A 60,000-nucleotide genomic window follows, 5' to 3' on the forward strand; every position below is an offset into this window, starting at 1 on the left:
TATTCGTGGCGTGGCAAAACAACTACTGGCGTATCCACTGCAAACTTGTGCTTAGTCACTACAGAAAATAGAGAAATGTGATGTGTCACGTCTAAACACATGATGAGAAATGTTGTGCAGTGTCCTTCCTGTGACAAAACAGCAGTGTGACAGGTTCAACTGTTTCCACGTGAAGAAACACATTTTAAAAATCTATCAAGGACATGTTCATATTGTTAACACTTAATTGATATTTCCAGCAAAGAGGAGATCAAAGATTTCAGGCAGAGTTTAGTGAAACTCAATGTCTGGGTTTTTTCCATATGGACGCAGCATCCCGCCAGCTTTACTATTTAAAAAACATCTTGCATGTGGGTTGTTTTAAAAAGTCGCACAAAGAAAGAGGGTGTCGAAGCGTTGGTAGGTATGTTAGTTTACAACGGGGATGAAAGGGAGGAGATAAGGCCTGTTTTTCTATCTCACTGTCACATCTATTGTGGCACCAACAATCACATTTTGCCTCAGAAATAGTAACATACAATCAGAGGAGAATAAATCTAGTGCAATTAGTGTATGTGCAACCCAAATTAACAGTTTGCTTCCAGTAGATCCATACAGTGAGGTGTTGATACAGAGGCTCCTACCCATTTATTTGCACTGTACACCATCACAACTTAAGTCTCTGGATGTTTGGGGCTGTCTACGTTCCTACCCTCACCTATGGTCATGAGCTTTGGTTAGTGACCGAAAGAATGAGATCGCGAATACAGGCGGCCGAAATGAGTTTCCTTCGAAGGGTGGCTGGGCGCTCCCTTAGAGATAGGGTGAGAAGCTCAGTCACCCGAGAGGAGCTCGGAGTAGAGCCGCTGCTCCTCCACATCGAGAGGAGCCAGCTGAGGTGGCTCGGGCATCTGGTTCGGATGCCTCCTGGACGCCTCCCTGGGGAGGTGTTCCGGGCATGTCCCACTGGGACCCGGGGAAGACCCAGGACGCGGTGGAGAGACTATGTCTCTCGGCTGGCCTGGGAACGCCTCGGGATTCCCCCAGAGGAGCTGGAGGAAGTGTCTGGTGAGAGGGAAGTCTGGGTTGTCCCCTGCTAGACTGCTGCCCTCCGCGGGGAAACCCCACCCCCCGGCCCCGGATAAGCGGTGGAAGAGGATGGATGGATGGATGTACACATCAGACCCATCTCTCAAAAACATCCACCTCATGTGATCAAAAAACACCCGACAAGGACAAACCAGACATCAGCAAGTGCTTTTAGGACACAGCGAATGTTCCATGCTGTTGAATCACAAGATGTTCAAGGAGGCCTGGAGTTATTCACTATGCTCTGTGTCAGTGGGGCTGCTGGTAAAAAAAGGGTGAGTGTACAGAATGCATAACAAAACAAGCGATTCTTCTGCTTTCTGGTGGTTTTTTCTTGTACTGTATTGTGAGAAGCTTGCCAGTACCATACATTTGTCAGTGTTTCACCAGTGTTTCCATCAGCGTTGGGGGGGTGGTGCCAAGATTGATTTTTTTTAAAATGTTTTTTGTTTGTTGATTATTATTATTTGAATTCACTCACAGTGCCATTTTAACTTCCTCTAGGCAAAGTGCTTGTATTTATTTTTCTATCTTAAATCACAATTATATTATAATTATAATTATATCCTTTTGTCACTATGGTTAGTGATGCTGTCCAGCTACTGTAGCAGAGCGGTGCTTCGCAGTGTGAAGCAGAGGAAGGACTAACTTGTGAGTTTTCACGTCTTTTCATTGTGTTTTAGCTGCACTGATTAGTTAACAACAACTGTGACTTTATGCTTTGTGTCGTGCCTTTGATTGCAACACAAGAGTTGCCGTCTGAGCATCAAACTACCTTTATACAACCCGTCTGTTCCTTCAGTGGTTGCTGGTGTGGTGCTTTATTTTGGTGCTCAACAACCATAATCACCGACACAAACCTCATGTTCAAGGAGTGCTCTACGTAGAAATGTAACAGCAGACTTTGATCTCCTTATCATTCTGATTGTAATCAATCATTTCTGTATTGTAGTGAATGTAGGCGACTCAGCAGTAATGTACTACAGCTAGAATCACTTCTGTTCTCTGTCCAGAGTCTGTGCTCCACATGAATGAGTCCTGCTAACTGCAGTGAAGGAATGACGTTCGGTCCTGAGGTCTTAAAGGATTTCTCGACTACAAAATAAGATAACCTGCTCTTACAAGGTGAATGTTGTGGCAAGTAAAGGTCACTGTCAGACATTTGATGAAGTTGTCTCAGAATATATATTCATAACAATAACATAAACATACGTATTCAGAACAATGGGCATTCAGCTTTTATTTTGAAAGGGATCAAGTTGTTTTTAAAAAAAGGCAACGAGTCATCCTTATGAACAGTATTCACTCAGCATGAAAGTATCCAGTGAATGATTTGCCACTACATCCCATCCTTGATTGTATTTTTCCATCATGAGGTAATTTTTTCAACTCTTTCTACTTAATGTATTTCTAGCTTTGCATTCTTTTTACGTCTGAGACTGCTGAGGAAGGTGCGCTAGCAGTTTGTATGTAAAGGATTTATTTATACTTTTTTCATAGAGAAATCATGAGACTACCACTGACATGCGGAACTTTGTAACGTTTACCACTTTAACGTCTAGCATTTCAGGGCATCACAGGTCAAGGCGCCTTTCTCTGATGTGTGTTTTCTTATGATCCAATGTGCAACTGACAAAAAAAGGAAAAAAAAACATCTGTAACTTAAATGTTCATGGGAACAGAATCTGATGTTTGTCTTCTCTCAGTTTGTACATAGGATGTGTTCATTGAAATTTATGTACAGTCTTTTTTGTAATAAACAGCTCATTGAAATTTAAAAACAGTGTTTTGTCTTTAAGCCAAAACATCAAATAATATCCTTACAGACTTCTGAATAAATAGCTTCTAATATTTTGCATAATATGCATGAAACACTGTTATTGTGTATTTGTGCATTACGTCATGTAAAGCTAAATAGGCTAGGCTTGCTGAGGTTATCCCTCATGTGCAGAGGGAGGTGGCACTGTGTCTCACATGTGTCCAGGAGGAGGAGGAGGGATGAAGTCAGGTGGTGGCTCATGTGGGTATTCTTCAACATTTGTGGTTTTGGGTGGATTTGGATTTGTTTGTGGACTGACCTGAGTGGTGAGTCCATTGTATTGGTCTACAAAAGATGATCAAATGAGAGTTAGACCCTGAGGTGTAGGTTTAGACAGTATAGGTCTGCCACCTCTGTGTGTAGTATAGACTTACCTGTGTGTAGAGCAGAGTCAACACCTTGCAGAGTGGATGCCCTCTTCACCGCCTCCTGGTAGTTTTTATAAAGGACAGCGCCATACTGAACACAAGCAGAGGACACACAGCTAAAGTCTACAGTGTGTTTGTGATTAAACGGCTTAGTTTCAGTGAGCAGTGTTACAGACTTTGCTGAATCTAACCTTGGCTATTCTGATGGAGTTGACCCAAGCAGCAGCGTGTGTTCATTGTCACAGCACAGGAACTTGATGTAGTGAGACTCCTTCTGGATGCAGGGATGCTGGGGGACAAAGGAAGACACAAACTGTTCTGTTTCAGAGATTTTATATTACAGCTCATGAAGACCAGGCCTGAAAATGTCCTTGGTTTTAGTCATCCTATACACAACATCCTATGCAAAATGCATTGCTGTGTGTATTTTTGGCAGTCTATAAACTGCCTTTAACACAGACAACATGACTGTGGGTCACTTTCTTTCTTCTCCCAGTCCATCGCAGGTCAGCATACACAGACAAATAACTAATCACACTCAGACTCACAACTATAGGCAATTTAGAGTAACAAATGAACCTAACAAGGATCTTTAGAATGTGGGAGGAAGTCGGAGTACTTGGAGAAAACCCACACAGGCAAAGGGAGACCATGCAAACCCCACACAGAAAGGCCACAGCCAGAATCTAATCAGGAACCTTCACCATGCCGTCCTTCTTTCAGAGCCACTGATGATTTAATCCATTTTTTTTGTAGTACATAAAAGTGCCAGCAGAGGGCAGATCAGACCAAGCTGTCACCATGAATCATGACGCTTCAGTAAAACTAGTAAAAATGATAAAACAGAGTCTCTGTTAAACACATATACCTTTTTACACTCTTATTGGTGCATTTTGCCTTTATTTGATGGCAAAGGGACCTGAAGCAAAGGACACAGTACTTGGTTATGTGCTCGCAGGACATCCCATTGGACATTCTTTACGGCACATATACTATATTTGTCACACACACTTTGCACCTACAGGTCAGTATGGAAAAGGTCTTGTTTTTTCTTTACCTGTCTCACAAAAGTGCAAATTCCACCACATAGAGTGTATGTAGCATCATTTAAATAGTTAATGTGTATGTTTTCTGTTCATGTGGTGTCTCAAATACCACACAGTGTTAACCATATGAGCAGTTATAATAGCAGAATGGGTAACATCTTCAGCACTAGTGAGAGCCCCAGAGCCTTTCGAACACCATGACCATCAGTGTGCACTTTGCTACACTTTGTTTTAAGCCTGAGTTAAATGTGCACGGATTGTATGTTGCAATCAGCTTCTATACGTTAAAAAGTCCATGTCAGAACAGAAAACCTCTAAGCTGACTAAAAAAAGCTATCACACGTGTTCTTTAATATCTTCACCACCTCAAATGTGAGCTGACCTTCAGTATGAAGCAGAAGTTGGTGGGAGCTCTGTATTTCTCTTTGTAGTTGCTGGTGGTGTAGATGTTGACTTTTTCAAAATGCACAAAGCAGGCGAGGTCACTGCAAGACTGCAAGAGAGGAAAACGGCATGCTGTCACACTAACACAGCACAGTTTCACAGCATTATTAAGAACACACAGTGTAAATGACAACAGAATAATAGTGGCCAGTCGTATCTTCTCTCACTGTTGTCTGGTCGGTATTAAAACTCTCCAAAGAACATAACTTAATTTGAGGCCGTTTTTCAAAGAATGTTCAGTGGAGCTTTGTCTTCCTCTTTAAAGCATTCCTTCCATGTTTAATTCTAAGCGGAGACACATCATTCACACATTCAACCACACTGTCAGTGGTGTAGTTGATCAGCAGAAGTCTAACTTCCTAAGTGGTGCTGACCAGCAGACGACGACTCCTTCCTTTTTCTGCTCTTTCTTTTTTTCACATTTACTGATTCTTCTCCGGCTCTGCCTGCGTGGTGACACTCGTCTCCTTTCCTCATATGACACTGGCTTTTGTGCAGCTACTTGTTAAGGCGACTGCAGTAGAACCTCGGTTAATGCTTCCTGTCTGCTTTACCCATGTGTCCTTGGCCCCAGATGATTCCTGCAGCTCTCTTATGTTTGTGATTTGCACATCTGCCTCACACAGTTTCCCTCGCATCTATTTCTCCCTCTCGGATGATTTTATTTTTGGAGTTGGCCTACAGGGGAGGTGTTTTGCTGCTCTGTCTCAGTGTCAGAACTACATGTTTCTCTTTAATAGCGGCAAGGCCTCAATTCACACTGTCTATCTTCATTTCTGTGCTTTTCTGCCTCTGTTAGGCTTCAGAAAGAAGCTGTCACTGAGAAACTAACATCCCTCAGCTCTTTGAGGACAGATTTGAATAATCTGCATAAACAACAATGCAGACATATAGACGTCTTTATAGCAACAACACAGTGCTCTTACGTCTGTACTTTCAATATAACTGACTCAGCAGCTTATCATATTACACAGCCAATAGACACTACTGTACTTAAAAAAGTGTACAGGCAGCAGGTTGTGGATGTAGATTAAATGAACATCCTACAGGTGTATGATGCAGGGTTTTAATCAAATGATCCCAACAGCAAGAGCTCTACTGTCTGCTTCAGGCTTCTGATAAGATACATCAAGCACTGAAATGCTGCCTGATGTTTCATTTATCCTACCTTTGTTTTTCCTTTGGGTACATAGTAGATTCCAGAGGCCCTGAGAACAAAGTAGCGAGACTTCCAAACCTTCTTCCCGTCTTCTTTTAGGTACAGCGTGCCTTCAAGATCAGGAACTATCAGAGTTGAACCTCCAAAATGTTCCTGCAGCATCAGACAGACACACACACACAAAGTATTAAAAAAGACAGGCATCCTCTCCAGTGTGAGCTTGGAAACATCACTGACCTTGATGAGGAGTTCTTTGGCCTGTTGGTTAACCCCACTCAAAACTGTTTTGCTCTTTTTCCACATGTAAAACAGCTTTAGGAGGAGGAAAACACATTTTAATTGACTCACTGTCTTCCATCATCATGTGATCACAGCTACGCCCTCCTTCTCACCTGAGGGTCTGTGAACATCACATACTTCTGGGGCCTTAACATGAAATAGATTTTGTTTTCACTGTGACGAGTCCAGGCACACAGCAGCTCCACTAAATACTCATGGTCCTCAAAGCCTCTCTCTGAAATGATGAAAAACATTCTGCTTCCTATAGTCAGACTCAATGTGTGTGTGTGTTACAGTGATCTCACCGTTCTGCAGCTCAGGGTTGGTCTCACACACGCTCCAGTCGATGCTGCTGTCACAGTGTGTCTTCTCAAGCAGCTTGTCCAAAACCTGTCGGACCGTCTGCCGCTCATTCACCATCAGAGTCTTGGAGCTGCCATCACCCATCAGCACCTTCACTATCAACTAGGAGAGACCTCACAATCAGCTACTGCCCAGGGAAGAAGAACACGCAGACGCCTGCTGACCTTACCTTCCTCACTTTGGCTTCTTTCAGCTTCTCCAGAGCCAGTTTGATCTTTTCTGCTTTAGTCTGAGGTTTGCTCTGCACACAAGAAAACTTCCATTAACTTTCGACAACATGTTAACTTTCATAATCCAAGGTCTGAGTAACCGTCTGCATCACCTGGGATGATTCAGCAGTGTTTGATGATGGAGTCATGGCAGGTGGTGGGGGGGTCCGATCATCTGGAAGGCTGCTGCTCTGTGGAGGAGTGGAGAGTTCTGGCTGGGATGACTTGCATCCCAGGTCAGCCACCAGAGCATCCAGGTCATGGTCCTCCAGCTCATTAATTGGCTTCAGTGCAAACACAAGCCCAATACTTTAGATAAAAGTTCCAAACCATCAAAGTTGACCACAAAGAGATATATATATGTACAAACACATATATTCTCTATATATAAAGTCTCTGTTGTGTAAAATATTCAGTCCTGAGGGTTGAAAAGGCAACATAATTCTCAGTTCAGTGCGGTCTTCTTCTCCTCCCTTTATTCTCCCGCCGTTTGAAACCTTATGTGGATGTTCCTTCAGTGAGAGCAGCCCTTTAAACTGCTGTGCTTCTGGTCCCGATGTGTGGCCGTGCAAATTCCACAAAGTCATCAATAAGGACGGGCCACGCTCCTGTTAAAGAAACAGACTCTTGTATTATTGGTTCACAATATTATCATGGATAATAAATGATCGCAGTAAAAGCTCTTTTGACGTAAGCCACCCACACACCTTCCTCATCATAATTTGACATGTCATCTGTGATCATTGTGCTGAAGTCTAGTAAGAGATTCCAGGTGTCCTTAGGAATCGATCTTTTGTGGTGCTCCTGAAAGAGACATAAAGCAAAGCTTATAAATCATAAGGATTAGTCCCATGATTACATCACCTCAAGTTTGTTTAACTCACAACTAAAAACTTGTTCCACAACTCCAAGAACTTGAATCTTCCAGCCAATACTAAATTCCAATATGCAATTGCCATCTCTAAATCTGTAATTAAAAAAAACACACACACACAAATGAATAAAGAAATAAATGGAATTAAGAAAAGAATAGCTGTGAATGAGCAATAAGCAATAACATGAGTACTGAAAGATTCTTACCCAAACCTTTCTGGCCAGGATTTTTGGCAAAATTAAATGTAAACTGGTAAAAGTCCTTAAATCTTCCTTGGTCCTTTAACTCCTGCTCCATCTTTGGCAGCTGAGCTTTTAACTTCTCTATGCTGTCACACCTGTGGAAGCATTACATCACACAATTTTGTACATACACAGTACCACTGACTTATGTGACATCTTCCAAAAACATCCTGTAACTTCTACTAGGGAACTTTTAGCAGCAAACTTATAATACACATGATTTCATATTGTTAACAAGATAGAATAGATCTATATGTATAGGTAAACAAATGTATATAAAGATAGAAGCTAGCGTTACGGTACATAAGCAATGCTTTTTTTTTTTAACCATGTTACTCTGAGTGTGTGTTGTGAATGTTGTGAATGTTGTGCTGCTTGTAAAGAAACAAGCCGAATTTGTGGCTGAGGTGGCAAAATGTCACTGAGTTTACAGAGATGCACCAGAAAAAGGATTTGTTAAGAGTCATCTGACCTTGGGGTGAGTGCTGACTGCACCTTTTTTTCCACTAGTTCTCTACACACCCAGTTCACCATTCTGTGTGACAGGTATGGTATTGGAACAGTGGGATATTTTGTTACACTTCTGAGCCAGCAGTGGAGGCAGTCACAGTAAAGAATGGCTGTGACAAAAAAACCTACACAAGCCAACTGACACACCAGCACACCCCTGATTACATGATCCAAGAATGCCTGTAAAAGCACACTCATACTTGTTTTGTTTGTGAAAGAGTGAAGATAGGCATACACAGCATGAGCAGGTGGCCTTCATAGCAGCATTAAAGTGCAAAATCTGTGAAAGAGGTTATTTACCTCAAGCCCACTGTAAACAGATCTTAGTGGGTTTTTTTGTCCAGGCACTTAAGTAACCAACAAGCCTGCATTAATGCCATTATTAATATAACTGAAAGTATTGTAATCCATCTCACTCGCTCTTTATACATATTTACATCAACTTCCAACAATTTGAATTATGGTTGTCCTCTTAATTGTGAGTATATAACGTTTGAATGGTTGAATTTGGTGAAGAATGGAAGAACAGTTTGTTTCCCCCCTTCATCGTTACCCCTGTTCTGCCATGCCATCCATTAACTCCTGTTTTGAGAACTCGCATTGGGTTGCTGCCCTGAACTTCCAGGCTATAAGGAGGACACTTATACTGGTCGGGTCCAAACCCAGGTCATCACAGAACTGCTGGATCCCATCGATGCCTATCTTGTTGTCATCATGAGGATCTGCATATAAGAGCACAAAGAGTCATTTGATTGACAAGTGATTCAGGGACAACTTTTACATTTGTAAAATGTAACTTGTACATTTAAAAGTGTATTACAAAATGAACATTTGCACACAGTATTGTAGTGATGCATTTCCTACCTCTGAATTGTTGTGACCTAATCTGGTCACCCCGGATTCCCAGACTCCGTCCCCGATGCACAGAACATTGAATGAAAACCAGTACTGATCAGTTTCAGTTTCGCCTTTATAAAGGGAGAATGCACAGCTCAATACAGACCCCTCGATCTGCTCCTGCAGCTGACCATTTGCATTCTGTCTGTCCCATGCGTTAGGCTCGTTTTATTAATCTTACAACAAGGTGTGGTTACATTTGCATAGAAAGGCATAAAAGGTAATGTTTTTCAGTGAAACATGCATATTCAATAATCACAAGGTGGAGGGCGTATACGAAACTAAAAGACATTGAAGCTCTCCAGTCACATCAAAGATGTGAGTGTGTGTGTGTATTCTCACAGGTCCTCCTGTTACGGCCTTGAGTATATCTTGTCTCTTTGGCAAGCTTGTGTTTTCATCTTTGGGTCAACTAAGGGGTTTGCAGTTCGAATTTCTAAACTAACCATTAAACATCAGAATGCTTTATGACCTCAGTCAGAGGTCTCGATCTATGAGCAACCATACACTTTTACCATATGTGCAAACAAACATATATTTTGACCAAGTTTGACCATATATTTCCACAATTCCCCCTTTTGGACTCTACTAAGAGTCCAACACAAAATAAGGAAAAAGAAACAACAAACGGTCACATCAGCAAATAGGAAAACACTGTGTGTAATCAAACAAAACTATGGGTAAAAGTGACATCTATATGTAACAACACTGTGAGTAAATGTCCAAACACCTGGTGTGTGTGTATGCGTGTCAAAACCATAAAGGAAGGTGCAAAAAAAGAAAAACCCTGTGAAAAATGTAGTGTATTAAAAAACATATCATGTGAGTGCATAAAACGAAACATGTTATACATCATAGTATGTGGGGCTATTTTAATCGGTCGGTCTTTCACCGTTCCCGCCCCCAGATACTCCTAACAGCTCAAATATAATGACAATCATCCTACAGTAAGAATGTTCAAAATTGTGTTTTATCAGTTCATGTATGTGTTCCTGTCCGTCTGCCTCGTCCATCCAGCGCCCCGCCTGGTTCTCTGGTCCTCTCGTCCTCAGGATGTGTCTTCTTTCTTCGGATACCTGGGGTTAGACTACCCGGGATCCTTGATCTCTGTCAGGGGATTATTCTGCCCCTTTTGTGACAGGATCTGTATCTGAATCAGCCGATTCAGACTTCTGCGCCCTCAGATCAGCGTGGACGTCCTGTAGAGATCATTGAGGCTCCTCTGCAGCTGTGCACTGGCTCCAGTGGAACCAGGTGTCCCCCTTTCCTCTCAGCCGAACCGCGTGAGAGGTGCGTTCCGTCACCTGATAGGGACCTGTCCACCTTGGTTCCGACCACTTCCTCTTATCACCTTCAGGAGGACCCACTCGGCTGTGTGTGGCTCCTTCTGGACTCACCATCTCTCCTTTCTCCTGTAATACAAATTCTAACACCAAAGCTTCAAATTCATTATATTATGGTTTATATTAATACCATACTGCATGCTTCTTCAGTCTCAGCCGGCCAGCTGGTCCAGGAAACTGTCGACCTGTAAGAAGCTCATAGGGTGTGGATTATATGGCGTTATTACCAGAACATCAATACAATAGATAATACTTGAACCCATATAAATTTGGTCTGTGCACAGATTTTAGCCAATTTTTGTTTTAGGTTTGATTCATTCTTTCCACCTTTCCTTGAGACTGTGGATGATAAACAGTACCAAAGGCATGTTTAAGTCCCAACATAGCCTCCACCTGCTGGAGGTATTTATTTTTGAAATGTGTTCCATTGTCAGATCTGATTTTTTTTCAGGAAAACCATGTCTAGGGATGTAGGTGTTAATCAGAAATTTAATGACAGTTTATCACGACACCCCACATGGCCTACCCCATGCGCTTCCTCCATGGCAGTCTGTCTCAGTCCAGGTGGCAGTATGGGGCGTCCGTCAGGCCCTCTCCATACTCCTCCTGTGTCAGTCGCCCCTCTAGCTTTCCACAGTGTTTTTTTCCTGTGGAGAAGCTTTGTTTTGCAATTGCATCAAATCAGTCCAATCAACAGGGGGAGGCAAGTCTGTTTCTGAACACATAAAAATCATTCGCTCCACATAGCCTGCTGCCTGTTTTGCTGCCTGATCTGCTGCATTGTTTCCTCTTGTGACCCTGTCAGTTCCTGCTCCATGACCTTTGCACTTAATCACAGCCACTTTGCTAGGCAACAACAGAGCTTCAGCAAGCTCTCTCATTTCAGCCTCATGCCGTATAGGTTTGTTAGTTGCAGTGAGAAAACCTGCTCTCAGCCATTGCCCTAATTCCACATGCACTGCTCCTGCCGCATATGCTGAGTCAGTAAAAACATTGATGTCCTGTCCTTGACCTATCTTTAGTGCCTCAATCACTGCCCTCACCTCGGCTCTCTGCGCTGACTGCTGTCCCTCTAATCTTTCTGCTTTCAGTGTTCTCATTTCTTCCCCTGTGTCTTCAACAACTGCGTATGCTGCTCTGAGTCCTTCTGTGTCATGTCTAAAACAGCACCCATCTGTGAACAGATTTCTGGCCTGTGAAAGAGGTGTGGCTTGTAAATCGACTCTGACCTTTTCTTCCCTAATCACCCTCTCTGTGCATGTGTGTGGCTCTCCTGTTCCTATCTGGTCTGCCATGTTGATGCCCTCATGTGTGAAGGTGATGTTTGGTGCTTCTAAAATCTTGCTCAACCTCCTCTGTCTCAATGAGGTGAGTGTGAATGTCTCTGAGTTCACGTATGCCACTACACTATGTGTTGTCAGTACATACAGCTGGTGTCCCATGACCATGTGTGCGGTTTTTTGAATTAGCTTAGCTATTCCTGCTGCGTGTTGTGTGCACTGAGGGTGTCTTTTCTCCATGTTGTCCAGGGGGGCACCGATGTACATCAGTATTACTCTTTCTCCCCCTTTTCTCTGGAACAGGATGCCATTGATGCAGGCATCCGTTCCAGAGACATCCAAATAGAAAGGTAAAGTGTAGTCAGGTGTGGCTAGTTCTGCTGCAGTGGCCAAAGATTGTTTAAGAGCAATGAATGCTTGTTCAGCGGCCTGCGTCCAATTTAGGCGAGCTGACACATTACGCATGCCATGTTCTTTGACAAGGTCTCTGAGAGGTTGTGTGAGGCCAGTGTAGTTAGCAACAAAGTTTCTACTGTAGCCAGTCAGACCGAGAAATGAGAGCATGTCCTTCACTTTGTCAGGACGCGGATGATGCAAAATGGTAGATTTGTGTGAAGGCGATATGCTGACTCCCTTTTGTGAAACAATGCGTCCTAAGAAAGCAACTTGTTTCCTGACTAATTGGAGTTTAGATTTGCTGACCTTAAAACCAGCCGTGGCCAGATGTTGCAAAAAAGCCTGCATGGCATCCAGGCAGATTGCTGCCGTTGGAGCTGCGATAAGAAGGTCATCAACGTACTGAATGAGTGTAGTGTTTTCTGGGAGGGTGCAGTGACTGAGTATCTGTTTCAAAACCTGATTAAAAATACCGGGGGAGAGCGCAAAACCTTGAGGTAGCCTGGTGTAGCGATACTGCGTTCCCTGATATGTGAATGAGAAAATGTCTCTGCATTCAGGTGCCAGAGGGAGACAAAAGAAAGCATTAGCTAAATCTATGCAGGTGAACCAGCTCTGTGAAGGATCCAGTTGGGCCAATGCCACGTATGGATTCGGAACTGGTACCGTGGGGGTTGACAGTGCAGCGTTAATGTCCCTCAGATCATGTGCCATGCGATATTTACCTGTCCCTTTCTTTTCTACAGGTAGGATGGGAGTATTCCAATCTGAGTGAGAGAGTTCCAGCACGCCATTTTCAAAGAGTCCATGAATAGTATCTGCAATGCCAGCTCCGGCTGCTGGCTTGTGTGGATACTGTGGTATCCATAAAGGGCCTGGTGTGTTAATCTGAAACGTCACAGGTTCACAGTCCACCAGACCCACATCAGTGGGTCCGTCTGCCCATAAATGTGGTGGCAAGCTGTCAATCACAGCCTGTGCCAGAGGATGATCAGTTTTCTCTCTACCATGATGTCTAGCAAGCAGTTCATGTGCCAGAGTGACAGTGTTCATAGTTGAAACAGTTATTTTGTATGCTTTAGCAGATGGAGAATACATGATTTGAGGTAAAGGTGTGGGTTGCCAGTCTGATTGCCCCATGGCACGTTTAACCATGCCACCTAGTTCTTTGGCCTGGTGGTTTGGATGTACAGCTAATGAGACGTGGGGATGCCCTTCGTCACTCATCATGTACCAAGACATTTGTTCTGGAGTGAGGTCCACACCGGCTGCCACGCCCTCAGGTGCCACAAAAATGTCTCGGACTGTAATAGACCAGTCCTGTCCCTCTAGGGAGTGCGCAAACTTCTCATGGTACCAATCAGTTTGCTGCCTGTCATAAAATAGAGTCACATGAGGGGGGTCAGGGGGAGAAACATATAGTTCGACCTGGGCTATCCAGGGCTTCCACTGCAGGTAGGCAGAAAGGATTCCTGGGTTCTGGGGAGTTTCAGGATGTAACATGCCCCAGTAGATGTCAGCACATGGGTCAGTCACAGGTCTCATCAGATATTGTCCGCCTGTGTCTGCAACATTACAGTGGAACATGGTGCCGTCCGGCAGTGTCACTGTCAGCCCGTCTGGGCCGCACAAAATAGATGCTCCAAACTTAATCAGCAAGTCTCTCCCCAGTATATTCAGAGGCAGAAGAGGTGAGTGTACAAAACAGTGTGAAACAGTCTGATGTCCCAACTGAGCAGTCATGGGAGTGGTTATAGGCAGAGTCTGTTTATCCCCAGAGAAGCCCATCACAGTGATAGAGTTGCTGGACAATTCCATAGAAGATGATTGAAACAATGTAGAACAGGTGGCGCCAGTATCCACCAGAAAAGGCAGTGTCTCATCCTCTACTTGCATAGATAACATCGGATCTGCCGTGCCGATGTAATCTGAGCTGCTCTGTGGGGTGTGTCATTGTTGTGAGAAGTCACAATCCCACTGTTCCCAGCCGGAAACAGTAAACTGTCCAGTGAATGTAGGTCCTGGGGGGCGGGCGGAAGCCCTCCGACGCTGCACGTCCTCGGGCATACTGTCCCTGTCTGTGTGGACAGTCTTTGGCCCAGTGTCCCAACTCCTCACAGTAATAGCAGCGGTCACGACCTGGGTCTCCCCTCGGCTGTCCCCTAAGTGTTCCACCCCTTCCGCGCCTGCCTCTCCATCTGCCCCTCCCTGATCCGTACCCCCTGTAGGACCCCGTAGGCTGCTGATAATCAGGAGAATAAGGTGGTGGAGGCACCCAAGGTGTGACAGGAGGTGCGTCAGAGCTTTCAGTGACAACCATGACTTTATTATTTTTATCTTTCTTTTTGTCATTGGCCTTCTGTCTGGCCTCAGTCAATTGCAGTTTCAATAATTGTGTCTGCAAATCCTGGACATCCTTACTGTCAGCTTGTGCTGCGTCTTGGGCACGTGCCAAATGATGCACTAGATGTCTCTCCCACACACTGGAATCACACCCTGCCATGTCTGGGTTATTATCCATGGCAGTTTTTACGGTCTCAGGAACCCCGTTTAGGACGGCGGTCCTGTACCACACCCTCTGAATGCCTGGGTTACCAGGGTGGCACCCGGTGTGTTTGATCCATGTGTCTTTGCTTTGATTAAGATATTCTCTTGGACTCTGTTTGGGGTCCCATTTCAAAGTGGGAACGGCGGCTCCAGCAGGCAGAGGATATTTATTTCTTAGTGCTCTGCCTATTTCAGTGCTGACCTGAGTGAAAGGTGTGTCATCTCTCTGTCTAATAGTGGCGGCGTCCTCCTCTATGTCCCTCACTTCTGAAGCTGTAAGACACCTAGAAATAACGGCCCGAAAGTCACCTAGAGCGAGTCTGTGGCCTGCTGTCAGACTGTCAAGTTGACTCAGCCACATTGCTCCACCTTCGGCCACTGGAGGTAATTTATCCACTAGTGCCTGTACATCACCTAGTGGGAATGGACGATATTTGATCTGGTGTTCAGTTTGAATCAGTGGTAACTGATGGTTGAGTGTCTGTGTATTATCATGTCCTTGAGATCTAGTTGTCATGTGGTGTGTTTTGCTTCTGTGTGCTAAGTGTTCAGCTTCATGTGTTTTCAACCACTCCTCAGTAGCCTTGGCCTGTCTCTGTAATAAATCAAACATGTCTCCCTGCTCCGCGGACCAAACACCCTCGACCTGCATCTGAACTCCAGCTGTCCTCCCTTCCTGTGATCCGTCTTTCCACACGCCTCCCACCTGAAGTGTAGCGTCTCCAAATTGGGAGTTAGCGTGTGCGTATTAGTGTGGTGTTAAGTCCTGAGCCATAGCAGCCCGCAACTCCTTTAATTCTTCCTGCAACTGTTGCACCTTGTCTATTTCTCCCTGCTTTGTGTTCACAATGTCTGGTGTCTGTATTCTGTGTGACAGCGGGGCTTCAGCTGCAACACATAGTGCTCTGTCGCAGCTCGGTTCTCTGTCCTTTCGCAGCTGGAAAGGTGAAAGGTCAGGGGCCTCTGGAGGCCCTTCACGGGTGCTAACTCCCGAGGGTAAAGCAGACACACTACTCACTTGGGACGTGTGAGAGCTGTCATCAGACCACGCCTCAGGGGAATCAGGCATGTCTGTTATGGCCAGTGTGCCTTGAGTTATTTGTAAAACTGGATATAATCCAGCAGATGAATGAGAGGATGGTGGTGCAGTAGGAGGGGGTGGTGTATACGGTGGGGGATCCTTATGTTTTTCTGCTTTGTCATCCTGTGTTTTGGGCTTCTCAGTCATGAGGTGAGTTACACCCTGACCTATCAAAGCCCATCGCGCCCACTGAGCTCTCTTTTCCTCTGCTTTTTCCTGCTCCCTCTTAAATCTCCCTTTCTTAGACCAGCCACACTGCTCTGCACTCTTCCTGGCCTTCTCCCTCTCTGCCTTCGCTTCACCCTCCTTTCTCCAAAACTCCTTCTGTAAACAACCTCTATCTTTCATGCCACGGCCTATTTCTCCCAACAAATTAATGACTGCCTCCCTCATCTGAGTCATCTCTTCTGATGCGGTTTTAGAGTCAAAAGCCTGATGCAGCGCTTTCTCTAAAATAATCAGTTGAGCTTCTATTGTTTTTAGTGGGCTGTTCGGACCCCACCCATCATCAACAGTGTCTCTGTTAAAATCTCCGTCCATGTCGTCAGTCATCAAAGTCTCAGTCATGTGATTACGTGAAAATTAAAAACTAAAGCTTAATACGTTTGTGTTATTTGCAAAACTGTGCTCAGAAGAATTAACAAAACTATGTTGTCAGAAAAGTTCACAAAACTATGTTCACATCAGAAATATATACAAAAGTATGTGCACAACAAAAACACTAATCCAGTTCGTGAGTGAACCTACTTCAACAGGCCACTGCCTTACGTTTACACCAATTAAGGTTTCCAGCAGTGCTGCTGCTTCAGTTCACCTCGTCTCTGGCATTCATACACATTCCACACTCATGCTTTACCCATTTATACTGCGAGCTCTGTGTGTGTGTCAGTACTGTATCTTCACTTCTCTTTGTTTCTCTTTAGGGGTGCTTCATGAACTCACAGGACTTATTCTCTGGTCTTGCCGTCCAGTGTAAGAACGGCTCACAGTTATTTCATTATTTATTCTCTACTCTCTGGTCTTGTCGTCTTTATCTCAGACGACTCACAGTTATGAGTCTCAGAGTTCCTTTCTTTTCTAGATTCTGGCCGACTGAGAAATATGGCACGCTGTGTCCCTGGTACTCAGTCCAATGGATTCGAGACTAGCCTCTGTCCGTGACACCAGAATCTTATATATCTGTAATTTGGAAGCCTGTAGACTTACTTCAACTCCCGCCTAACTAGTGCGGTCATTGTTTCAGTTTCCAGTCAGTCCAACAGTCATACCATGTGTTTTTGCCTGGTCTTGTTCCTTTTTCTCTCTTTTTTGTAGTGATTTAGGGTTCCTCAAGCCCCGGGCCTCAAACCCAGCTTTTCCGGCCTCTCGTCAGAGCACCGGTGGAGTTGCCACACTCAGGATTTTCTGCTACCCCTTTTTCTCTTAAAATCTCTTATTCCTCTGCAGGCATCATTTACTTATCTCTTAAACAGCTGTAGTCATTACTCATTCACCGTAGTCATAATTCATTCACTTACGGTTATTTCACTGTAGTCATATTCATTCACTTACAGTTAAATTCATTCAGTCAATGTTCTTTTTTACTTTTACAGACAGATTACTACTAAGACTCGGGACACGTTACATTTTAGAGTAGTCAATGCAGATATAAAAGGTCTGCTTACCTTATTGTTGGCGCCACGTGTCCTCTGTCTGTTCGTAATCGGCCCCTGTGTTCAATTGACGGATCTGAGGATGATTTTTGCCCTTTGATCCCGGACGAGCCCCCAAATTGTTGTGACCTAATCTGGTCACCCCGGATTCCCAGACTCCGTCCCCGATGCACAGAACATTGAATGAAAACCAGTACTGATCAGTTTCAGTTTCGCCTTTATAAAGGGAGAATGCACAGCTCAATACAGACCCCTCGATCTGCTCCTGCAGCTGACCATTTGCATTCTGTCTGTCCCATGCGTTAGGCTCGTTTTATTAATCTTACAACAAGGTGTGGTTACATTTGCATAGAAAGGCATAAAAGGTAATGTTTTTCAGTGAAACATGCATATTCAATAATCACAAGGTGGAGGGCGTATACGAAACTAAAAGACATTGAAGCTCTCCAGTCACATCAAAGATGTGAGTGTGTGTGTGTATTCTCACAGGTCCTCCTGTTACGGCCTTGAGTATATCTTATCTCTTTGGCAAGCTTGTGTTTTCATCTTTGGGTCAACTAAGGGGTTTGCAGTTCGAAACCATTAACCATTTGCAGTTCGAAACCATTAAACATCAGAATGCTTTATGACCTCAGTCAGAGGTCTCGATCTATGAGCAACCATACACTTTTACCATATGTGCAAACAAACATATATTTTGACCAAGTTTGACCATATATTTCCACAGTATCTGTTGTAGAGCTGTTCAAGCCTCTTCTTGTCTAAAGCTCCCTTTAAATTTGAAACGTAGAGCTCTGGGTTTTGGAAAAACTTATCTGTGGCAACATCTAGTTTCCAGTCATTCTGCGACAGGCAAGTCACCGCAATCTTCTCATTGGATTGTGTGAAAATCATAAACTGACGAACTTTATCCTTCTGTGAGGACTTCAGCTTGACAGTGCAGTTGGCATAATGTAAACAGGAATGGTTTAACTTATAACAGCTTATTGAGACTGGTATGAGAGTGCAAAAGATGTAATGGTGCAAGACAGTTGGCATAATGTACAGTCCATGATTGGTTTAAGTTACAGCAGCTTATATGAGACTGGATGACATGATTAAGGTGCAAGCGAATACACAGGGTAAAGTGCCTGGTGCAAAGAGTTCCTTTTTGTTAAAGTGGCTGGTACAAAGAGTTCCTATGTTGGTGGGGGGGGGGTCAGGGAAGGGGGGTCAGGGAAGGGGGAGAAAGTGGGGCACAGCAGGGAGAGAGTTCAGCTTCCTGACAGCCTGGTGGATGAAGCTGTCCCTCAGTCTGCTGGTCCTGGCCCGGAGGCTGCGTAGTCTCTTTCCTGATGGCAGCAGACTAAAGAAGCGGTGTGAAGGGTGGGTGGGGTCTCCTGTGATGCGGAGGGCCTTTCGGGTGAGACGGCTGTCGTAGAGGTCTTGGAGGGAGGGGAGAGGGACGCCGGTGATCCTCTCAGCTGCTCTCACTATGCGATGAAGCGTCTTCCTGCAGGTGGCGGTGCAGGCTCCGTACCACACAGTGATGCAGCTGGACAGGATGCTCTGAACAGCCCCTCTGTAGAAGGTGCACAGGATGGAGGGAGGGGCTCTGGCTCTTTTGAGCTTGCAGGGGAAGTAGAGGCGCTGCTGTGCCTTCTTGGTCAGGGATGCAGTGTTGTTAGTCCAGGAGAGGTCCTCAGTGATGTGCACACCCAGGAACTTGGTGCTGCTCACCTGCTCCACAGCAGCACCGTCGATGGTCAGAGGGGTGTGCTCACTGTGTGCTCTCCTGTAGTCCACAACCATCTCCTTTGTCTTCTCCACATTCAGGGAGAGGTTGTGGTCTCTGCACCACTCGGCCAGAAGGTGCACCTCATTCCTGTAGTTTGTTTCATCTCCACCGGAGATGAGACCCACCACAGTTGTGTCGTCCGCAAACTTCACAAAGATGTTGTTGTTGTGTGTTGGCGTGCAGTCATGGGTCAGCAGAGTGAAGAGGAGGGGGCTCAGCACACATCCTTGGGGAGCCCCGGTGTTCATTGTGATGGTGCTGGATGTGTTTCTGCCGACCCGCACTGTCTGAGGTCTCCCGGTGAGGAAGTCCAGCAGCCAGTTGCACAGCAAGGAGTTCAGCCCCAGCTGGTCCAGTTTGTTGATGAGCTGCTGTGGGATGATGGTGTTGAATGCTGAGCTGAAGTCTATGAACAGCATTCGAACATATGAGTCTTTATTTTCCAGGTGGGTGAGGGCTGTGTGGAGTGCTGTGGAAACAGCATCATCGGTTGACCGGTTGGGCCGATATGCAAACTGGAATGGGTCCAGGGAGGGAGGGAGGGTCGTCTTGATGTGTTTCATGACTAACCGTTCAAAGCACTTCATGATGATGGGTGTGAGTGCTACTGGACGGTAGTCATTGAAGCAGGCGGGGGTGGACTTCTTTGGCACAGGGATGATCGTGGTGGCTTTGAAGCAGGTGGGGACAACAGCCTGGCTCAGTGAGATGTTGAAGATGTCTGTAAACACCTCAGCGAGCTCCTCAGCACAGTCTCTGAGCACACGGCCAGGTATGTTGTCAGGACCAGGAGCTTTGCGTGCGTTGATCTGGCTGAGAGATGTCCTCACGCTGGCTCGGGACAGGGAAAATACCTGGTCAGTGGGAGAGGGTGTGATCTTTTGTGCAGGGGTGCTGTTGAGTGCTTCAAAGCGTCCAAAGAAGTCATTCAGCTGGTTCAGCAGAGAGCTGTTGCTGTCACAGGTCCGTGGAGGGGGCTTGTAGTCCGTGATGGTCTGTATCCCCCGCCACAGGCTCCGGGTGTCTCTGCTGTCGCTGAAGTGGTGGGCAACCCTCCTGGAGTACTGCCTCTTCGCCTTCCTGATGCCACGGGACAGGTCAGCTCTGGCTAACCTTAGGCTGGTCTCGTTGCCTCCTCTGAAGGCAGCGTTCCTGGCCCTCAGCAGCCTGTAGACCTCCCCTGTCAGCCATGGTTTCTGACTGGCTCGAATGCTGACTGTCCTGGTTTCAGTTACATCATCAATACATTTGGTGATGTATGCAGTGACAGTCTCTGAGTACTCCTGGAGGTCAGTGCAGTTGTTGTGGGTTGCAGCCTGCTTAAACACATCCCAGTCTGTTGTGCTGAAACAGTCCTGTAAAGCTCCTGTGGCTCCCTCCGGCCACACTCTCACTTCTTTTCGGACTGGTTTGGCAACTTTTACCAGTGGTCTGTATGCTGACATTAACATAACAGTAATGTGATCAGAGGCTCCGGGGTGGGGGAGGGGGAGGGCTTTGTAAGCGCCTCTCTGGGTGGTGTAAACATTGTCCAGTGTGTTGTTACCACGGGTTGGAAAGTCTATGTGTTTGTGAATTTTTGGAAACACAGTCTTGGGGTCTGCATGGTTGAAATCACCCACCAGGATGAGAAAAGCATCAGGGTGGGCTGTCTGCTGCTCACTGACCTGCAGGTAGAGCTCATTCAGTGCGTCGCTCCTGTTGTTGTTGCTGGAGCTCGGCGGGATGAACGCAGCTACAAGCAGTATAGCTGTAAACTCCCGTGGCAGGTAAAACGGCCGGCACTTTATAATCATAAGCTCCGTAAGTGGCGAGCAGTGTTTGGAGACCACAGCAGCGTCCCGACACCAAGAGTCATTGATGTAAACACAGAGCCCTCCGCCGCGGGTCTTACCTCCTTCAACCAGGGCTCTGTCCGCTCTGAAACATGTTAGGCGGTCGAGCTGGATGGCGGAGTCATTTGTAACCAGATAGTGTTCAGATCAGCCAAGAAAGCAGAGTTATTTGTCCTGATTACTTTTTTTTCTAACCCGTTTCTGCTTCAAAGCACTGATGGTCATGTTTTGAGAGAGATTGTGGCGGTTCTTAGGAGCCTTACGAAACATGTTGTCTGCTGTATTTTTAGCCAGATGCAGGAAGTCAGTCCGAGCTGGGGGTGGAGGCATTAGTGACGTCATATTAAACTGTTCATCCTTCAGACTTGCTTTCTTTCACAGCAATAAACACAAATATCTCTTGGCTGAAATAACACAAATATTTTTTTATACTATACAGATTAAATACTATATTCTCTCTCCCGTCCTGTCCTCAGCTTCTTCCTTTGCCGTCTTCTCTTGAAGCCTGGAGAGTGTGTGCTTCATCCTTCAGTGTGAACATGCCGCTCCGCTCCCATGTTAAAATGGCCGACTTCACAGCACAAAAGAACATGTTTACAGCCTCCCATCTCCTCTCTGTTTACAAAGATCAGCTAGTAAAGATGAACACAGCATGCTACAGGTTCCTCTTTGTGCTGCTGCCGCTCTTTGTGCTGCTCCCTGAGCTGGAACGTCTGGAGGTGGTGAGAGGAGAGGAGGTCACAGGCAGATTCAAGTCCAGTCCCACCATCTTCACTGTGGGGGACTGTGGAGCAGAGGCTCCACGGCTGCTGGCTGAGGATGCAGGAGGTCTACAATACAGGCAGAGCACAATAAATATACAGAGGAAGAGTGGTGTACTAAAATATCCACCTCACTCGTTATACTCTGTTTATAGTCGTATTCATCTTGTGCATTTTTATCACCAACACCTTGCAGCTGTGGAGCTGACTGACTGTTAAAGGTGAACTGTTATCAGTGTAGTATTCTAGTGTGACCCATTTCAGGGTAAGTCTGACCTGGAAGTGGTCGAGCTGCGGGCAGAGTTTGTCCTGTAGCTCCGCTGGGAGGAAGGAGTTGAAGGAAGAGGTGGAAGAGACAGATTGTCCTGTGAGGGGTAATAGAGAGGAGCATTAAAGGGTAAGCTGCTGTGGCTGCATTAGTCCTGCTGTTTGAGCTGCAGGTCATGCAGGACAGCACGCCGTCTGCCTTGTTGTACAGCAGATCCCTCATACGCTCCACCTCTAGCTTCATAAACTTGTGCTCCACCATGCTGTCCTGATAGGTAACCCATGAGTTTAAAATCACAGTGCATACAGCCTTTCTGTCAGGTCGATTCTCAGCTTTGAGGAAAAACTACTTCAGTTTGTTTGCATTCATTTAAGTTGCTATAGGATGTATTGACCTTCCACAGTGACACATGATGGTGATCACAGGTACCTGTTTCCTCTGTCGGACGTTCTTCAGGTTCAAGTCCAGTCCCACCATCTTCACTGTGGGGGACTGTGGAGCAGAGGCTCCACGGCTGCTGGCTGAGGATGCAGGAGGTCTACAATACAGGCAGAGCACAATAAATATACAGAGGAAGAGTGGTGTACTAAAATATCCACCTCACTCGTTATACTCTGTTTATAGTCGTATTCATCTTGTGCATTTTTATCACCAACACCTTGCAGCTGTGGAGCTGACTGACTGTTAAAGGTGAACTGTTATCAGTGTAGTATTCTAGTGTGACCCATTTCAGGGTAAGTCTGACCTGGAAGTGGTCGAGCTGCGGGCAGAGTTTGTCCTGTAGCTCCGCTGGGAGGAAGGAGTTGAAGGAAGAGGTGGAAGAGACAGATTGTCCTGTGAGGGGTAATAGAGAGGAGCATTAAAGGGTAAGCTGCTGTGGCTGCATTAGTCCTGCTGTTTGAGCTGCAGGTCATGCAGGACAGCACGCCGTCTGCCTTGTTGTACAGCAGATCCCTCATACGCTCCACCTCTAGCTTCATAAACTTGTGCTCCACCATGCTGTCCTGATAGGTAACCCATGAGTTTAAAATCACAGTGCATACAGCCTTTCTGTCAGGTCGATTCTCAGCTTTGAGGAAAAACTACTTCAGTTTGTTTGCATTCATTTAAGTTGCTATAGGATGTATTGACCTTCCACAGTGACACATGATGGTGATCACAGGTACCTGTTTCCTCTGTCGGACGTTCTTCAGGTTCAAGTCCAGTCCCACCATCTTCACTGTGGGGGGCTGTGGAGCAGAGGCTCCACGGCTGCTGGCTGAGGATGCAGGAGGTCTACAATACAGGCAGAGCACAATAAATATACAGAGGAAGAGTGGTGTACTAAAATATCCACCTCACTCGTTATACTCTGTTTATAGTCGTATTCATCTTGTGCATTTTTATCACCAACACCTTGCAGCTGTGGAGCTGACTGACTGTTAAAGGTGAACTGTTATCAGTGTAGTATTCTAGTGTGACCCATTTCAGGGTAAGTCTGACCTGGAAGTGGTCGAGCTGCGGGCAGAGTTTGTCCTGAAGCTCCGCTGGGAGGAAGGAGTTGAAGGAGGAGGTGGAAGAGACAGATTGTCCTGTGAGGGGTAATAGAGAGGAGCATTAAAGGGTAAGCTGCTGTGGCTGCATTAGTCCTGCTGTTTGAGCTGTTTGAGCCGTTCTGCACCTGCAGGAAGTATTTCTCCAGCGCCGGTCTGACGTCTGGGTTTTTCTCCATGGCCTCATTCAGCATCTTGTCAATAACCTTGTTAAATTCCTTCATCTCTGTCACTTTAATGTCCTTCTCTTCCAAAGTCTCACTCTTGGTTTTTTTGGCTGAGCGGATCTGTTTGGTCAGCTTGGAGCACTGGAAAACAGCAGGACATTACAGAATTAAACATGACTGAGGCAATAGCCAGGGTTCTGTATACACACACACACACACACAACACCCCCTGTGTTTACTGCCGCGTCATGAAATGACTTTAGAATAAGCGGTTGATTTTAAACCTGTTTTGTGGCTCTGTCGATTTTCTCCTTCTGAACAGTGATGTCTTTGTTCAGTTTCTCCAGGAGTGTCTGATTTATTCTCATCTTTTCTCCCTCCTCTTGCTCCTCTTGTTGCAGGTTCTGCAGAGTCTTGTTCCTTTCCTGGAAACAGACACACACCCATGAATACACTAAAGCTGAACATGCACATACACAGAGATTCATACAAGATCAATGTCAGGCAGATAGTTTAAACAAGTTTATTTTTGGCTTTCACAGGGGCGCTACATAATACACCCTCTGTATTTCCTGTAGTCTGTAGTATTGTGCAGTGATGGCTGCACAAAAGAGATGCACCTTTAGGCCACATGGTCTGTGGGCGACTTCTACAAAGAAGGGATCTGTGTGCTCCATGGGTGCTGGACTAAGTGTGTAAATGATTGATTCTCTAACTTGGCCCAAAGCATATCCATCACTGTGTTGCAGTGATAATAACTGACTTCCTGGTTACAAACATAATATCGTATCTGATGATTTTGAATGAATTACTATTTACATGACTAAAGTTCTTTTACCTGTCTGTAACAAAATTGTAATTTAACTATTACTGCCTGCTGAATGTTGACCATTATGCTAATGATATATGAGCTAACAAAGTATTTGCATGGTTAAGATCCAGTTAATCCAGAATCAGTCTGAATGTAACCTGAGCCGTCGAAGACTAATTGCTTCGTTCTCAGTGATCTGCTCTACACTGGCTATAAATAACAATAACCTGCATGTCCTGTTGGAGCTCCTGGATCTGTCGTTTGTTATCCTTCAGCTTCACTTCAGCAGCTCTCAGCTGCTCCTCCAGCTTCAACTTCTCCTGATAGTCCGGACCTAAAACGAAAACAAATTACATTGTGGCCAATGACAGCTGCCGCCATCATTTAACAATCAATCAATCAACAAGTATACAGTTGAAGAGGGCTGTCGCTGGTTTACATACTGGATTCTTCAGCTTTGTTGAAAGATTTGCGGTATACAGAGTTAGAGTTGCTGAACAGCTGGTTGGTGTTCTCCAGAGCGCTGTTTTCCAGCTCCAGCTTGTGGATTTTAGCATCCAGCTCATCACCCTTCTGCTTAAGTTCCCCTTTCTCTTGTGCAACCTGGTGAAAAGCACACACAGGTGATGCAAAGGTCTGGAACCATGGTGTGTGCTTCAGTAGACTATGTGTGAAGAGCTCCGACCTTAGTGATGTAGTAAGCCTGTGAGTGCTCCCCCTCCGCCTCAGGACCTGCCTTGGTCAGGGTCACAACCTCAAAACGTTTCTTCAAAGTTTCAATCTTGGACAGTTTCTCATTGAGTTCAGCACTGAGATACAATGATTGACATTAAGTGATGTGACAAACCTTTGAGAACTGAGTGATTTGTTTTTTTTTTTACCTGAGTCTCTGCCTCTCCTGTTCACCGAGCTTCAGCTGCTGGCTGAGCATTTCTTTGTACACTTTGATCTCATCCTCCCTCTCTTTCATAGCTTTCTGCAGGTTCAGCTTCCTCTTCTCCAAAGACAGCACGCCATCTGCCTTGTTGTACAGCAGATCCCTCATACGCTCCACCTCTAGCTTCATAAACTTGTGCTCCACCATGCTGTCCTGATAGGGAACCCATGAGTTTAAAATCACAGTGCATACAGCCTTTCTGTCAGGTCGATTCTCAGCTTTGAGGAAAAACTACTTCAGTTTGTTTGCATTCATTTAAGTTGCTATAGGATGTATTGACCTTCCACAGTGACACATGATGGTGATCACAGGTACCTGTTTCCTCTGTCGGACTTTCTTCAGGTCCTTCTCACTGGTACTACAGAACAAGTTGAGCTCCTCCACTTTGTCGGTCAAATCTTTCTTCTGAGCTGCTGTCTTCTCCATCTCCTTCTTCTGGCAGCGAATATGAGTCTGCCAGACACCAAGATTTATCTCAGTATATGTCAGAGGTTTATAGAAAAAAAAGCCAAGTATATTATCAGACTGACCTCAGACTCTTTGAGCATGTCAGTGAGCATCTTAGCTGTGGTTTTTTTCTCCTCTAGGTGTTTGGTCAGCTCAGCAATCTTCACATCCAGCATTTGTTTTTCATCTGATGGAATGTCATCTCCTCGCAGGCGTTCCAGTTTTTTATTCAGTGCATTGTTCCGACTGTCCTGCACAATGAAGGGGACAAACAAATACTGTCAGCATTTGTGTTGCAGAGTGGAGCATAAGACATAGGGAGGCTGGGTAGTGTTTTGCTAAACGTGCCACTTGTCTCAAGATGGTCTGCTGCCTTGTAATTTCCTCCTCCTGTTTTTTGAGCTGGTTATGCAGGCGCACAATGGTGGATTTACTCCTTGAAACTTGCGCAGCAGAATCCTTCTTTTTCATCCTGATAGCCTGCAGGTGCTCTTTATGGTGAGACAGCTCTGAGTTGTAGTCACGCAGCTGGATGTCCAACTCCTGGAGTGAAACACAGGCATGGAGTTACAGAGAGGAAATAAGTTTCTGCCACCGTGTGACCAAATGTAGCAAACCATAAAAAACAGATGACCAAAGAGAGGGGCTGCAAAAATACCCAGTGATAAAGAACTGAAAGGGTCCGACAGGCCATCAATGCTCACCTTACTGGCCTGCTCCTCATCTCTGAGGAACTGCTCCATCTGTGCTGCTCTCTCCTCCTCACTGAGGGCAGTCTGAGTCACAACCTTCAGTTTCTCCTCCAGCGCAGCATTGTGGATCTTGGCTTCCTTCAGTCTAAAATACACAGAAACATAAAACAGACATTGTGTAGTACATTACCACAGCTCCAGTCAATACACACACAGAGCCCTGCTGTGATACACTGACTTGTCATTGTAGTCCTGGATGTCCTTCTTCATCGTGGATATGTGGGACGTCAGCATCTTCACATCAGAGGTTTTTCTCTCTAGGTTGCCTTTGCAGCTTTTCAGCTGCGGGACACACAAGAGTCAGTTCACTCGCACTTATAATAATATCAATATGAAGGCAGTTTATTATTAGTCCACATTCAGCACCTCATCCTGCAGCCTGCCAAAGTCACTCTCCTGCCCCTTCAGCTCCTGCCGCAGTTTTACTGCCTGTTTGTTGGCCACCGCTGACTTCCTCTCGGTTTCTTTCCTGTTGTTCCTCTGGATCTCCATCAGGTGCTTCTTCTCTGCAATGGCGGCCTTCTTTTCCCTCAGCTTCTGGTTGGCTTGGGCAAGTTGCTGCAATAATAATTTAAAAGAAAACACTCTCCTGTGTGAATTCACTCTAGAATGAATGACCAGTAGATGTTTAATGTCCCATGCTTTACCAGTGCACACTGCTGCATCTCAGCATCCTGTTGCTTCATGTACTTGATAGTGTTTTCCCACAGGTGGGTAAGCTGCTGTGTCTCCAGGTGAGCCTGCTGCAGATTCTCTGTCACCTTATCCAATGCAAGCTGGTACGACAGCAGAGGGATTTTAATGGGAAACCACAACTGCCATACTAACATTTGTTTACACATACTGTTAGTAATAACACCATGGATGTGCTGTGTTTTTACACATTACCTGGGCTAATTTTGTCTCAGTCTTCTCTTTATCGAGTGCTTTGAGCTTTTCATTGGCCTCCACAGACTTCTTCTCTATCACCAGAATGAGCGACTGCACCAGGGGAGGTTAGACAGCTGTTAGTTGATGATAACTCAAAGCTGTAAGTGCTGCAGAAGAGAGATGTTTTCATCTCTTTACCTTGATCCTCTGCTCATCTTGCTGAGCGTATTTGTTGATGGCCATCGTGTCCTCATATTTGCCTGCTGACTCCTCCAAAAAGCAATCCATTGTCTGCTGGTCCCAGTTCATCTGCTGCCTGAACTCCTCCAGCTTCTGTTTGGCCTTGAAAATGTTGTTCTGGGGATACAGATACATGTTATTGTGGCATCACAATCCATAGCTACTTCTCTTTTCTATTTTTTTATTCATGAAAGGCTCTGACCTCCAGCGTGTTTTTCCTCTCTCCTAAGGAGCTGAGCTCATTCTCCATCTTAGCTGTGTCCTGAGTCAGGCGGCTGGTTTCTCTCTCCGCGAGGGCTGTCAGGTGTTTCTCTAACTCTATCTCTCTCTCCTTTGCCTCACACAAAGCCTAGACAATACAAATAACACACAATGCATAACCCACCACAAAACAAACATATCACAACTCATAGATACAATACTGACCTCAGTGTTTTCCAGCTCTTCTTTAATATTCTTTAGGTAATTGGCCATGTTCTTCTTTTGTTCCTTGTTTTTCTCCAGTTTGTCTTCCAGTTGTGTCCGCTCTCTCTCTTTTCTACAAATCTGTTGACATCATCATGACACAGCACACAGTGAATCAAAATTCAGATACCGAAAACTGATGTGCAATAACATTAAGAAAACGCAATCTAAAGTGTAAAGGGAGGACGTTTTGTCCATACATACATATCTGTCACTTAACAAGAAAAAAAGATTCAAATGTCACATTTTATTTGGAAATTTCAGCTGTGCCCGGAATTTACAGGTGCTCTCAAATATTTAAAATAATGAATTGAACAGTGACCCTGGTGTCACTGCAGGAGGACCGTGTGCACAACCTGCGCTCAGTCAAAACAAACCTCATTACAACATTATTCTTCAGTGAGTAATTTTAAACGACCCACACGATGACACCCAAAAACAAACAGAGAAAAGGAAGCTAAACATGTGCCATTAAACATGTTAATAATAAGTTTCCTCACCTCCTCCAGTAAGGCTTTGTTTTCAGCGTTGAGCTCGGGGACAGCATAACGGCTATCCCACCCCACTTCAGCCAAAACTGGGTCGAGAACTCCAGACATAATTTCCATTTTAACACCGTGCCTGACAAATGCTATGGAAAGCAACAACGCAGTAATTCTCAGCAATATGTCTTGACTCCGGCTTTATACAGCGTCTGTGTGTCGGTTGCTATGGTTCAGGTCTGTTGTCAGTTGCCCCTAGCAACCACACGTTCCGCATGTCGCCACAAGGAGGCAGTGCGAGACCAGAAGTAATGCTTCCGGTCAGCTTGTAAAATACATTTAATGTATACTTCATCTCCAAAATCTTCTACATATTTATCCGTGTCAATCTTTTGCCTGGTGCACGTTTGTTCATATTGTTTTCTAAGTAGTTGTGTATTAATATTTAAATTGCACTTCATATTGGTAGTAATCATGACGGTAAACATATTAATATTATGATGTATAGTATTTAGATAATATTATAATACAATAGTATTTATATCTGCAAAGTTTGGAAGAAGACTACCGGTATAAACCATATATGGTTTCCACGGCAACGGACGTCACGTGTGTCGGGGTGAAAATCCCCGTTTCCTTCTGCTCACCCCCTGAATTAGTTTGTAAGGAAGGAGCGGATAAATTCTGGTCTCAAAATTATAATTTATTAAACAATAAGGCAAATTCTGAGTCGCAGAGCTCTGGGTTGTTGAGATACAAAGAACAAGGCAAGAACAACCATGAACAACAAAGAACAACTCATCAACAACCACTGGACATGGAATTCACACATAAATATACCCATGGGCGTTCCCGCCTGCCGGCCAACAGGGACATCTACTATCCCCCTGCAGACCCTGGGTCATACAGCGAATAGAGTATATATACATTCAGTATCCTCGAATTACTTTGATTTTCTATCAAATTTCCTAACACATAAACACTTATGAAATTCACATTATTAAGTGATAAACACATATAAACATGAATACTTTAAAAATAAATTCTTTCACCCTACACGTGTCGCCTCATCAAGCTGTCATTCATTTGGCAGCTACTTGCCAACTATTTGCTAGGCTATATGCTACATGCTAACGTTAACTGTCACATCAAGACAGCAGATTGACGTCACCGTCAGCTAAATGACGACTATGGCTACAACTATGGCACCTTAAGGTGCCATTGAGCTGGGCTCTGGGCGACATACGCGGTTGCCTGGGGCGCCACCTCCTACAAATGTAGCTGCCAGTTTGATCTCCGTCACACCGGGGTTAAGTTCCTGCAAACCTTTAGCCACATTTCCACCTCCACAGACAAAACAACAACTAACAAACAACTTCTTCTCCTTCATCGTCGGGTTTCAACAACTGTAGCTTGAGTTCTTTAACGATTTAAATGCGAAATTATTCAAACTCAATCACAAAGATTTATAACCTTTAATACAATTTTATTTTTTACTTTAACGGGAAGAAAAACGATGTCAAAACACTAATATACCAGAGTATATGCCCTGTTTTTATCATTAAACAGTTACTTATATTTTCTTATACATTTTGCACCCGCACTGTTGGTAGTTTCCGCATTGGGGTAGTTTCAGAGCAGTAGAGTAACACAAAAAGCATAACTGACACAAATAATGGCTGGATATACTTTTGTGGGGTTTATTTTGATATATCTCTTTCCCATAGAGGTAAACGGCAGCACGCAGTTTGTTTGGAACTATTGAGGCTTACATGAACCACGTGATCACTGTAGCGGTGACATCAAAGCTTGACGCAACTCTCTCTCTGCTTACTTCCGGCGCTGGTGGAGACCGGCTGCTGCTTGCAACGGCTCCTGCTTACTGTCTCTTTTTTTTCCTACTTTTTGCTATTCTCCACTTTTATTCTCGCTGTTTTTCTGCTTCTTCAACAACTTCCAGAGCAACAATGCATGAAGCGGCTCGTGTTGTTTACAGTAGGGAACAGCTGATTGCGCTGAGTAGCGCTGTAGTGTTCCCCAGGGACAGACACCAAATACCCCCGGAACTGGTTCGGAAGTCCCACCGTGGTTGCAGTGCGGGGAAGAAACGTCGAGATAAGAAGAGATGCTTCAGACCGGCTCTCCCCACCGTCACTATGGGAAATGTGAGATCTCTTCCCAATAAGATGGATGAGCTAGCGGCACTAACTCGCCATCAGCGTGAGTACATGGAGAGCAGCGCCCTCTTCCTCATCTCTGGAGACTTTAACCACGCGTCTCCCTCATCTGTTCTGCCCACATTCACTCAGTATGTCACCTGCCCCACTAGAGACAATAGAACACTGGACTTGCTTTATGCCAACACCAAGGAGGCATATTCTGCATCCCCCCTCCCTCCCCTGGGAAGAGCTGACCATAACATAGTCCATCTGCAGACTGTGTACACTCCTGTTGTGCACAGGCAACCGGCGGTCTCACACAGAATGAAGAGATGGACCGAGGAGAGTGAGGCTGCTCTCATGGACTGCTTCAACACCACTGTGTGGACAGAGCTTTATGACCCACATGGGGAGGACATCAACACAATAACAGACTGCTTAACGGACTATATTAACTTCTGCGTTGAGAACACTCTTCCTTCCAAGAAGGTACGGTGTTTCTCCAACAACAAGCCGTGGATTAACCCTGAAATCAAAGCTCTCCTGAAGGAGAAGAAGAGAGCTTTCAGGTCAGGGAATAAGGATGAGCTGAGGGCTGCACAGAGGGAGCTGAGGAGGAAGATCAGAGAGGGAAAAGCCAGCTACAGGAAGAAGATGGAGGAGCAGCTGCAGCAGCAGAACGTCCGCGGGGTGTGGAGAAGCCTGAAAACCATCTCTGGCTACAACACACCCCACTCACAGGCTGAGGGGGATCAGAAGTGGGTCAATGACCTAAACCTACACTTCAATAGGTTTGATGTAGCACCCACTCCTCCCCCCTTGCAGTCGCACCACTACTCTCTGACTAATGGCCTTTGTTCCTCTCCCACAGCCCCCCACACTCTTAGCTCATCACAACATCAAACCATTTCACACCCACACAGAGACACTCATCCCCCACCCCCACCCCTGTCCTTCACAGCAGCCCAGGTGAGAACAGAACTCAGGAAGACAAAGACAAGGAAGGCAGCTGGACCAGATGCCATTAGCTCCAGGCTCCTTAAGTCCTGTGCAGACCAACTGTGTGGAGTTATGGAGCACGTCTTCAATCTGAGCCTCAAGCTGGGGGTGGTACCACAGCTCTGGAAGACCTCCTGTGTGGTACCAGTGGCTAAAACACCGCACCCCAAAGACCTCAGCAGCTACAGACCAGTGGCTCTGACATCCCACCTCATAAAGACACTGGAGAGACTGGTCCTGAGACACCTCCGCTCCACAGTGGGCTTCTCCATGGATCCGCTGCAGTTTGCCTACAAGCCTAATGTTGGAGTGGAGGATGCTGTCACCTTCCTGCTACACCGAGCTCCGTCTCACCTGGAGAAGCCCGGCAGCACTGTGAGAATCACCTTCTTTGATTTTTCCAGTGCTTTCAACACCATCCAGCCGGCGATCCTGAAGGACAAACTGGAGCAGACAGGGGTGGACCACCTGCTGTCAGAGTGGATCAGGGACTACCTCACAAACCGACCACAGTTTGTGAGAGCCCAGAACTGTGTGTCTGACCTGCTTACCTGTAGCACGGGTGCCCCTCAGGGGACTGTCCTGGCCCCCTTCCTTTTCACCCTCTACACGTCGGACTTCAGACACAACACTGACGGCTGTGTGCTGCAGAAGTTCTCTGATGACACTGCGATTGTTGGTCTCATCAGTGATGGCGACGACGCGGAGTACAGAGGACTGACGCAGAACTTTGTGGACTGGTGTCAGCGAAACCACCTCCTGATCAATGCAGGGAAAACCAAGGAGATGGTGGTGGACTTTCACAGACGACACTCAGCCCCCCCCCTCACCGGTGAACATCCAGGGAATGGACATTGAGCAGGTGGACTCTTACAAATACCTGGGTGTTCACCTCAACAACAAACTGGACTGGACTCACAACACAGACACACTGTACAGGAAGGGCCCGAGCAGGCTCTACCTGCTGAGGAGACTGCGGTCTTTTGGAGTGAAAGGGGCACTCCTGAAGACTTTTTATGACTGGTGGCATCGGTCATCATGTACGGTGTGGTCTGCTGGAACAGCAGCATCACTGAGAGGGAGAGGAAGAAGCTGGACAGAGTCATCAGAAAGTCCAGCTCTGTCCTGGGCTGCTCTTCACACACCACAGTGTGCTTTTATTTACTGTTATTTATTTAGTTTCTGATGCACTATGTACAGTTTATAAACCACTCCTACCTCCACTCACCTGTGCTTGCTAAGCTTGCTAAGACGGAAGTGATCATCAACCATTTTAAATGTATCCTGGACAAGCTGACTCCTGACAACTTCAAGGGCAGCATGAAAGACCTGAGAACAAAGCCTGTGGATACAGAAGAGGGTCTGATGGAAATTACCAGCCTTATTTTTGAAAAGGCCATGTCTTCACTCAGCACACCCACAATATATATGGACATGTGCTGGCACGTTATGAACTACAACACCAATTTTGCTTCCAGCCTACGAACAATGCTGATCCAGCACTGCAAGTCTGAATTTAATGAAAACCATGGAAACAACCACATTTATGAAGCGAGAAGGAGGCGCCAGTTGGCTGCTGAGGACGAGGAGAAAGAGCTGAAATGCATCAGGAAGGAGCTGGTTGGCGTCAAAGCCTCCCGTCGCTCCCTCAACAACATCCACTTCATTGCTGAGCGTTTATTCGTTCTAGATGGGGCCATTTCTCTCAAGAGTTGCTAGCATCATCACTGCAACCATAAACCTCAGAAACAAAGACTGGGGTCTTTCTAACTGTGACCATTTTAGCCAACCCAGACGCAAGCCCATTGCACATGTGGCTAGCCCTCTACCAGTTCAAGGACCAACTGATGACAAAGGATTAAAAAACCCCACTGTTAACAGTAAGACCCAGACTACATGTAGGGTAAATCTAGTTCTGGAGAGCAAGGGTACAGTCATCAACTCTTTGACCCAGTCTGCACACACAGAGAAGGAAAAGGAAAGCTCAGGACAAAGCTCAGAAGAGAGCTGTGAGACAGCCTCATGAAGACAAGTGGATCGAAACGCCGCAGATACTCAGTATGACCCGCCAGCAGCAGCCTGAAGCACCACAGACAGGCCCTGTGGAGTCAGATGGAGTTATCAGCTATGTTAAAACCATGCTGAACAGGGTGTGCCCTGACACATTACAGGGTTGGATGTCAGAAGTGAAGCACCTGCAGCTAAATACAGAGCACAGGTTGAAGACAGTTACCAGCCTGATCTTTGAGAAGGCCATGTCTTCTCCAGATTCACTTGGACTCTGTGCCACTATGTGCGGCTGCATCATGGAGGCCAGCTCTTCAGGTCCTGTCAGCTTCAAAAATCTGATGATCCAACATTGCAGGGCAGAGTTTGAAGAGAACCATGGAAACAGCAGGATTTTCATGGAGTGACAGGCACGGCTCAAGGCTGCTAAGGCACAGAAGGGAGAGTTGGAACGACTCAGGGCAGAGCTGGAAGAGGTCAAAGCTTCCTGTCGCTCTGTTAATAACATCGGGTTCATCTGTGAGCTCTTCAGAGCTAATGTTTTCAGCTCGACGGTCATACACAGCTGTATCAAGCGACTGTTGGACAACAGGGCCGAAGAGTCACTGGAATGCCTCTGTGAACTCTTCACGGTTATTGGCAAGGAGCTTGAAAGGGTCACACCGAAGAATGTCATGGACTCCTATTTTAAGAGGATGGATGGCTTTATGAAGGATGGAAGGACATCTTCCAGGGTGTCCAGCCTACTAAGGAGTACAGTGGTTTGAGAGACAGGAACTGGTGTGCTGCAAAGACCTACAAACGCTTTGCAGTAAAAGACCATTCAGTCCAACAGCCAGATGCACCTGTGAAATGCTTAGACCAATCTGACTTCCCAGTTCTTCAGAGGGGAGATGCTGCTGTGAAGTATACAAGGTTATTTACGCAATGACATGATACAGACCATGTATGTATTTGATTATATAAGCTTACACTTAGAGAAAAACACATCTATAACTCTTACAGAGAGTTAGGGAGGAACTCTTTGATGCGGTGAAGGCCGAAGCACTAGGAGGCATGGACTAAGATAAATCATCCAACATAGAAGGGACAAAGGGTTTCATAGTCATAAATATGTTAGACCAATTATGATAATTAGTAGGTGGAGATAAAGGGGCAACATGTCCCAATATGGGAATACCTACGAGGGTCTTGAAGAACTGTTTATCTATTATGCAAATGTACCTCAACTTTCAATAAAACAAGCCTGTGTCCAGGGGAAGGGCAGAACACTTATGGACGGGAGTGAAGCAGACTGAAAGGCCTGTGTTCACTAGGTGTTCTCCCTTTTGCAAAAGGTGAAACTACAAAACCCAGGGTATTTTCTTTCACTCAATGTTCTGAATACAGGAGACGGAATCTGACAATCCGGGGTGACCAGGGAAGGTCACGACAATTTGGTGGCCCGTACGGGGATAAAAGGTAATTATATTTTTCTCAGATCCGTCAATTGAACACAGGGTTTGATTACGAACAGACAGAGGACATGTGGCGCGCCAACAATAAGGTGAGCAGACCTTTTATATCTGCATTGACTACTCTAAAGTGTAACGTGTCCCGAGTCTTAGTAGTAATCTGTCTGTAAAAGCAAAAAGAACATTGACTGAATGAATTTAACTGTATGTGAATGAATATGACTACAGTGAAATAACCGTATGTGAATGTATATGACTACGGTAAATGAGTAATGACTACAGCTGTTTAAGAGATAAGTAAATGATGCCTGCAGAGGAATAATGCCTGCAGAGGAATAATGCCTGCAGAGGGATAATGCCTGCAGAGGAATAAGAGAAAAAGGGGTAGCAGAAAATCCTGAGTGTGGCGACTCCACCGGTGCTCTGACGAGGGGCCGGAAAAGCTGGGTTTGAGTCCCGGGGCTTGAGGAACCCTAAATCACTACATAAAGAGAGAGGAAAAGGAACAACAGGCAAACACATGGTATGGATGTTGGAAAGACTGGAAACTGAAACAACGACCGCACTAGTTAGGCGGAAGTTGTAGTAAGTCAACAGGCTTCCAAATTACAGATGTATAAGATTCTGGTGTCGTGGAAGAGAGGCTAGTCTCAAATCCACTGGACTGAGTACTAGGGACATAGCGTGCCATATTTCTCAGTCGGCCGGAATCCAGACAGTGCAGGGCACTGATTTATGACTGTGAGCCTCTCTAAAAGAGAGACGGCAAGAACAGATGAACTGTGAGTAGTCGGACTGGCTACAAGAACAGAGGAAAGTCCTGTGAGTTCAAAAGCACCCCTTACTGAGACACACAGCTGAGAGTGAAGCTGTAACACACACACATACTGAGCGCTCATATTATGGGTAATGCATGAATGAGAAATGTGGATGAGTGCCAGGGACGTGTGAGCTGAAGCAGCAGCACTGCTGGAAACCTAACCGGTGCTAACGTAAAGCAGTGGTCTGTTGAAGTAGGTTCACTCATGAACTGGATTAGTTGTTTTTTCTGATGTGTACACAGTTTGGTAGAAGATATAGAAACATTGTAACTGCAGTTTTGTAAATTTGAATTTAAACTATAGTTTTGTAATTCCTACGTGACCACGAGATTAAGACTTTAATGACTGACGACATGGACTTAAGTGTGCACAGAGACATGACTGACGATGGGTGGGGTCCGCACAGCCCACTAAAGACGGTAGAAGAACAGCTGACGGTCTTAGGCGACATACTGAACCAGACTTATGACTCTAAGACTGCAGCGGCAGAAGTGATTCTTATGAAGGATGCTGTAGATGAGTTGTTGGTAGAGATAGGACGAGGTGTGAAAGATAGAGGAAGTTTGCAGAAGGAGTTTTGGAGAAAAGAGGGAGAAGCGAGGTAAGACAGAGAGAGGGCCAAGGAAAGTGCAGAGCAGTGTGGTTGGACTAAGAGAGGAAAATTTAGAAAGGAGCAGGAGAAGGCGGAGGAGCGAAGAACTCAGTGGGCAAGATGGGCTTTGGTATGTCAGGGTGTAAATCACCTCATGATAGGAAAGCCCAAAGCAAAGAAAGGGAAAACAGAAAAGAGTAGCGACCCTTCCCCCTACACACAATCTAATATACTGCCCTTTATATCCTTTGCCTAGTGGAGCAGCCTGCCCCACCTTAAAATGGGATCTGAAACAGAGTCCAAGAGAATATATTAATCAAAGTAAAGATGCATGGATTAGATACACAGGTTGTCATCCAGCTAAATCAGGCATTCAGAGGGTGTGGTACAGGACCGCCGTCCTAAACGGGGTCCCAGAGAACGTGAAAAATGCCATGGAAAGTAAACTAGACATGGCAGATTGTGATTCCAATGTATGGGAGAGACATCTAAGATAAGATAAAACTTTATTAATCTGGAAGGGAATTCTTGTGCCAGAGGAATCAAGATACATTAAATGTAGTTAAGTACAGAGTAAGAGTATATAAGTGTCACTATAATCCAAATCAGAGTATAGTACGCAGTATGGGGACAATATATGATACATGGATTTTTAGTGCATCATTTGACTCATGCCCAGGATGCAGCACACACAGAAAGTAAGGATGTACAGGAATTACAGACTCAATTGTTAAAAATGCAACTGGCTGAGGCCAGACAAAAAGCTAATGACAAAAAGAAAGACAAAACTAATAAAGTCACGGTGGCCACTGAGGGCTCTACTACACCACCTGACACACCTTGGGTGCCACAGCTATTTTATCCTAATTATGATCAGCCGCCCACAGGGTCATACAGGGGCAAGGGACCAGGGAGGGGCAGCTGGGGAGGCCGGCGCAGAAGGGGTAGACCGCCTAGGGGACAGCTGAGGGGAGACTTCAGTCGAGACCGCTGCTACTACTGTGAGGAGCTCGGACACTGGACAAAGGACTGTCCATACATTATGGGGCAGTACAGCTGAGAGGGACAGCACAGTCGAGGGCGTACAAAGGGCTTCTTTCCGCCCTGCTGGAGCTCCATGGAAGGGGCAGTTTTCTGTTTCCGGCTGGGAACAGGGAGGGGATAACACCTCCCGACAATGACACTCCCCACAGAGCAGCTCTGATGACATCGTTACGGTAGATCCGATGTTGTCTATGCGAGTAGAAGATGAGACACTGCCTTTTCTGGTAGACACAGGGGCCACCTGTTCTACTCTGATTCATACATCTTCTAAGAAACTGTCAAATGACTCTATCACAGTGATGGGCTTCTCTGGGGAGAAACAGACTCTGCCTATAACCACTCCAATGACTGCTCAGCTGGGACATCAGACTGTGTCACATTGTTTTGTATATTCACCCACAGTGCCTCTGGATATACTGGGAAAAGACTTGCTGATTAAGCTTGGAGCATCTATTTTATGCAGCCCTGACGGGTTGACAGTGACACTGCCGGACGGCACCATGTTCCATTGTAATGCCTCTGACACAGGTGGACAGTATCTTGTGAGACCTGTAGCTGACCCTTGTGCGGACATTTACTGGGGTCTGTTACATGCAGAAACGCCACACGACTCGGGAATCCTCTCTGCCTACCTGCAGTGGAAGCCCTGGATAGCCCAGCTCGAGCCATATGTCACTCCCCCTGACCCCCCTCATGTGACTTTGTTTTATGACAGGCGGCAAACTGATTGGTATCATGATAACTTCACATGCTCCCTAGAGGAGAAAAACTGGTTGATTTTAGTCTGAGATATTTTTGTGACATCTGAGGGCGTAGCAGCTGGTGTGGATTTTACACTAGAACAACAGGCTTGGTATATGATCAGTGACGAAGGGCATTCCCACGTCTCATTAGCTGTACATCCAAAACATCAGGCAAAAGAATTAGGTGGCATGGTTAAACGTGCCATAGCTCAAACAGATTGGCAACCTACACCTATAGCACAAAACATGTACTCATGTTTCAGCTACTAACACTGTTACATTAGCACACGAACAGCTTGCCAGATATCATGGAAGAGAAAAAACAGATCACCCTCTTGCTCAGGCTTTGATTAATGACTTACCGACACATTTATGAGCAGAGGGCCCCACTGATGTAGGCTTAGTGAACTGTGAGCCTGTGACATTCCGGGTTTACACATCTGAACCTTTGTGGATTAGATTTGGCTAATGCTTTCTTTTGTCTTCCTCTGGCTCATGATTGTAGAGATATTTTTTAAACTACGTTGCAAACTACACTGGTCTCATACAGCCACTTAGAGACCTAGTCAGAGAATATGGCATGTGTAATTTAACAGCCCACCTAAATTGGACACAGGAAGCTGAACGCTCTATTATTGAACTGAAACAATCTTTGGCTACAGCAGCAGAACTAGCCACACCAGACTACACTTTACCATTCTATTTAGATGTCTCTGGAACGGATACCTGTGCAAACGGCATCCTGTTCCAGAGAAAAGGGGGAGAGAGAGTAATACTGATGTACATGGAAAAAAGACATCCTCAGGGCACACAACATGCAGCAGGAATAGCTAAGCTAATTCAGAAAACTGAACACATGGTCATGGGACACCAGCTGTATGTACTCACAACACATAGTGTAGTCGCATATGTAAACTCAGAGACATTCACACTCACCCCACTGAGACAAAGGAGAATGAGCAAGATTTTGGAAGCACCAAACGTTACCTTCACACATGATGGTATAAACATGGCAGAGCAGATAGGAGCTGGAGAGTCACACACATGTGTAGAGAGGGTAACCAGAGAAGAAAAAGTCAGAATGGATTTACAGGCCACACCACTAACAGAGGCTAGAAATCTGTTCACAGACGGGTGCTGTTTCAGACATGACACAGAAGGACTCAGAGCGGCATACGCAGTTGTTGAAGACACGCGGGAAGAGATGAGAACGCTAAAAGCAGAAAGACTGGAGGGACAGCAGTCAGCACAGAGAGCAGAGGTGAGAGCAGTGATTGAAGGTGCAAACACAAAACACACCATTTTGTTTAAAAAAAAAACACACACACAAACTACCGAACAAACCAGAGATGACACTAACAAAGAACATTCGATAGAGTCTCAGGCAGTACACCCAGGAACACAAAGGAGAAACTGGTAACAAGTAACAACAACAGACTCACAAAACACTGGGGAGGCACATAAACTAAATCCACCAAGTAAGGGTAGCAAGACACAGGGAACAATGAGGCAGGGCAACCAATCGCAGATAGTGAAATGACAGGAGGCATAAGAAAAGATGACTACCAAAATAAAAGCGCAAATGCAAAGAACACATGGAATCTGATGTCGACCCAAAACAGGAAGTTAAGCAAGGTATTTCAAAATAAAACCAGGAACAAGAAATGAGGAAACACTTCAACAAAATTATCTCTTTTGCAGATTATTAACATTTTTTTCTGCTATGATAAGGGTCAAGATCATTATGACACCTTAATGGTGCCTGCACCCACGTCACACATGTCTATCTAGCAGGAGGTTGTTCTCTCTATATGGAGGAAGAAGTATCTCCAACTCTGATATGGGAGGACCTATCAGAACACATGTTTGCTGGGACATAGCCAGACCAATCAAGACATTTCCACTCTATGCCTTCTGTCTCTATGACAGCCGTCGCCACCTGTCACTCCCCATTGCACAAGTGTTTGAGGCAGAGGCCTCAGCTGTTGGACTCACTTCTCATCTCATTCCATCTATTAAAGCCTCCTGTTCTCACCTGATGCCCCGCTGAAAGACGCCGAAGGACTGATCGCAATTACTCTTCAGTCTGCCAGGCCTGTCAAAGGCAACAGCCACAACTCCTCACCCAGTCACCATCACTCACATTCAAGCACACACAAACAATGCCTTACGTGCAAAGGTGCACATGTTCACACACACACAAGCACATGTTTGGCCTAGCACAGTGACAGTAATGTCAGTAATGTTGCTATGACAACTCAAAAAAGATCTTCCAGAACATACAAATACAAAAAAATAAATCAAATAAAAATACATAGAAAATACACAAATGTCACATAGATTTGATTTAAAGAACATGAATAATAGTGAGCTCTGTTTTGGCTCTAAATAAATGAATCCATTGCCATTTATTTTTATCTTAAAAACTTTACTTAAGTTAACTTTAGGATTTTAGTTGCATATTTATACAAGGTGTTATGGTGTTTGAGCTAACTGTGAGGGAAAAGGGCGATAACCATCCAGATTTTCAGTTAGTGAACAAGGTCTGTGTCAGGGTGTGTAGATGGAGAGGACTTAGGTGCAGGCAGACAGGTACGGTTCCCAAAAGGTTTATTCCAAAATGCGTAAAACACAAAAAACTGCTATAATCCAAAAAAAAAAAAAGACACATTAGGGTAGGACAGGTAATCTCAAAGGAAGTAAAACACACAGGAATACAGGAGAGAACATGGATTTTCAAAATAAAACGGGAAACAAAAGACAATTATAAACACACAAATCACAGAATCATAACAGTTTAACCCAAACGCAGACCACAGCCAGAACTGGATAACCAGGCTACACAGCGGAGAGGGTAATGAAACATAGCTTGTACCTATAAGTGTGGAGCAGCCAATCACAGAAAAGGGGGAAAATTGGTGATATATAGGGAAACTAGAGTAGCAAAATAAAACAGTAAGTGGAAGACAGTTATGATGATAATTGATGTAACCATTTTAATTAAATAATAGATCATAAAACTATCAAAATAGGAGAAACGAGAGCTCAGCAGAAGACAGTTTGAAATGGAATAGATCATTTAAAAAAAGCTGTAAAAAATGCATGTAGGGAATAAGCACAGCATTGCTAAGCGACGGGTCCAGCCGTCTTCACCACATGTCATGTGTCCTTTCCTGTCAATCACGTATTGATCGTTCAACATTTTCAAAGAGGCCTGGAGATGTCTGCTTCTCTGCCATCATTATGAACTTGCTTTTATGGCTGTCATTACATCAATGTGGAGACTGGTACTTACAAGAGACAATTCAATTCTCTCTAGGCCCTTTCATGCAAGCTAAGTCCACTAAAAAACAGGTGCCATATCGCAGGCTAGCAGCTGAGAGATAACACTGGAAAATATAAACTTAAAGTGGCTGCATTCAGAAACCTTTTTATTAGAGTCAAAACAGAGGGTCAGGCAATGGATGGAATCCTTGAGAGATGGTGAGCCTACCCCAGCTAGCAGGTAAGAGGCGGGGTACACCCTGGACAGGTCACCAGTCCATCACAGGACAACACAGAGACGAACAACCATTCACACTCACACCTACAGGCAATTCAGAGTTTTGAAGTGGACTGTAAAAAACCTATGCTAATATCATGATATCAATTGATACCAAAGATGGTTTAGGACACTTCAATGCTAGAGGTTGGCATGGATGAAATTAAACTGTAAAAGACAATTTGCTAACTGTAAAATTGATTGATATCTAGAACATCTTAATGCTACAAGTTAGCAAGCTAGCTTAAGTTACTCATAAGAGAAGTTAAAGGTTGTGTGTTTTAACCATTGACAGTAAAAACTATGGACAGAGCCTCCGTGACGTCACCCGTTTGTTTCTGAAGAGCCGTTTTGAGGCTCAGTGGGAGGTTCCGGGACGTGATGACCGCCGCCATGTTGGCAGCGTCACGTCAACTAAAACTCCGAATATGGACAAAGAGGGGGAGCACGAGCGGGGTTTAGGGGGGCGGGCGATCGTGGAAGAAGGAAACTCACGCTGTGATACGTCAACTGTCTGTCACTCAAGCGGCAACGCCCATAATTAGGCGTAATTTTAAGTCCGAATACAATTGAAACGAGTGAGTTGTAAAAAAATTCACCCCCCCTACAATTGACACTAGAAGAGAACCTATCATCTGAGACCACAGCGATTTTTTGTACCAGGCCGTAAACATGTTCTTTTCTGCTGTGAAATCGGCCATTTTAACATGGGAGTCTATGGGAAATTACTCGCTTTTGGAGCCAACCCCCAGCTGTTGCAGCGTGAATTACAAGTTTTGACACTTCCGCATGGGCTTCAAGTTTGAGCCCCGAAGGTTGCCGCTTGGTTTTAACTCTAAACATGTGTTTAAAGTTAAAACATACGTTTTAGCTAGTATTAAAAGCACACTGTAAAAAAAAACTATGCTAACATCGTGATATGGATGATACCCAAGATGGTTTTTAGGACATGGTAGAAATTGGCATGGAGGATAATAAATTAAATAAAATCACAAAAGGCACAGTAGAGATTTAATTGCATGTCAAGATGCTGACAAAGACTAATATCAAAAATGGTTGAGAACATTTGTTCTATAAAGTTGTTTTTACATTTCTCTCTCTCTCTCTCTCTCTCTCTCTCTCCTGATCACACATGACTCCTTGACTACCCTCATGTAGCTTAGTGAAGATGTTGCAGGAATATTACTAGCATCATATCATGTATATAAATGTGTCTCTTCTAGGTCAATGGGTCCTTGATTAGCTTGACTGATTGTATGTGATGGTGGGGTGATGAGATTTTGAGTGAGACTGAATTGAATTGACATCTTTGTGGATGAAGGTGGTGTTTGTTGGCAACCTCCAAGGAAAAGGTCCATGTGAGTCTTGTGTCAGTGAGTCTTTTCACTGTGTTTCCTATGTTCAAACATATATAATAGATGAAGTGAAGCTGAATGCTAAAGATAGGATAAACTTTAATATTCTAAGCTTTAAAAATGTGCAGAACATCACTTGATTTATGTGTTGGGTCAGTAACTTGGCATATGTTCTGAATCTGTGTTGAAATATTTGTGTTGTGTGTTGGTAAGAAAAAGTCGGGAAACCGCAAGCAAATGTATGCAAATGTAACACACACAAAAAGAAGTCTGTGTGGGCAAATAGCCTCTTCATCCCTGCTTATGCACACAACCTGTTCCAGCTGTAAATATAATCTAGCAAGCTACACCCTGTGCCCTACAGTCCCTTTATAATTGGAGCGATGGGAGATACTAGAATAGAAAAAGCATCTGCGTTCCCAGTCTGCCTTACCGGTGTGAAATTTTTGTGCATTATGCTAAATTTGCATGGTCTCCTGTACGAAAACAATAGCTGCACTATGGGTGAGGATACACTTTTTAGCAGATGTCTTCAGCAGGCCCAGCCCACCCCACCAGCCCACCCCCCACCTCGTTTTCATGGTTATTGAATCTACCGTCTTTGCCATTTTGATTCAATTATCCTCATCTGCCCTACTACAGGTTCCCGTTTCTATATATAAAACAACACATACTTCTTGTCTCTTCCACTTTGACACTAGCCAGACTGACAATTCTTGCTTGAAATATTTTATTTTCTCTCTTTAAAATTCATATTGCATGACCGGAATAAATGGATCTATACGAGGTGCCAATAAGTAGTAAAAATACTAGGAAGTATCCAGAAGATTGAGCTTTTGTTTCAATTCTATTTCATAGCATCTTTAACTGACTCCTGCAGATGGATGGCAGGTAAAGGAGAAGAAGAAGGGTTGGGGGTTGGGGGGGGGGCATGAAGGAGAGAGAGAGCGAGGAGAGGAATAAACATGCAGCATGCATCATACATGGCAGGTCACAGCATATTGCTGCTATTAGGAAAGCTAAAAGTGGATCAGACGACCGGCCTGTAGGGTCAACGTGCGAGCAGTAGCCACAGAGACCTGCAGAAAGGTACAGAGAGAGATGTCATGAAATACTGGATACAGGATAATACACAGGAAGTCAGCCAGATGAGAAGGCTGCAGGAAGTCATCTTAAAATGCTCCTCCCCTGCCTTTCAACAATAAGACAAATGCACAGATCCTCTGAGGGGCCCCTACTGAACATGTAAGGGTGGTCTGACATTGATAATGTTTATGAGGTGACTAAACACAGAATGTCACATCACTTAAAGAGGGAACACCTTGAACTAAATCAGAAATTGTTCTCAGGAAAAAATAACCTGCTAATCAAGTGTTGTTCTGCATTTTAATTTTGTCCTGGGGTGTTTTTCCTGTCTGCTCTTGATTTGATTTTTGTTTTTTTTTTTTTTGCACCATGCTAATCTGCACTGCTTTTTTATTTATCTTATTACTCTTTCTCTTAATTTCATCATGAGCACAACGTTAATCGAATTTAAAACATATATATGGCAATGTTTTTTTCTCTTACACATCATACAACTAAGACTTTAATAATCCTAGTCCTGTGTGTGAATATTTAGTGCCCCCTTGTGGTCGCATCTATGTACTGCATGCTGAAATAAGTTGTTTTGGTTGGGACATCACCACGGCAGTGCAAGCTTTTAAAGTAAAAGGTGATAGATAAACTCACTTAACTATGGTCAAACCAACAGCGACATGGATGAGGATATGTTTTGAAATCACAAAACCTGGAGCGAGACCTAGTTTGTGAGACAAGTGGGCCTATTCTGGAAAACAGCCCAGGGATGGGAGATAGATGGAGCAGATTGATGATGGTAAAGAACTTCTAGGGGTCCATGTTGGAGGCTGGTGGCAAAGGCCAATGAAGACAGAGGTCCCCTGGATGGAGGTCGGGCTTGAGGTTGGGCCGATAGATAGATTAAAAGCAGTGATTGAAACCTACAGGAAGGGCACCAGGCAATGGAGCTAGCTGTGGAGCAGAGAAGTCTGCAGAGTCCTAGACCTAACCCTCCATTTGCCCCGTGCAGGGTCACAGGATAACTAGAGCCTATCCTACCAATCAACGATCTGTTCATAGACTAACCTTCGGTTAATCAACCTGGACAATTAACATGGACGTCTTGTATATGTTGAAGAAAGCTGGAGTCCCTGGAGAACACAACCGAACTTGTTACTCAAACAGGAGAACATGGTACATTGATTGTGGGCTATTTTCTTTGGCCCAGATATCCTCTAGTCTATTTTTAGCAGTGTGATCATGTCAAAATAAATGACAGTTTGAACATAACATTGGAAGGAATATGCCACCCAGTGCAACAGCGTGACTCAGTCATGTAGCTCTATAGGGGCATATTCATCCAATCTTTTGAAAAAAAAAATATAATCAAATAAATAATCACATTTTTGTATTTTTAGAATTTTAAAACCCACTGCTAACTCACAATGGCATCTCTTCTCATGTCTTTGGTTAACATTCCAGCTGCTTTTGACTCTTAAAATGTTAAAACAAGAACAATCTTGACAGCTGTCAAATTCCATTTCTAGAAATGTCATTCCTGTCCACTGCGCTGATAAACAAAGATTATTTGTTGGCTTCCAGGGCATCCTAGTGCTGCGTTTGTGTCGGGCAACGAAGAATATACCAGCAGTCCTGTAGTGACGGGTCCTGCCCCACCTCTTTTTGTCACTTGTCATCCATCTCTGTCCGCTTTCCACATCATTGAAAACCACCCAACAAGAGTACCGGTAGTCTAACTGCTGGAAAAGGATTCACAATAATGTGCACTATGACTTTTACACTGCACAAATTCAATGTAGGGACCAATGCCACTGCCCTAAGGTCAATGGAGCATCGTCCAAGTAAATGTCATCTGCATTACTATTTGATTTGGTAATAACCAGAAAACAACCCTCCTTCCTGAAACAGTATACACATATTTTTACAACAGTGAGGCCAGTTGCTTTCTGGCTGCTCAGCACGGTCCAGTCAGATGACCGTGTTAGGTTTTTTGGCTGCAGATGGTGAGGTGACAGCCAGCATGGATTGTTCTCACTGGACTGAGAAATGTCAGACCTCATATCTGCTTCAGCCAAAAACACTTTGAGCTAATTGACATGTTAATTCTGATGTCAACAGAGTATGTTTTAAAACAGAGCTGACTTAATGAGGGAGCGATCGCTCAGTAGGAACTGCAGGGGTATGTAGCATTTCCACCTTTTCTATGTGGGGAAAAACGACAACAGCAGACGGAGCACAACCATTGTGTCACGTCAATTTGTTGTTACTGACTCAGCATCAATTTTCAGACATAGAGCAGCTTCTAAAGAGCAACACATTTTGCTGCTCTGTTACGTCACTGAAGTTACATGACAAGTTAAATCTATAGCAAAACTAAGTTATTGTTATGTGAGGGTTCAGGTAAGGAGCCAGATGCAGGTTCACTAAGAAGAGTCTTTATTACAAAACAAAAGGAATAACTAAAAACTTCCACGGAGAACAGAGCCTTTGGCTGGACACTATAGGGGCCGTAGGCAAGAGGGTACCACTGGGGCCCTACGGGCTACTAGATTCTATAGAAATGCCACCCCAAACACAAAGACATGTACAGTTATGATCATATAATCAACCATTTTATTTAAATAATGTGCTAACACACATATGAAAATATTATATTAAGGAAATTAAGGAAAACTTTGTACAACACTATTATAATATATTATAGAACTATGTACTCTCTGTACAACACAATCAAAGATATGACAACCAGTATTGTGATTAATGTTTGTCCACCAGGTCAGGTGCAGGTGCTCATCAGAACTAGGAAGAGCAGAAGTTCGAACAAAGTTTGAATTTTTCAATATGTTAAAGCATTAAAAGTAGTTTCAGAATGAACATAATAGTAAACATTAGTGTGGTTCATACTGGTGATTCATGTGTTTGCTGTCTTCTTCGTAGTTTTGCGTCTCTCTCTCTCTCTCTCTCTCTCTCTCTCTCTCTCTCTCTCTCTCAGCTTAATACCAAATGTAATCAGCACAACATACCACAGTATTCTAGTCTATGTTTTAAAAAAAAAGACAGCTCCCTGCATCAGTCATTCTTTTCTGACAAGAAACGTCATGTTGCTGACAATTATGCTAAAGTTGACTTAAAACCAGCAGTGCTACTGTCAGGAAAGTGCATCATTCAGATACTGGATGCAGAGAGAATGTCTTCCACCAGGTGTTTGTAGACCCAGGCGTCTCCCTTCAGCCTCTGGCGGCGCACTCCGATGACCTCTGGCCTCTGCAGCATGCACACCTCTAGCTCAAACGCCATGGTCACCTTTCCAAAGTCACTGCAGGTCTGACACTTGAGAGTGTACCTGAATGATGGGTGAAGTAAATAATGGTAAAATGACTGAATTTGATAGGAGGAGCAGCATTATGAAAAAAAGGCAGGGAGGCAGCATGTCTTTCTAACCCCTTCTGCTGGAAATCGATGTTTTTCTCCGGCAGGATGGACAGGATCTGGTTGAGCACCTGGTCTGGATTGGTCTGACTGGTCAGAGTCACGTTGTATTGATCCTGGAAGGAGACAGCCATTCATCAACAAAAGTTTATCATTGTAGCTTTTCTATGAACATGGTTTATTGAAGTAAGAAAAATGAAGAAATTATGGTGAGGTCTGTTGTTTCACCATGCTTATACCTTGATTTTGCGGGGCCGTGCTGATGGGCTCGTCTCTTACTCGGGGTGAGCATAGTGATCACCTTATCTAGGCCTCTCTGCAGGGAACCAAACACTTTCCCTGCTCTCTTCTTCTTCCCACTGTCTGTGACGGCCATGTCCAGAGAACAAGGCCTGGAAAGCAAACAGTTTAGCTTAACTTCTGTCACCTGTGACTCACATGTTCTTGTTTTTTTTCCCCCATTTCGGTCTGATTGGCCGACCAAAGACGTGTAAGGACATCGTCCCTTCACTCATCTTGTAGAGCACTCACCTTCGCTCTGGACTAAAGGCCAGTATTTCAAGGTTTGCAGCATCTTTGTTCTCTGCTGCCCTCTTCTTATTCAGCTCCTTAGTTGCACTATCACCACCTACATTTACACATCAAAAAAGTAAAGAATCTAGTTAGCCATTTTCCAATATAAAGGAAGCTGTGACTGCTGCTTTTCTGGTCTCATAAATTTATCATTTCAGCCTTCTGGCACTGTTTTTCTTTTTTTGACACAAGAGTCAATAGTTCTATATTAATAGTACCAGCATTATTATTATTTGGTGTGGTTCAACTACTAACATACAAAAATGATTGAGTCATTAGGAAACTTTTAGTGTTGAAAAAAAACAGATATTATGGAGTGAATGTTTCATCCCAGTTTTAAGTAATTTAAGAACAGCTGTTATGCATATGACTGGCTGTTTTTGGCATTAGAGTTGTAAACACAAAAGGCAAAATGAGTCTCACACACTCGCTCTCTCTCTCTCTCACACACACACACACACAACAGAGAGATAGGTTTTAGTGGCAAGAGAACACATGTCACTACCAGAAGACAATTTACTTGCAAATGTGTGGCATGTGGATGTGGCACTTGTGATTATGAGAGCTGCATGAGACTGTGAGTGTGGGATAGATAAAGGAAAGAGGGGGGGGGGGGTGGAGAGGGGCAGTTGGTTAATGCAAATCTAATCTAATAGGGACGGTACTTCAAGCCCTTGTTTGGAACAACAAACAATTACAGTATTCAAATAAACTGTACTAGTCCTGAAGCTCTGCATTATCTGTAACCAGGAAATTATTCCTACCTTTGGGTGTGACCGCTGTGGGTTTGGTTCCATTTTGATTTTCTTGGATAGCAGTATTCTCCTTGTTTTCACTGGTTCGTTCTTGGTCCCTCTCCTTCTTCTCCTGGCGGTGTGGTGTCGTTTTCCGCCCCCTCTCTGGGGTTGGGCTGTAAGCACACCTTTTTTCCACTGATGGAGATGCCAGCCTCTTTAGGAATCCAACATGAGAAAAGTGGTATGAGTACATTACTCTTGACAGAATCATGCTGAATGTGTGGTCTGTCTGAACAGCACATCAGCTGGACACCAAATTCATTCTCTCTACAACATTTAGTCACTGTATGGGGAATGACTGTCATCTTTAAAGACAGGTAAATGGTTATAGACCAAGAGAAGCTGTCTTGCAGAAGCATTAGCCAAGGTTTACCATGGCAGCTCCCTCCCCTTTTGCCTTTGCTTGTGAACAATCAAATACCACAAAATAAGGGTCTTCTTAGCAGCATCATAGCATAATGTTAGAATACCAAAGAGACTGTCTGACAATCAGGTCTCCCAACCACCCTTCCTCCTTCTGCTTCCTGCTTTTGTTTCAACTTTCACATACCATGTCTTTGTTTGTTCTTTCATCTGGATGACCTCTGACCCCCTGGGGTGTATGCTGTGAGATGTGATCATCAATGTAATCTGAGCAAAAGTCCATAGAATCCACAATTACAGCATCTTCATCCTCGCTGAACTGAAATGCGTCTCTTGTCTGAAAATGAACACAAGAAAAAAGGTCCACAACAACATTTAGGTGCAGAGAATCAGTACAAGAAGAACATCCACCTGGCAGTAGCCCTAAATATGTGGAGTATATTGGAGTGGTCCAGAGTCTGACCTGTAGTCCCTGGTGCAGCGGAGAGCAGGAGGAATCATAGACAGCTGGTTGAGGACACAGGCGGACAGGCTTTCCCCTCTGCTTCTTTGACAGCAGCAGCAGGTAGGTGGCTGTGGTGTGGTCATAACGCCACTGTGGGAGGGGAGATGTTTTAAAATCCATCAGAAACCATGCAAAAAATGCACACAGATCTCTTAAACAGATTTTACAGTGTAGTGAATTCACACACCTCCCTCACAAGCGCTGTGGTGCTCTCTCTCGATCGCTTCATGTTCACTGCCATCTCAGTGATACAGTCTTCATCTATGTGACCAAGCTACAAAAAAAAAGACCAGGACTATCCATTAAAGACCCAAGAGGGACACTTCTAGTTTTATGTCAACACACGAAAACAACAATTTCCAACAAATAATATTGTTGAGTATATAATACAAGGATGTTATTGTTTCAGTAAAAAACCTCGAAATCGACGAATCTTTGATTTGAAACCAAAAGAAACAAGCTACCAAAGAGAACACATATCGAAAGCAAAAGCTGTTTAAGTGTTTGTAATTGTGTGGTTTAAATGTTTGCTAATGCATGCTGTTATAGATGATCCTCTTGTGTCTTTACCAGCTGCCTGCTGTACCATTCCACAGGGCTGTTGTGGTCTTTCATCACCCAGGGATGATCCAGTAGCTGTCTAACAGTCACACGACGCTTGGGGTCCACCTACAGGACACACACAGACACTGCAATTCAACATGTACACTGTGTCTAAAACTATAATACAAGAACAGTTCAGAAACTGATTATTTATGTGAGATAGATATTAATATTGTAAATTCCCAAAACAGACTACTGTGCTTTACTACAGATAAAGATATTAAGTGTACATTGTAAAAGAGGATGGCTCTGTTTCTTTGAAGAAGGACCTTTTTTCCTTGATGTCAGATAGGGTTTTCCTACAGGGAACTGACACCACACTGAATCAAACCGTCAAACTCCATTGACAAAAATAGTTTAGTTAACAGATCTGAATTCCCCCAATGTTAGTTGCCTACAGTAAACAAGCACTTCCTGTGTTCTGCAAGGTGAAATGGACACATCAATAAATGGCAAGTTGGGCAATGATAATATCCCCATTATAGCAATCAATTAGTGAGTGACAGAGATTTTTTTTCCACTGGACCTTTTTTCAGTTGGCTATTTTCTATATTTTATGTTCTTTCAACATCTGTAGATGATGCATGTAGGAATATGGACAAGAACCCCATTCTACCTTGCTTGTGTCAAAAAAGGATAAGGTCAAGATAAAACACAAATAAAACAGCAAACAAACTGACTGAAATGTACCTGCATCATCTGGTTGAGGAGAAGGACGCTCCCTGGAGAGAGCCAGTGTGGGTTGTCATATTTCCCCCTCTGAAAAAAAATATCCACGTCACAAACACTTCAGGAAAAACAAACAATATTCCGGCACTAGCTTAGACTGTAAGACAAAACAACGACTGTCGGTCATGGCCACAAATTATTTAGCAGCACCTCCATAACTTCAACCAATATGCTGGACACACAGCAGAGCTCTTACTGTAATCTTCCTGTAGAGGACTACACAGTTATCATCGTCAAAGGGCAGGTCTCCACAGAGCAGAGAGAACAGCAGCACTCCCATACTCCATACATCAGCCTGGAGGTTACACATTACACAGCAGTATTTCAGCTTCAAGCTCAGTTGTACCGAGTCATGCACCAGTGAATAAGATCAAGAAACCAAGAAGAGGCAGACGCAGCAGAGCAGGCAGGTAATAATTGATCTTTTTTAGTGGAGATCCTGAATGTAAACACAAAGGTTTCTACATGTTAACATTCAACAGTATGCATGTCCTACCTCTGAACCAATATAAGCTCTGTCCTGGATGAGCTCAGGTGCAACGTATGCGGGGGTCCCACAACATGTCATCAGCTCATAACCCAAACCTCCCTGAGAAAGAGGAAACGTGATATGTAGACCAGTATGTGACAGTTTTACCTTAAAGATCAGACTTTTTCATCTGATGATGTACCTTAGGTTTGGCACACAAGCCGAAGTCAATGAGCTTCAAGTTATGATCCTCATCAATCAATATGTTTTCCTAAGATTCAGAGACACAAACATTAGAATCAAGTGTAGTCAAACCCAGACAAACATTTTGTGGTATCTGGCTGTATGATGAGGACTTTTACTGGTTTTAGGTCTCTGTGTGCGTATCCTTGGCTGTGTACGTAGGCCATGGCAGACACAATCTGTCTGAAAAACACCCTGGTGTCCTCTTCCGACAGACGGTCCTTTGCTATGATATAGTCAAACAAATCTCCACCTGGGCAGTGCTACAAAGAAGGCAAATATATGAACATAAGATTGTTTTATTCAGAGTCACACATCATCTCTGTCTGTTCGACCTTTACCTCCAGCACCATGAATATCTGGGTGGAGGTCTCTATGACCTGGTACAGCCGACAGATGTGCTGATGACTCAGGTTCTTCATGGCTTCAATCTCCAGCTTCACACGAGGCAAGTCATCCTGTAGAGTTAGAAAGTGAAGGTGCTTTCAACATCGGTTAAATGTGATGTAAACACAGCCGTGTTTATTTTTTTGTTTTGTACATTTTCAAATGGTCCTGCAGCTTGAGGTCATGGTTTGTGTAAGTTTTGTGTTGTACACTTCAGTCAGACTCACCCCGAGATCTTTTTTATTAATGATTTTAATGGCAACCTTCTCTCCTGTCAAGATGTGACGACCCAACTTGACTTTAGCAAAGCCTCCTAAATAAAACACAGCGTCCTTTAACACACAATAGAAATGACACGAAACGACACAAACTGCATTTAGTCCTGAAATTACCCGAGCCGATGGTCTCATAAACCTTGTAATATTTGTAGAGCTCTTCGGCTCGGAACTCCGTCGTCCTTTCCACGGGCATGCTTCCTGCTCCAGCTACACGATAAACCTCCTTCATACGAGATAAAAACAAGGTTTGAAATTACCAACAGGCTTACAAGAACACTGAAATTTGCAGCATTAACATCGCTAATACATTTTAACACTGTAATCTTTATGATAGAGAGTTTAAATACACTCTCTGATAGTTAAGCTATAATTAGTTTGGTTGCCCAGCAACCAAACCAGGCAATCAAACTCTTGTTCTTCTACGTCTTTATTAGTTTGATTGCCGTTGCTAGGCAATCAAACTCTTGTTCTTCTACGTCTTTATTAGTTTGATTGCCGTTGCTAGGCAATCAAACTCTTGTTCTTCTACGTCTTTATTATTATTAGTTTGATTGCCATGGCAATCAAACTCTTGTTCTTCTACGTCTTTATTAGTTTGATTGCCGTTGCTAGGCAATCAAACTCTTGTTATTCTACGTCTTTATTATTAGTTTGATTGCCATGGCAATCAACCTAGTGACTTCATACTGTTCTTGTCTTCAGCTGTTTCTCTTTCATATCTTCATAATATTAAAACATTTTCTACTTTTCCAGATAAGAGCTTCATCTTTCTAAATTCTTAACTGTGTTTCAGCAAATTAAGTTCAGATTGCAGATTCTCCAGCAATTCAGAGCAATCACTCACATCAGCGTTCAAAGCAATGCTTCAGCTGCGGCAATCAAACTTGCATTTTCTTCAGGAAATGCTTTTCTAGTTCATATTTATTTCTCTAAAAGAAGTTTGGACATTAGGAGGGTTAGAGATGAGAAGAGCTTGTTACTTACTGCAGTGAAGGATGATGAGGTGAAAGGATCCATCTCTTGCAGGAAAATGCAAATTCTTTACAAGAAGAAACAACGGTGAGTACTCAGGTTGGTGAGTTGTGTCCCAAAAGACTGAAGCTTTGTTGATACGTCTCTATGGTGAAATCAACATTCTATCTATATATCTCTATACCAAAACGTCATCATGATAACGTCATAGCAACATTTAAAAACAAATGTTTGTTTTTCAATTTTCATATGAAACATTGTGTGTTTTATTCAGATATGAAAAAGCCTGCAAATCATTTCCAAACTTTCCAACAGGTTTCAGTAGCTTGAATCAGTTACCACACTATCTTAATATATACTAGAATGCTTTGAATGCTGATGTGAAGGATTGCTCTGAATTGCTGGAGAATCAGAGCAATTCAGAGCTTTGTATGCCTCTGTGTGTCAGCCTGTCACCATGGTAACAGCAGAGGAGGCCTCAAAAACCACTCCAACTTTAAGAGCCTGGCATGCGGAAATGATTCGGAATTAGAAAATTCTGAATACAAGTTTGATAGAGCAGCATCTAATGAGCGTTTTAAGACTAAATGGAGTCTGTAGCTTGAAATTTGTAGGAGATACATTTGGCAGATGACCCTCGTTGAAGGGCTCTCTCATAGACTCCCATGTTAAAAATGACACCGAAATTCCTTAACCCGATGGGCCCGCCGAAGGGCCGAAAACGTACAGGCACTATTACTTCAAATTCTGATCAAATTCTGCCACGGTTGCGGCCATGTTTGTAGTCCAATGAAAGAGGACAAGCTACTGAATCGAATGGTACAAAAAAATCTAATGGACTACAATACCCAGCTGACGTAAAATCCCTGTGTAAAGACTAGACGCAACAACACTAACGCTAGCTAACTACGCGTATGTGTTTGTGGAGGTTGTAGTTGCTTTAGTGTGCTTCAGTGACTTTCGGTGACTTTCAGTGAGTTTCAGTAAGTGTCAGAGGGTTTTTTTAGGTTGTTAGCTAGCGTATCTCTTCATGATACCGTGACGAGAGGGGCATGGAGCAGAATTTCAACGGCAGGAATTTCCGGATTCGTTCGACCCCGTTGCCAGCAACGTTGAACGTTAGAAAAGATAGACCCAGTTTGAGTAAGTTGAGTAAGTTTTGTACATTTATTTTGAAGTGTAAACTATTTGTTGCTAATATCCGTGTTGATCGATAAAATGATTTATTATATATATACGTGTACACAATATAGTAGACAGCAGGGTGGTAGTTGGGGTGAGAGAGGAGGATGCAGAGGATAGTGGTGATGATTGACTGTGGCAACCCCTAAGGGAACAGCTGAACAGAGATGAAGAAGGATGATTCAATCCTATTCAATACTGTCTTTACATATTATTTACATAATATGTGTATTTCAATATGTATGCAATTACAGATAATAATAATTGTTATTATTTTCACAGCCAACAAGAGGGAAGAGAAGAGGAAAGTGAGGTTCCAGGCCCATCTGGGCTCAACACTGAGGCATCACCTCTCCTTGTTGTTATTTTTATTTTCTTTACCTAATATTTGGTTGGACTTTCATTAATGTACATTAGTTATTAGTTATTATAATAAAAACTACTCTATTTGGAGACAAAATCATACATTTTGATGTTTTTTTCTATTGATTTTACACTGTGCATAATGGTAGAAGTTGATGAAGTGCAAGGTAAATTCATACCCAAAAGCTCCAGTAGATGGCAATAGACTAGTGAAATGGATATAAATTGTATTTTCCAGCCAGTTTCCACTGGAAATGAGTAAGCTAGCTATAGCTATAGTAACCTATTTGGCAATGTGGTGCCAAATTGTGCCAAACTGAGTGTCCGCCTGGTGATATCCTTACTAAAACCTTTGTGAAGGGTTTGCTCTTTGTTCAAATTCTATCAAATTTGGTATATTTGTAGCCAAGGAATAGCTGAATGTGATCAATGGCATCTGTGTACATAGAATCATTGTTAGCATAATGTTTTCCTCTGTCAAATAGGAAAAAAACTCAGGCGAGGATAAAATTGTTACATTTCTCCTGTAGTTTTTTCTAATTTACTCAGGCATACTAATAGACACAATATTTTAAACACTGGAAATGCATTCTCTGAGGTCCCTAGATGTCCCTAGACACCAAGAACATGCATATGCACATTATTATTGTGGTGCATTTCCTCATTTTCTTCGGGAATGTCTTTTTAGGTGATTTTTTCTTTTAATATGGTCAGGGTTTAAAGGGTTAATCTGAAATCAACTCTGCCCACTTTCAAGCAGTTTGTGGACTGTAAAACAAGAGAAAATAAAACTCTAGATTTACTGTATGCTAATGTTAAAGAGGCATACAGCTCCATAGCTCTCCCTCCCTTGGGCAGATCAGACCATAGCCTAGTCCACCTCAAACCCCAGTATATACCAGCAGTACAGCAGCAGCCGGTGACCACCAAAACTGTACGGAGGTGGACACCGGAAGCCCTGGAGACCCTGCAGGGATGTTTTGAGGTGACTGACTGGGATGTGTTCTGTGACACTCACGGTGAGGATGTAGACACACTCACAGACTGTATCACAGAATATGTTAATTTTTGCACAGATTCTCTAATCCCCACCAGGTCAATACGCTGCTTTCCAAACAATAAACCATGGGTGACAAAGGACATCAAGGCATCACTCAACAGAAAGAAGACAGCCTTCTTGAGTGGAGACAGAGAGGAGATGAGGAGGGCCCAGGCAGAGGTGAAGGAGAAGATTGGAGATGGCAAGGAGGAAGCTGGAGAGCCAACTTGCCCGGAACAACTTGAGGGAGGTATGGAGTGGCATGCGAACCATCACCGGCCACAATAGGATCTCCGACCAGCTGATGGATGGAGATCTGCAGGAGGCCAACCAGCTGAACCTGTTTTTCAACAGGTTTGATAGTCCACTCCCTGACCACCCTCCCCCTCCCTGTGATGCACCATTAACACCTGTCGATAACAACAATGTACCTCCTCCTCCTCCCCCTCCCCCTAACCATACTAACCAGTTTCACCTCCCCATCAATAACATCACCCTGCCCCCCTTACCCCACCTTCCATTAACAACCCCCCACCCTCCCCCATCAGATCTCTCTCTCTGCTCTTCTGTGTCCACAGTTGCCATCACCACAGAAGATGTGAGGAGGGAGTTCAGTCGACTACGACCGGGAAATGCTGCAGGACCGGACGGACTCAGCCCCAGAGTACTCAGGGACTGTGCCACACAGCTGTGTGGGGTCTTCCAGCACATCTTCTCCCTGAGTCTGAGCCTGATGACTGTCCCTGCCCTGTGGAAGACAACATGCCTTGTTCCTGTGCCCAAGACCAAACATCCAAGCACACACAGCGACTACAGACCAGTTGCTTCACATGTGATGAAGTCTCTGGAGAGGCTGGTCCTGAAACACCTGCGTGCTGTTGTGGAACCATCGCTGGACCCCCTGCAGTTTGCTTACCAGCCCCGTATTGGAGTGGAGGACGCCATCATCTACCTGCTGCACAGAGCACACACCTACTTGGAGGAGGCAGGTAACACTGTTAGAATCATGTTCTTTGATTTTTCCAGTGCGTTTAACACCGTGCAGCCTGCCCTTTTGAATAGGAAGCTCCTGGACATGCAGGTAGAGACCCCACTGGTCACCTGGATCACTAACTATCTTACAGGTCGACCACAATTTGTGAGGCTGAGGAACACCGTCTCGGACACGATAGTGAGCAGCACGGGGGCACCCCAGGGCACGGTACTGTCTCCATTCCTGTTCACACTCTATACATCGGACTTCAGACACTGCTCACAGTCCTGCCACCTGCAGAAGTTCTCGGATGACTCTGCCATTGTGGGCTGCACCAGCAGAGGTCGGGAGGCGGAGTATATGAGTGTGGTGGACAGCTTTGTGGAGTGGTGCGGACAGAACCACCTGCAGCTGAATGTCACAAAGACAAGAGAGCTGGTGGTGGACTTCAGGAAGCACCAGACACTCCCAAACCCGGTCAGCATCAAGGGTACCAACGTGGACATTGTGGACAGCTACAAATACCTGGGTGTCCACATTGACCACAAACTGGACTGGTCCACAAATGCAGAGGCAATATACAGGAAGGGACAGAGTCGCCTGTATCTACTGAGGAGACTCAGGTCCTTTAACGTCTGCCAGACCATGCTGCAGATGTTTTACCACTCGGTGGTCTCCAGCGTCATCTTCTACGCTGTAGTGTGCTGGGGCAGCAGGATGAAGACGGCCGACACCAACAGACTCAACAAGCTCATTAGGAAGGCTGGCTCGGTGCTGGGAGTGGAGCTGGAGTCTGTGGTGGAGGTGACGGAGAGGAGGATACTGAGGAAACTCCTCAGTATTCGTAACAACACGTCTCACCCCCTGCACGACACACTGCTGTCCTACAGGAGCACATTCAGCGGTAGACTGAGACTACCGAGGAGCAGCACAGAACGCCACAGGAGGTCCTTCCTGCCAGTGGCCATCAGACTGTATAACTCCTCCCCTTTCTGTAGGGAGAAGCGCTAGATATTCATGTCAGGCATCACTGTCATTCCCTCCACTTGTCTATATCATGTTTACTTAGCACCTTACATCTCCATATTTGTATCCAGGTATCATATATTGTGCTCATACTGTGTACTGTACTCTTAGTTTGGATTATAGTGACACTTATACCTATACTCTGTACTTAACTGCATTTATTGTGACTTGATACCTCTGGCACAAGAATTTCCTTCGGGATTAATAAAGTTTTATCTTATCTTATCTTATCTTATCTTATCTTATCTTATCTTATATTTATGTGCGGATGTTATTATTCTCCCCTGTAGGTGTAGAACTTAATTGAATAACATACACAAGCAAAGCATTACTCATTTACAGTCATGTTTTTTTATGTACATGTGTTTACAACTCTCTGTTTTACATGGTTATATGAAGCGTCTGTTTTTATTTCATGTCTGTCTTCTCTGGTTTTCAGTGTCATATTTTTGTTTTTTCTGACATTGTAAAAAGATCAAAATAAAATGATTTCTGTGTTTATAGAGACAAAATTACTTGACTTTAAATGTATTATTCATCCAGTCGATGGAGCAGTGGTGTGTTTTATACTCTGTCATCGTCCGTCTGTTCATCTTCCAGGCTTCACTTCACGTTGGTGGAGAGATTGATGGTGATAGTTTAGCTTGGTGACAGTGTTTGAACATTTTACCTCCAAGAAAATGAGCAGTGAAAGGTGTCAAGAGATGCCTTCACTTACATGTTAAACATTGTTTTCAGTATTTTTGTGCAGCTGTAATGGACACGATTTTAGGTCTTTAACATAGTATATAATGTGAAATAAATGATGTTCCTACCTGATAAAATGCCACATTTGTCATGCCTGTGTGTTGCAGCTGATCAGCATTTCTCTCTGGCAGGTTCTCCTTGTGTGTCCCAGCAGGAGGAGAAGGGTAATGGTGGGTTGAGCTGATGATAAAGAGGAGGGGGTTAACCCTAATGAGAAAGGGTGTTAGGGTGGTACGATCATTTAAGACAGAGGTGAAGGTTGGCAATAGAAGAAGTCAAAATACGGTATAATTTCACTGGTGGTAACACCTCCTGCTGGGCTGGTGGTGGAGGATCAGAGCCTGAGTGTGGACAACAGCTGGACTGAAGTTGCTGTCATCACGTGTAATCACCACTGTCAGTTGTGTCATTGTCCCTCCTCTCACACAGGTGGCGCTAAGTTTCCTAAACTCAGCCTGGAGCAGTTCAGTCCATGCTTGTTTGAAAAGTGGAACAGTAGCTGTGTCCCAATTCAGGGTCTGCATCCTTCGGAGGCCGCGTCCTCCTGAGGATCCTCCGGAGGATCCTCCACCGTTGGTAAATGGGACGGTCTGGCCTTCAAATCAC

At 44.4% G+C, this 60,000-nt stretch overlaps 3 protein-coding genes and 2 pseudogenes across 3 annotated transcripts; all 5 read right to left on the reverse strand.

Moving 5' to 3' along the window:
* Positions 1–2,486: 2,486 nt before the first annotated feature.
* Positions 2,487–13,893, reverse strand: LOC114450201 (amyloid beta A4 precursor protein-binding family B member 1-interacting protein-like; annotated as a pseudogene).
* On the reverse strand, positions 7,034–18,661 carry LOC114449736 (DCN1-like protein 1). Its single transcript, XM_028427566.1, has 6 exons — positions 18,303–18,661; positions 8,935–9,103; positions 7,836–7,966; positions 7,640–7,722; positions 7,463–7,559; positions 7,034–7,363 (listed from the first exon to the last, which is right to left on the reverse strand). The coding sequence occupies exons 1-6, from the start codon at positions 18,613–18,615 to the stop codon at positions 7,287–7,289; spliced, it is 870 nt and encodes a 289-aa protein (XP_028283367.1). The 5' UTR covers positions 18,616–18,661; the 3' UTR covers positions 7,034–7,286.
* A 5,347-nt stretch (positions 18,662–24,008) lies between these two features.
* On the reverse strand, positions 24,009–25,659 carry LOC114449737 (coiled-coil domain-containing protein 39-like). The gene is made up of 4 exons (XM_028427568.1): positions 25,610–25,659; positions 25,414–25,537; positions 25,277–25,331; positions 24,009–24,058 (listed from the first exon to the last, which is right to left on the reverse strand). Exons 1-4 carry the CDS (start codon positions 25,657–25,659, stop codon positions 24,009–24,011), a joined length of 279 nt encoding a protein of 92 aa, XP_028283369.1.
* A 114-nt stretch (positions 25,660–25,773) lies between these two features.
* On the reverse strand, positions 25,774–29,137 carry LOC114449738 (coiled-coil domain-containing protein 39-like; the record flags this gene model as incomplete). Its single annotated transcript, XM_028427569.1, has 13 exons — positions 28,940–29,137; positions 28,401–28,520; positions 28,177–28,323; positions 27,933–28,091; positions 27,753–27,845; positions 27,518–27,640; positions 27,231–27,317; positions 27,043–27,146; positions 26,817–26,949; positions 26,461–26,655; positions 26,196–26,363; positions 25,981–26,118; positions 25,774–25,818 (listed from the first exon to the last, which is right to left on the reverse strand). Coding segments are annotated over exons 1-13 (1,620 nt in total), but the record flags the coding sequence as incomplete, so codon positions are not given.
* An 18,643-nt stretch (positions 29,138–47,780) lies between these two features.
* LOC114449895 (maternal embryonic leucine zipper kinase-like) lies at positions 47,781–53,300 on the reverse strand (annotated as a pseudogene).
* Between the last annotated feature and the right edge of the window lie 6,700 nt (positions 53,301–60,000).

Source organism: Parambassis ranga, chromosome 17 (assembly GCF_900634625.1).
Source record: "Parambassis ranga chromosome 17, fParRan2.1, whole genome shotgun sequence".
Taxonomy (NCBI): Eukaryota; Metazoa; Chordata; class Actinopteri; family Ambassidae; genus Parambassis; species Parambassis ranga.

Bases quoted from the DNA above. Each gene is read 5' to 3' on its own strand.
- LOC114449737 (XM_028427568.1), bottom strand. From the start codon at position 25,659: ATGCTCAGCCAGCAGCTGAAGCTCGGTGAACAGGAGAGGCAGAGACTC. The intron at 25,538-25,609 runs GTAAAAAAAAAA...ATTGTATCTCAG, and splicing joins CAGGAGAGGCAGAGACTCAG to TGCTGAACTCAATGAGAAAC. The intron at 25,332-25,413 runs GTCGGAGCTCTT...GCTTTTCACCAG, and splicing joins AGGCTTACTACATCACTAAG to GTTGCACAAGAGAAAGGGGA.
- LOC114449736 (XM_028427566.1), bottom strand. From the start codon at position 18,615: ATGCCAACTGTCTTGCACCATTACATCTTTTGCACTCTCATACCAGTC. The intron at 7,967-8,934 runs GTAACGATGAAG...ATGCTTCCACAG, and splicing joins GATGGCATGGCAGAACAGGG to GTGTGACAGCATAGAGAAGT. The intron at 7,560-7,639 runs GTGAGTTAAACA...TGTCTCTTTCAG, and splicing joins TGTGGAACAAGTTTTTAGTT to GAGCACCACAAAAGATCGAT.